The sequence below is a fragment of the Balaenoptera ricei genome, chromosome 4 (assembly GCF_028023285.1).
Source record: "Balaenoptera ricei isolate mBalRic1 chromosome 4, mBalRic1.hap2, whole genome shotgun sequence".
Lineage (NCBI taxonomy): Eukaryota > Metazoa > Chordata > Mammalia > Artiodactyla > Balaenopteridae > Balaenoptera > Balaenoptera ricei.
In genome coordinates, this window is record NC_082642.1 from 104,887,056 (window position 1) to 104,959,144 (window position 72,089).

Sequence of the window (72,089 nt, forward strand, 5' to 3'; positions counted from 1 at the left end):
ATGGAGGTTCCTCTGGAATAGACTGCCATCATGTCTGATTCCATAGGTCTGTGGGACTCTGCAACTATATTTTTAATTAGTATACAAGGTGAGTCTGATATACTCACCTTGAAGATATACTTTTTGAGATATACCTGATCTAGTGCTTTACTATTCACAAAACACTTTTATATAGTGTCTCCTATGATTCTCACCTATAACTCTGCTGAGAAGTAGGTAGAGTAGGTTTTTATTTTCAACTACTATATATTTTTTAAACTTTGTATTATAGAAGACTTTAAACAAATACACATATGGAGGATATCATAAGGAACCCTCATGTACCAATCACCCAACTTCAACAATTATCAGCTGAAGTCAATTCCACCCCCCCACCCCCACCCCCGCCCTCAAAGACTGTATAATTTTAATCAAATCTCAAAAATACCTGAGATCAATGTGGACCAGAGGAGAGGTTTTAATTTTTATTTTAGTCATAGGACTCTGTGTCTTTCAGAGATGATGACTTGCCCAAGAATAGATGCCTGTCAAAAAAAAGAATATATGCCTGGTCTTAGAACTGAGGCCAGAACTTACTTACATATGGTGTGAGAGTGAGGATGGGGGAGCTAAGTATACTGACAGCTACACCCTTCACACGTAGACTGTGAGGCTATGGCAATTCTCTAGTTTACTGTGCGTGCATGTGTGTGTGCATGTGTGCATGCATACGTGTGTGTATGTGTGTGTGTTTGTTTTATAGGAGGGTAAGCAGCTATCTCTTTAGAATGATTTCTGCTCAGTTCTCCCTAGGGACCCTTGCAGGTCTCACATTCTAGGGCAACTAAATATTTTATAAACATAAATTCTCAGTGTGCCTGGAAACTCTAAGCTATGAGGAAATGGCTGTGAAGATGCACCAGAGAGAAGCAGTGAGCCAGCCGAGGGCAAGCAAGCCGAGGCTGGCCTGTGGAACCTTACACCACCTGAAGTGTCAGGAAAACAAATGCGATTGAAATGCATGCTTCCATCTAAAAATGTGGCTGGCAAAACAGAGCTCTGCCTTGGGCTGTTGAGACAGTGACAAATGAAATGCTGGTTGATCCCCCATTTATTTCATTTTTGAAGTGTTTGCCAATAGTAACAGCCCTGGTTGTGCTGGACTGCCACGCCACCAGCAGCACTCAGAGTCCCATCTCATCTCCATTACACTGTTTTCTACCTTTCCCAGTAATGACCCAATTAGGAGACTGTCTAAAAGTGAGTAGGCAAGGATTCAGATTGGCTGAGTTGCAGGCATTACAGTGAATCCATCCGGAAAATATGGCATGGCAGCTCTTAGTGTCCTCATTTATGGGCACATGGTCAGACTCTGTCAGGGCATTTTTGTAGTTCTAGAACTCTCTTTTTGGTCAGGTCCTCTTCAATATACAGATGTTTTCAGTGGCTAAAGCAAAGTCACACATACTTCCTGGTTAAAATCTTTCCCTAAAACAGTCCACAAATGAACATTGCTATGCCAAGAAGAATGAAAGCACTTAGAAGAATACTTAGCCCTTCTAATGCAAAGCATTTTGTAATTCTCTATTTGCCAAACCTGTCTTGAGAGGAGGTCAGTAATTTTCTCATTATCCTGCTAAGGAAACAAGTCAGCTCTTGTTCCCAAAGTAACACATTGTCAATCAATATCTGGAATTAGAACACAAAGCATTTTCATTCCACAAACCATGCTGAGCCAACAACAAATTTGTGTGTAAGAGTACTGTAAATTTTGGAGGCAATCAGTATGATGAAATCATACCCTGATGACAGGATACACATATGTATAAAGTCAAGAAAAAACAGGAATTCTCATTTTCATGTAAAGCGAGACACTTTTTCATTTGAGCTTTGTAAGTTTCCTAATGATGTATGAGTTGAAGGAAGAAAAAGGAAATATGCAGAGGAAGAGAGAGAAAGAGAATGGAAAATATTATGTAGAGAAATTTCAAAGTAAAATGGATTCTGAACATATATGAAATTAGTTTAGTCATTTTTTAATTTAACAGCCTTGTCTCAGAAGAAAGGTAAAGGTTTCAGAACACCTCATACCAAAAATTCTTAATAGAATAGGATAATAAATGTCATGCCATAAATTTAGTATCAAAGAGAATATATCAAAATAAATAAAATCATGCTATTTTGTTACTCTGACTCAGAATAGCAGGCGAGTCAAGATATTATTTTAAGTCAATACAGAGATAAGAAAAAAACTTTTATTCTTATTTGCCATTTAGGTTCAGAAAAACATATGTCCTCCACCACCACACACACTCTAAGCAATAGCTTTAGAATCATTCCTGACTACCTCACCACACTATTCCTGCTGTTACCCATGAATGCATTTTTATCCTTTCCTCGACTTGTGTCTTGTCAGTCTAGTGAATTTTGACTGTCATTTCATCAGGCTGAGATCCAGTAAAATCCTATTTTCCATGCAACTTTTAACACTTTATGTGCATTAAAAAAAAAAAAGTAATAGAATACAAAACACAATCCAAAAAGCAGTATTTCAAAAACAACCATACTTTCGTCCTTAAATGGGTGTGCTTTTAAAAAAAAAATCAAGTGCTCCAAAACCATCAAGTCATATACATTAAATACGTACCACTTTTTATATTTCAATCATACCTCAGTAAAGTGGTTTAAAATGTTTTAACTCCAATACACAGTTCAAAAATAAATAAATAAACATGTTTTTAAAAAATCAAGTGGCCTCTATCAGTTCAGGGAGTGGGTAGAACAAAGGGTTGTTTTATGTGAATCCTCCAGTAACTTCTTGCATTACTCTAAAGCAAACTCATATCAGCTAGCTCATTATTTTTTAAAGATTTATATTCTTTTTAGAAATCACCAAGTTGATTTTTTTGAACTGATATCTTTTAATTTATTTGGGGGTTGGAGAGATTGGTTATATATTATTTAATATTTATTGATGCATGATAATTTGTCCAAATTTAAAGTGGTATTGATAGGGACAGAGTAAAGGGACAAAGTAGGTGATTAAACAGTTAATCCCACTAAGGGATCATAAATAAAGAAAAAAGAATGGGAGACCCATACTTCACTCAAGAAAGCAGGTTTGCTTAACCACAAAAACCAAGCAGGGACTTCCCTGGTGGTGCAGTGGTCAAGAATCCGCCTGCCAGTGCAGGGTACACGGGTTCGATCCCTGGTCCGGGAAGATCCCACATGCCACGGAGCAACTAAGCCCGTGTGCCACAACTACTGAGCCTGCGCTGTAGAGCCTGCGAGCCACAACTACTGAAGCCCACGCACCTAGAGCCCGTGCCCCGCAACAAGAGAAGCCACCGCAGTGAGAAGCCCACACACAGCAACAAAGACCCAACACAGCCATAAATAAATAAATAAATAAATAAATAAATAAATAAATAAATAAATTTATGGGAAAAAATTAGGAATATTAGTCGAAACTCTGTCTCTCATTAGTAAGAAAGTCTAAAATTGTACATTTCCATATGCTTGTATCTGGTAACTATTCAGAGAGATTACCTGTTTAAAACAAAAAAAAAAACCAAGGAGCCTTCCTTACCAACAAAACCATGCAACAGAAGCATGAGACATGCCCCCAAACAATAAAACAACGGTGGAATGAGACCCACATCCTGCCCAGTGAGGTCAGTCAGTTAATGATTCCTAGGACATGCTTCTCTGCACACACTAAAAACAAAAATATAAGGAAAAGGTGACATTATACTGAAACCTGAGATAATTTACCGCATTTTAGTATATGTTACCACCTTTTTGCTCATTTTCAATGCAACAGGACAGTCCCAGTTGGACCATGTAGGGACAAGAAAACTCCCCCACCTGACATATAGGAGTTGATGATGGAAGCTTGACATCTACTCAAGAATGAGGAAGAAGGTGGTCTTCTCCCCCTCCCCACTTTTTCTTTGATTATAAAACTGTAGCCCACTAAGTTCTTGGGGCTGCACCCTCCTGCCAGCCCACTTGTAAACCTCACAAGCATTCTATTCTAATAAATCACTTGTTGTCTAACACTTTGCCTCTCGCTGAATACTTTATGTGCTGAGACATAAAGAGCCCCCCCCCCAAGACGCATTTCTAAGGTTTCAGTATCTCTACAGTATCTTGGTTGCCCCATGTGCAATTAACTTAGACCACCACCACCAACCCCCTATTTTTAAAAAAACCTTGGTTAATGGAAACTCTTTCAGTCTTAATAGTTGGGAGGGGAGGGGGTCTCACATCCAGGGATGATCTGTGAGTGGCAATCTTCTTCTGAAAACGAAGCAGTATATCCCCTGAGATTTGCTCCCTGCTTGCCTGAAGATGCTGGTTCTGTGCACACTGTCATTCCTTCAGATCCCAGAAGACTGTTGACATGATCCAGTATGCAAATAATGGCTCTGCAGTTGCTTTCCTCATTTTGACTAACCTCACTAGATACTGACTCTGAGTCTTCAGTACCAAACACAGACAATCCAAAGACTTCAGAGGAATTCTTTTGCAAAATGTGCATTCCGCAAACAAAGGCCCATCACTGCATTCTTTTCTGTAAACACACCCGCAAGGTGACTAGATGCTGTCTGCCAGTTTTCTTTTCTCTTTCAATATGGTCTGAGAAGTTGTTTGATGACAGGGAAATTGCTATAGGAGATCCTACACCTGTCACTGGGTATCAATAATGGGTTATAAATACATGCATCACAGGCCCAACTGCTTAAAAACATCTATGAAATAAATTGCCTATCTTCAGTTATCCATTTGCTTCAAATTTAACTAGAGTGTTATCTTCAAACATGAGGAGATCCGGCAGTTCAGAATTTACTCTCCAAAGCAAATATGCCAAATTCATAGAAGCTAACTATTCCTTTACACTGACTTAGAATAGCTAGATGTTATTTGAGGTCAATACAAAGAGGTAAATGGAAAACCCTATTTTTATTTACCACTTTGTTTCAGAACAGCATACAAGGGGTTAAGCAGTTTCTTTGGCGCTGAGCACTAAATAAACACAGTTTACCTTATAAAGTGTCTGCCTAGACCTTGGGTCAAGTCACCTTCTTTGAGAGTAACCCCATGAATATAATGAGGTGAGCCCCTGGCAGCTCTGTTTTACTACATGACGTTAATGCCCCTCACCTCCGCCCATAGCTGTTTGGACCAAAGGTGGACCTTGTTTCAAACTGCTTAACTTCTCTCCCAGATTCCTAATTCAGTCAATGAAGCAGCCACCCACAAGTGCAAGAACTGTGACACAGAAACACAGGAGCCACTGGGGTGGCCTATTCTGCCATGTGATGGAGAAGGGGAGACCAGAGCATGGGCACATACAGGAGCAGTCAAGTCAAGAAGAGAAGCAGGCTCTGCACTGACCCTGATGCCTTTCCTTTCCTGCTTCCCAGTGTTTCCTGAAGCCCTGTCCTTAGTGTCCCTGGCTTTCTTAGAATAAACCTCCTTTTCTTCTTAATCTAGTTTAAGTTGGTTTCTGATACTCTTACCTAATACAAAGGAGGCCAGTGGATATTAAAAAGAAGAGTCTTCAATATACGTGCAAAGCAGGGACTTGAACTAGGCTGCCTTCACTAAGCCACGTCATTGGGGGTTGCAGATTCCTCCTCTATCTCCACCCACAAATTCTTTTCACTTTCAGACTATCCTTAGTTTCCATTTTATTTTACAGAGAGTAAAACTGGGAAACACACATTAGATTCTCAGTACTTTGCTGAGCACAGAAGAATAGGGTTGGCCTGTCTTATTCTCCATAAGGGACTAAGTAAACACAATGATTTCTATTAGCTAATGAACCTGCTTCATGTTTACGCTTCCTCTTCCTATTTTTATTATTTTTCTTAGTCCTTAAAGGCTCACTAGAACTCGCACACTGCACACTGATTCTGAAGAGAAAGCCTGTTAAAGGATACATCACTATTTTTCCTTAAGTCTAAACAAATGAACTGACCTTCACAATAGAGGATTAAGGAAAACCTTTTCTTTCCTTTGGAACATATCTGCACATGTGTACCATGCTGGCACTCAGTAAGTGTTGAAAATCTCTCACAGATATTGTACTAAGGAAATTCTCATTAATACAAAAAAACAAACAAATAAAAAAATCTAACAGCCATCAACAGCCCAATCCAGAGAAGTGATAGGGAGACAGGCAGAGCTTATGGAGGGTCCTGGTCCCCTTCATGTCTCAGGCCTCCTGACGACACCTAGGCCAGTGTCCTCATGCTTCCTCAGAGCACTCCAGCCAGTCTCACTGATCAGGTGATACGACTTCAGCTTTTAGAGAGGTTTTTTCCTGCCCTCCCTCCCCATTAAATCTTACAGTTTCTCAGTTCTAATTCCATTTTTATTGTTATCCTCCCACCTTAGTCCACCAATGATTTAAGGAGGCTTATGAAAGTATGCTTTTAGAAGTAGAAAAAAAATTAATAATCAGACCCTCCCCAAAAAATGTACTTAATTGCAAGAATGACACCCCTACTGCAATTTTCCCAGAGACAGGAAAAAGCAGCCTGTCCAAAAGCCTCATCAGGTTTTTAAAAGTGGCTACACTAATCCTCGGATGAAAGAGACACAAATGGCTGTCTTTTTTTAAGCTCTGTGTTATTTTGAGTCTTTATTACTTGAAGCTTAACTTAGCTCTTCCAGTCTCAGAGGTTGGTCTCTCTCCAGATCCAGCTCTATTCCCCTGCAGCACATTTCTCCGAATCTGAGCTAGCCAATCTAGTCGAATGTCCTGGAACCAACAATGGCACAGGGCAGTGGATGTGATCTTTCCAAGTCTGGCTCCTTTTGAGCGCAAGCCTGATTTACATTATTCTGATACCCAACAGGTAAGTGCTGGAAAACACACACACACAAACACACGGCCCTTCCACAGAAGTCAGAATTCAATCTAAACTGAAATCAACATATGTTTATTGAGCAATTTTTAATGTGACAAACACTGCCTAAACAGATTTCTTTTGAACCTTGTCATTTTTGTAGAGTTTCCCGAAACTGAATTCATTCACTTATAATGAGAGCACCCTGTGTCCATCGTTGCCACACTGGAGAGCAGCGAACCATTGACTCGTCGTGGTGTGTCTGTGGAAGGCTGCTTGAGCAGCACCTGCATCTCGCCTTTACCAGAACATTTGCTGCCTGCAGCCTCAAGCCTTACCCTACTTTGGGCATGACGCCAGGTGTCATGTCTTTTTTTTTTTTTTTTTTTTTTAAATGTCCCACTTTTCCCAGCAAAACTTGCTGGCTTTAAGAGGCTTGGGCCAACCTGTTTCTTCGTTTTTGTTTTTTTTTTTTAATAAACTTATTTAATTTATTTATTTATTTTTGGCTGTGTTGGGTCTTCATTGCTGCGCGCAGGCTTTCTCTAGTTGCAGCAAGTGGGGGCTACTCTTCGTTGCAGTGCGCAGGCTTCTCATTGCGGTGGCTTCTCTTGTTGCGGAGCACAGACTCTAGGCACGCTGGCTCTAGAGTGCAGGCTCAGTAGTTGTGGCGCACGGGCTTAGTTGCTCCGCAGCATGTGGGATCTTCCCGGACCAGGGCTCGAACCCGTGTCCCCTGCATTGGCAGGTGGATTCCCAACCAGTGTGCCACCAGGGAAGCCCAGGTGTCATGGCTTGATTCAACGCATCATCGACATGCTGCTGCTGGATTGGTGGGAATATCTCCATGTGCTTTGTTTTTGCAGGAAGAGGTTTCATTCACCTCTGACATCTGAATGATTGTTGTCTTTTTTTTTTCATGAGAAATAATTGCTGCAGATTGACTCTAATGAAATGCGGTCTTTTAATCTGTGAAAATTTGAACTGAAATAAACATGCATAACTTAAAATTTAAAAAATGCATTCTTTTCATTATTCTTTATATCCATCTTTTGAGAGAGGTACTATATTTTCTTACTGCTCTCCACAGGTGACCCACATTCCCAGGGTCATCCCATTGTCCCTGATGGCTGCCAAAAACCCTGATTATACAACTATATTCTAACAAGAATGAAGCAACAAAGAAGGGCATGCCGGCTTCCTTTACGAATACTTCCTGTAAAGTGCACACACTACTTCTGCTTACATCCCATTGTCTAGGAGTTAATCACATGGCTATACCTGCAGCAAGGAAGTCTGGGAAAGTGGCCTTTATTATACACAGACATCTACGTAGCTAAAAACCAAAGGTTCTAATACTGAGGAAGGAGAGGAAACAAACAGGGGACAACCAGCAGTCTTTGCCATGGGAAGGGTGTGTCAAAACTGATCCTGAGGAGAGCATGATGGTGGGGAGCAACTAATGCCTGGATGACTCAGAGGAATAATGAGACTAATTTTCCCTTCAACTCTATATACCATAAGATGGTGAACCTGGAAATGGGTAAGAGGAGTCTGATGTTTGGGCTGTATATACATAGGAGGCCAAAACTTATGGGAAAGTTAGAAGGGAGAAATGCAAGCTAAAGTTCCCACCACTACCAAACTAATCAGATATATGTTTCTTCTTTCTCATAAGGAGACAAAAAGAGCTCATTTTGGAAAACCAATTGTTTCTTATCACTGAGTCTTGGAACATGAAAACAAATCTCTTGATAGGCCTCTATATAGGAGACACTAAGACATGGGACATCAAGTCCTTGTTATGCTACAGTTAGGTATTCAGTGGAAAGAAATTATCTTAACTGTATTTAGCTAAGGTATAAAAGAAAAGTAACCCGTCCTGATGTATTTAAACTGCCCCAAATATTTATATTTTAGAAGACAAACATTACATTATATCTAAGAGTAGAATCTTTTCATATGTTATGAGACAGAGAACTTTCTGTTTGCCTCTCAAATTATATTCCCTGTGGTGCACATCAAGTCATTGAAGTTACTCTAATAGACAGATACAGGACAGGAACTTCCGCCTCACCTTCTTTCTGCCAACTAAAATGATACCTACCCTTAAAGATCTAGCTCAAGTTTCACCTCCCCTAAAGTCTTACTTGACTTTACTAGCTCTCATTTCTCTTCCTCTTCTCTGAAATTCCCACTACACTTAACAGCCTGTGTCAGATATGTTAACCCTTAATTATATGCTGTCTGCTAATTCTTCATGTGTATTAAGATCCTAGAGAACATAGGTGTCTTGAGTTTCTTTGTAAACTCCCAAGGGGTCTGAGTACTAGAGTACTGAATACCAAATACATATTTGTTGTATAACTGATTTGTCTTTTGTTAGAGCCTAGAGCAGATATCCAAGTGCTTCGTACCTGAACCTAGTTAGGGTGGGTCCACCTGCTGAGTATTATGGAAAGAGGAAGGTGGGATCACCATGAGCTGGTAGGAACAAAAAAGTGTGTGTGTGTGCATGTGTGTGTGTGCGTGCACGCGTGCGCGTGCATCCCTCTTAATATGAGTAATAAGTAGCAATACTTAGTTGAAAAGTATTACTAGAATTGTGTGTGTGCACACACAATTGGAACATGCACAGACTGAATAATTGGCCATTTATGTGCTATAATTTGGAAGGCACCTCTTGCCTGCTTTGAAAATACCTTCCCATGCCATTTGGCTTAAAATTTCATCATTAGAGTCAAAGAAAATAAGAACACTGCCTCCTTCCAAAAGTCAATGGAAAGGCATGTTATTTTGAAGCCACCCTTAACCCTTAACTCTCACCCTTAACTCTCTCTGGAAGGTGATAAAATCATCAGATTAAATAATAGACACAGGAAAGTAAGGCAAGACTGCTAGAAGGGATAGCAAGGAAGTGGCTTCAAAGTTGAATCCTGCCTTCTTCAAGACCTATTTTGAACCAATTCAACAAGGTAAAAAATGGCAGAAGGCAAAAGGAAGAAACACTTCTCAGTGCCCAGAAGGAACTCTGCATCCTTGGCACTCCCCTACCCCAAAGCCAGCCCAGCTACCCCTCTGCAGAATCCCAAAAGTGGATAGGAGCAGAGTTTGAACGCTGCAGCTCTAGTCCAAGCGTATCACTTCACAGATTACCTACTTACTCGCTGATTATACAGGTCAGAAGGTAAGTTAGTAAAAACATCAAGAGTAGAATCCTGGTCCTTTTATTCTCAGTCAAATGCTTTTTCCACTGTATTCTTGATTCCTAAGAGTACAAGCAACCTCCCTTATATCCAGGTTACAAAAGTGCGGAAGTATAAGAGTCTGCAATTTTCCGCTCTATTTTTCACTAGGCACCATGGACAATTTTTAAGAGGCAAGATTGCATAGAGATTAGCAGGGGAGCAGTGGTTCTGAATCCCTACTGTCAAGGTTCAAATTCCAGCTACCCCATCTCCTAGCTGTGTGACTTAGGGCAAGCTACTTTAATTCTGCGGTTCTTGGGTTTCCCACTTGCAAATACAAACAATAATAGTACCTACCTCACAGAGTTATTGGGAGAATAAAATAAATCCATGCAAAGCACTTAAAACAATGGACTGGCATTATAGTAAATACTATCTAAGCACTTACTATTACTGCTACCTTTAATCACAAAAATACAGGAAAAGAGTATCACAGATAACTGAACTTCAAAAATCTTGAAACCGATATTCTAGCTTCCCTGATAGGCAATGTCTGTATGCATGAGCACTTAGTATTGAGCACCAACTTTTAGAGATTAAGAAGTTGACGTCTCTTGTGATGACTTTCATTTCAAAGGCATAGGACTGGGGAGAAATAAGTGATCAGATATACAAAGAAAGATGCCTTATATGCCAATGTCTTGCTAACTCTGGTCTGTATCCCAATTACAAAAGTTGATCTATATCACTGGAAAAATTTCAGAAAAGCCTGCAAAATTTTAGTAATTTCTGCAGACCTTTAAACTAAATACTAGAATGCCCATCTGTTCTAAAGAAGATGTTTCCTCTTCTATTTTGTGATTTCTAAATAATGAAAATGGTACTAGTAACTATGACCAACTCTGTGGTAGCCTCCAGAGGTCTCATCGCCAAAGGCTTTCCATATTAAAATTAGTGGAAGTGAAGTGGCACCATTCTTGGTCTCTGAGAAAGAGGAGTAGCAAGTACCCTGAGGGTGTGGAGTTTACTTTCTTCAATGTGAAGGTGGCAGGTGGCAGTGGAGAGTGAGCCCGGCTAAAGTTGCAGGTCAGAAGGGCACCCTCCTAACAGAGGAACAGTGAGTAAGCAGTGCATGAGAGGGTGAGCACTCCAGGCTCAGAAGTGGCCAACATATGGGATGTACCCTAGAGTGGGGGGAGAGAGCCATACGCCCAGATGCTGGTGTAACCTCTGTATATCTGGATGGCTTATAGGATCGTGCATATATATTTCAAAACTTACTGTGATTCTCATTTTTAGTTTTTGTCAAACTCATTAGAAGCAGTCAAAATGGCATGAATGTCAGGAAATCTTATAGAGATTCTAAATGCTTATAATAAATATATACTCTGTAAAAAGGGTTTTTTTTTTGAGATCTCATTTCTTAAATCAAAATTGAAAGAGAGTTCTTAAAAAATCATGTTTTAGGGAACAAAACAATCTAAACTTCGGGCATAGATCATTTCAGCCTCTACAACTTACAAGTCTGCAGAATCAATAACATGAGATTAAAGCTCTGGGCTATCTTTAGATTTTCCTCCAGGAAACTGAGAGGTATTTCCTGAGCTTCAGAGTGTAAGTGTCTCACTATTATCACTGGGCATGGTTTCTCCTCTTTAGGGTTTGATAGATATATAAGTAGAGAATGGGATGAGATTCAAATAAGACTTCAACCATTAGTTCTTAACTTAATATATTTAATGATTCACTCATTCATTTATTCAAACATACAGTTATGTCAGACACTATGTTGTGCAGTTGTGAATTACATACATCCATCCAATTAATAATTAATTCAATAAATGTGTTGAATTGCTACTTTGAACCAGGCATTTTTTAGGCACTGGGAATACAGCAAAGGATCTAAAAAGCATGACCCTTGTTTATATAATAGGGGAGATAGAAAAATACATAACATTTCATATAAGTATTATGAAGAAAAGAAGACAATATAATATGAAGATTGGATGGTCATGGAAGTCCTCTCTGAGGAGGTAAGTTTTATCCTGAGACCTGAATGAGAATGATTCAGTTATGCAAAGATCCAGGAGAAGAGCAGCCCTACCATGCAAAGACCATGGACTTGGTAGGCTGGAGGGACAGAAAGCAGACAAGGGTTGCTGGACTGGAGTGAGATGGGTTATTGAAGAAAACAGGCGTACAGGTTAGGCAGAGGTCAGAATATCTCAGGGTCTAGAGAATCCAGTAAGTAATTTGTATTTTATAGGATGTCACTACAGACTTTAAAGCAGGAGGATGACAGACATGATATAATTTATGTTTTTAAAATATCATTTTGCAGCTATATAGGAGAATATGCCTAATTGTAGGCAGCAGTCTGCCAGTAAATGTTTCAACTAGCTGGCTGGAAAATATATATTTAAAAGTCCTGGACTTCCCCGGTGATGCAGTGGTTAAGAATCTGCCTGCCAATGGAGGGGACACAGGTTTGAGCCCTGGTCCAGGAAGATCCCACATGCCGCGGAGCAACTAAGCCCACGTGCCACAACTACTGAGCCTGCACTCTAGAGCCCGCGAGCCACAACTACTGAGCCCGTGCACCACAACTACTGAGCCTACGTGCCACAACTACTGAAGCCCGCACCCTCTAGGGCCCGCGTGCCGCAACTACTGAGCCCACGTGCTGCAACTACTGAAGCCTGCGTGCCTAGAACCCATGCTCTGCACCAAGAGAAGCCACCACAATGAGAAGCACGCACACCATGACGAAGAGTAGCCCCCGCTCGCCACAACTAGAGAAAGCCCGCACGTAGCAATGAAGACCCAATGCAGCCAAAAAAATAAAAAATAATAAATAGAAGTCCTGATTTATAGCATATTCCAATTTCTTTGTGTGAATATTCCCACTATGGTCAATTTTAAGCTGCCAATGTATCACTAAATGTGGAATTGGAAAGTGATGTACACGACTGGCTCTTGAGAGCCTGAACAAGGCAGCTGTAACACATACCACTGATTGTAGGGCAACAGGAGTGGAAACAGGAAAAAGAGTCAAGAGGCTTCAGTAGCTGTCCAGGCAAGACAGATGGTGGCCTGGTGGAATAGATCGGGTGATTGCAGATGTATTTAAAAGAAATGGACAGATTTAAGAAGTTTAAGAGAAAATAGGGGATTCCCTCGTGGTCCAGTGATTAGGACTCGGCACTTTCACTGCTGAGGGCCCAGGGTTCAATCCCTGGTCGGGGAACTAAGATCCCACAAGCCACGTGGTGCAGCCAAAAAAAAAGAGAGAGAGAGAGAGAGAGAAAATAGGACTTAATTATGAATTAAATGTAGGAGATAATCAGACAGGCATCAAGAATGAATTCCATGTTTCCAATGGGTAAAATTCCTTTCAGCTACTAAACCTCTCCCAACGTGCCTCTCTCTCTCCTATATTCCACCCAGACTCCTTTTATTTAAGGCTTTTTTTAAAAAAACATAATTCATATCTATTTGCCTCTTATCTAATGCAGAGAGAATAAAGAAGTTTCTTCCCTGTGCATGTTCTGTTCTCTTCTACGTGGCTATAGCCCAGGAGGCACTGGTGACAGTGGGGGTGGAAATTCTGGATTCAGCACTTATGTTCTTACTCCAGCTACCTATGCCTGCCATCCTCGCTCATGTCACACTTGGGCAGTTTATTCCCGCCTACGTTAGGGCTGGGGTAGGAGAGGCTGGTGACCATTCATTTAGAAGAAAAGGCCATGATGGTATTAAGAGAAAGTTATGCTCTTTCCCAGCTGATTCCTAAGTCTATTATTTCAATAATCAATCTGACAAAGAATATTGAGGTCCTGTTCATTATCCCCATTTATATTAGGAGGTATTTGACTACTTGATAAAAATCCATTCTAACTGAGCACCACTCCGTGGTGATTAAAATCTGTTTCATAACATTTTTAGTGTTTGCTGTGCAAGTATTTTAATCACTGTCTATGATCAATTTTTATGTTACATCTCTCAAGTTTTCAACCAGCTATCTCCAGAGAATCAAACTGTGAGTTTTCAAATTACTTTAATAAGTACATTATACCAGCTCATCCTCATTAAGGGACTCCCCCTCTCCCTTAATTTGACTGACTGAATGACACTGAGGTTCAGCAACCCAAAAACTGGCAGAACATTCTATGCATAATATTGTCTATTTGTCATCACAGCTTTTAATAGAAACAATAGGACTAATGATGAGCTGAACATCAGAAAAAGTGAATGTCATTTTTTTTTTTGCAACTAACAAATATTTAAATCCCAGGTATTCTTTCCATCAAACAACTTTTCCTTTACTTTCCTGTTGACCTATATTTAAGAGACAAGTCCACTAAAGAAGACTTTATCTGTTTCTGCCCTTCAGTAATCTAAATACTGAATTTATTGTTATAATTTGGTCTAGACATAACTGAAGGTTGCAATTCCAATACAGTTTCTTAGACAATGTTGAAATTCATCACTGGCACAGCAATGCAGGAAAAAGGTTATTGAACTACAAGCAGATTTGGATTTCAGGTCTTCTACTGACTTGCTGTTTGACGATAGGAGATACACTGGTGTCCATAACTTTACCCATTTATATAATGAAGCACTTAAAATAGGCATTTTAAAAATCCCCCTCTCAAACAGTTTCTTTTTTCGGGAAACTTGCATGTAGCTTATATAGGATCGTGCACAATATCAAATCATTGTATGCTATCACTTTTAACTTCTGCATTACTCATCAAAATTGCAATTAAACAATTAATGGATCACTGCCTATATGTTAGTCACGACTCAACCCAAACTAGTTCATGAAAAAAAGGAGAGGGAGTGGGAGAGGTATAATATAACCAGGAAGGACAACATGAGTCCAAGGACTTAAATCATGCTCTCTGATCTTTCACTCTCTCATCCTGGCTGCTCTCTGGGTTTTGACTATTTTCTCCTACTTCAGATGGCTTCCAACATGAGAACAGATGGGTGGTGTATGCCCAGAAGTAACTCCAACATTATATCATCCTAGATTATGACTCAGAGGAAGAGACATTTCTTTCACCCAACTTTTACATATAAAATCCCAGGAAGACTCTACCTGGCTTAGAAAGGATTCTAACTAGCTCAGTCACTGTGATCAGATAAAAAACTGGGTTAAATTCACTCTCCTATGATTTTGAGGGTGATGAGAAAGGGAGAAATCACTGAATACCAGTCCCACCTTAAACCTAATGTGTGGAGAAGTATGAGTTCCTCAGAAAATGGTGGTGTTTTTCTTTCCAGAGAACAGAAAAGAGAAAAATAGGTATAAATGCCAGAGTCTGATTTTTGGTTTGCCCCCTCAACAAGTTATAGGATTGTTTTCTTCTGACCTTTAGTATGGGCCTTTATTATTTTTGTTGATATACTGCAGGATGTTGGAAGCCTAACTGGATTGTCTCATCACCTAGAGAAGGGAAGAGTGCAATTTCATTATTTGCAACCCATGTACCTTATTCAAGCAGCTACTCAAAAAATACTTGGTGATAATGAAAAAGGTCTAGTTGCTATAAGCCAATTTTACTTTACATTTAACTTCATTATATTATCTACTTCTGCTAACTATTTTTGGCTCAAGTTATTATGGAAGAGTATACTGTTCCTAGATACTTAATCTGTGTAAGCTTTAGCAGAGCTTTTTATGTTCATCAGGCAGTGCTTGATCTCTTCTGACAGCTTCAATCCTATAATACTCTTCCCCAAAGGCTGTACACTTAAAGTCTAGATATCTCTATACATCATAAAGGTCCAAAGTTCATGACTTCACTTTTTATTAGACTCTTACTGAAATTCCAAGGATCCTAGATATTTGTTATATAGGAGTCATCTTTGGGAGTCATTATTAAAGGCTTTTCAGTTCTTGGCCAGAATTTTATACCTGTGAGGAGACAAAATGTGTTTAGTATCTGAATGATTATGTCCCTTGTCTTTCCATTGATCCTCAGAAGTGAGAGATCATATGCATAAATGATATTCCTCTACTCTGCCTGTGATTTATAAATAAATTAGGCGAAACAATTTTATTATTGGGGAGTAAGCTTTATATTAAACAAAAATTGTGATTGTTTCTTTGCTTGATAACTGCCCTTCGTTTAGTTGGATCAGATTTGCCATGGTTAGCTTATGATGGTGATAAAGAAAATGTATCTTTCCATATATCAAGTATGTGTTGTTCTATACCTCTATCACATCATAATATATCCATATAACAATAATCAAAAAGCAGTTTATAGGTCAATATATATATCCCCCAAGATAATTTTTATATGAAAGTTAGTATGAGAGGTGTGGCCAGGATGGTGAAATAGGAAGACCCTGAGCTCACCTCCTCCCATGGGCACACCAAAATTGCAACTATTTATAGAGCAAATCTCTATGAAAACAACCTGAAAACTAGCAGAAAAGACTTTCCACGACTAAAAATATAAAGAAGAAGCCACAATGAGACCATTAGGCGGACACAGTATAGTATAGTCAAGACCCACACCCCCAGTACGCGGCCCACAAATGGGACAATAAACACAATTATAGAGGTCCTCCCCAAGAAGCAATGGGTCTGAGCCCCACAATGGACTCCCCAGCCCGGAGATCCTGCACCAAGAATACAGTCCCCAGAATGTCGGCTTTGAAGGCCAGTACGGCTTGCTTTCTGGACAGCTGGAGGGTTGTAGGAAACAGACGCTTTGCTCTTAAAGGGGGACTGCAAAATCACATACTCAGAATCCCAGCACAGAGGCAATAATTTGAGAGGAGCCTGGGTCAGACCCACTTGCTGATCCTGAAGAGCCTCCTGGAAAGGTAGGAGGCAACTGGGACTTCCCCAGGGAATATAAACACTGGTGGCAGCCATTTGGGGGAGCTCCATCTACCAGGAGGACACTGGACCAAGAGGACACAAGAGCACTATTTTGGAGTCCTCCTTCTAAGCCTATTAGTGCAGGGACCTAGTGCCACTCACCAGCAGGCCTGTTTCCTCAGGCAGGGGAAACAAAAGCAAAAAGAAGATGTGGTACATATATACAATGGAATGTTACTCAGCCATAAAAAAGAACGAAATAATGCCATTTGCAGCAACATGGATGGACCTAGAGATTATCGTACTAAGTGAAGTAAGTCAGACAGAGAAAGACAAATATCATATGATATCGCTTACATGTGGAATCTTAAAAAAGGCTACAAATGAACTTGTCTACAAAACAGAAATAGAGTCACAGATGTAGAAAACAAACTTATGGTTACCAAGGGAGAAAAAAGGAAGAGGGATAAATTGGGAGATTGGGATTGACATATACACACTACCATATATAAAATAGATAACTAATATAGCACAGGGAACTCTACTCAATACTCTGTAATGACCTATACGGGAAAAGAATCTAAAAAACAGTGGATATATGTATATGTATAACTGATTTACTTTGCTGTACAGCAGAAACTAACACAACATTGTAAATCAACAATACTCCAAAGAAAATTAAATTAAAAAAATAAAATACATCTCTTCTGGGAAAAAATGAGACTACATCAAACTAAAAAGCTTTGGAACCAGGAAGGAAACTATCAACAGAACAAAAAAGCAGCCTACTGAACGGGAAAAGATATTTGCAAACAATATATCTGATAAGGGGTTAATATCCAAATATACAAAGAAATTATGCAACTCAACATCTAAAAAAACAAACAACCCAATTAAATAATGAGCAGAGATCCCAAACAGATATTTTTTCAAAGAAGACATACAGATGGCCAAAAGACACATGAAAAGATGCTCAATATCACTCACCATCACAGAAATGCAAATCAAAACCACAATGCGGTACGATCTCAGACCCGTCAGAATGGCCATCAACAAAAAGGTAACAAACAGGGCCCTGAACCAAGATGGCGGAGTAGAAGGATGCGCTCTCACTCCCTCTTATGAGAACAGCAGAAACACAACTACCTGCTGGACAATCATTGATAGGAAGACACTGGAACTCACCAAAAAAGATACCCACATTGAAAGAAAAAGGAGAAGCCACAATGAGATGGCAGGAGGCGTGCAATCACAATAAAATCAAATCCCATAACTGCTGGGTGGGTGACTCACAGACTGGAGAACACTTATACCACAGAAGTCCACCCACTGGACTGAAGGTTCTGAGCTCCACGTCAGGCTTCCCAACCTGGAGGTCCAGTAATGGGAGGAGGAGTTCCTAGAGAATCAGACTTTGAAGGCTAGTGGGATTTGATGGCAGGACTTCGACAGGACTGGGAGAAACAGAGACTCCACTCTTGGAGGGCACACACAAAGTAGTGTGTGCATCGGGACCCAGGGGAAGGAGCAGTGACGCCAGGGAAGACTGAACCAGACACACCTGCTAGTGTTGGAGGGTCTCCTGCAGAGGCAGGGGGTAGCTGTGGCTCACCGTGTGGACAAGGACACTGGCAGCAGAAGTTTTGGAAAGTACTCCTTGGTGTGAGCCCTCCCATAGTCTGTCATTAGCCCCACCAAAGAGCCCAGGAAGTTTCCAGTGTTGGGATGCCGCAGGCCAAACAACCAACAGGGAGGGAACCCAGCCCCACCCATCAGCAGTCAAGCAGATTAAAGTTGTACTGAGCTCTGCCCACCAGAGCAACAGTCAGCTCTACCCACCACCAGTCCCTCCCATCAGGAAACTTACACAAGCCTCTTAGATAGCCTCATCCACCAGAAGGCAGATAGCAGAAGCAAGAAGGACTACAATCCTTCAGCCTGTGGAACAAAAACCACATTCACAGAAAGACACACAAGATGAAAAGGCAGAGGGATATGTACCAGATGAAGGAACAAGATAAAACCAAAGAAAAACAACTAAATGAAGTAGAGATAGGCAACCTTCCACAAAAAGAATTCAGAATAATGATAGTGAAGATGATCCAGGACCTCGGAAAAAGAACCGAGGCAAAGATCGAGAAGATGCAAGAAATGTTTAACAAAGACCTAGAAGAATTAAAGAACAAACAAGCAGAGAGGAACAATACAATAACTGAAATGAAAACTACACTAGAAGGAATCAATAGCAGAATAACTGAGGCAAAAGAACGGATAAGTGACCTGGAAGACAGAATGGTGGAATTCACTGCTATGGAACACAATAAAGAAAAAAGAATGAAAAGAAATGAAGACAGCCCTAGAGACCTCTGGGACAGCATTAAATGCAACAACATTCGCATTATAGGGATCCCAGAAGGAGAAGAGAGAGAGAAAGGACCAGAGAAAATATCTGAAGAGATTACAGTCAAAAACTTCCATAACATGGGAAAGGAAACAGCCACCCAAGTCCAGGAAGAACAGAGAGTCCATTACAGGATAAACCCAAGGAGAAACATGCCGAGACACATAGTAATCAACCTGGCAAAAATTAAGGACAAAGAAAAATTATTGAAAGCAACAAGGGAAAAACGACAAATAACATACAAGGGAACTCCCATAAGGTTAACAGCTGATTTCTCAGCAGAAACTCTACAAGCCAGAAGGGAGTGGCATGATATACTTAAAGTGATGAAAGGGAAGAACCTACAACCAAGATTACTCTACCCAGCATGGATCTCATTCAGATTCGATGGAGAAATCAAAAGCTTTACAGACAAGCAAAAGCTAAGAGAATTCAGCACCACCAAACCAGCTCTACAACAAATGCTAAAGGAACTTCTCTAAGTAGGAAACACAAGAGAAGAAAAGGACCTACAAAAACAAACCCAAAACAATTTAAAAAAGGGTCATAGGAACATACATATTGATAATTACCTTAAACGTGAATGGATTAAATGCTCCAACCAAAAGACACAGGCTCATTGAATGGATACAAAAACAAGACCCATATATATGCTGTCTACAAGAGACCCACTTCAGACCTAGGGACACATACAGACTGAAAGTGAGGAGATGCAAAAAGATATTCCATGCAAACGGAAATCAAAAGAAAGCTGGAGTAGCAACACTCATATCAGATAAAATAGACTTTAAAGAAAAGAATATTACAAGAAACAAGGAAGGACACTACATAATGATCAAGGGATCAGTCCAAGAAGAAGATATAACAATTATAAATATATATGCACCCAACATAGGAGCACCTCAATACATAAGACAAGTGCTAACAGCTATAAAAGAGGAAATAAACAGTAACACAATAATAGTGGGGGACTTAACACCTCACTTACACCAATGGACAGATCACCAAAAATGAAAATAAATAAGGAAGTAGAAGCTTTAAATGACACAATAGACCAGATAGATTTAATTGATATAGGACATTCCATCCAAAAACAGCAGATTACACGTTCTTCTCAAGTGCGCATGGAACATTCTACAGGATAGATCATATCTTGGGTCACAAATCAAGCCTCAGTAAATTTAAGAAAACTGAAATCATATCAAGCATCTTTTCTGACCACAACGCCATGAGATTAGAAATGAATTACAGGGAAAAAAATGTAAAACACACAAACACATGGAGGCTAAACAATACGTTACTAAATGACCAAGAGATCACTAAAGAAATCAAAGAGGAAATCAAAAAAATACCTAGAGACAAATGACAATGCAAACACGACGATCCAAAAACCTATGGGATGCAGCAAAAGCAGTTCTAAGAGGGAAGTTTATAGCTATAGAAGCCTACCTCAAGAAACAAGAAAAATCTCAAATAAACAATCTAACCTTACACCTAAAGGACGAGAGAAAGAAGAACCAAAAAGACCCAAAGTTGGCAGAAAGAAAGAAATCATAACGCAGAGCAGAAATAAATGAAATAGAAACAAAGAAAACAAGAGCAAAGATCAATAAAACTAAAAGCTGGTTCTCTGAGAAGATAAACAAAATTGATGAACCATTAGACAGACTCATAAAGAAAAAGAGGGAGAGGACTCAAATCAATAAAATTAGAAATGAAAAAGGAGAAGTTACAACAGACACCGCAGAAATACAAAGCATCCTAAGAGACTACTACAACCAACTCTATGCCAATAAAATGGACAACCTGGAAGAAATGGACAAATTCATAGAAAGGTATAACCTTCCAAGACTGAACCAGGAAGAAATAGAAAATGTGAACAGACCAATCCCAGGTAATGAAATTGAAACTGTGATTTAAAATTTTCCAACAAACAAAAGTCCAGGACCAGACAGCTTCACAGGTGAATTCTATCAAACATTTAGAGAAGAGCTAACACCCATCCTTCTCAAACTCTTCCAAAAAATTGCGGAGGAAGGAACACTCCCAAACTCATTCTATGAGGCCACCATCACCCTGATACCAAAACCAGACAAAGACACGACAAAAAAAGAAAATTACAGACCAATATCACTGATGAATATAGATGCAAAAATCCTCAACAAAATACTAGCAAACAGAATCCAACAACACATTAAAAGGATCATACACCATCATCAAGTGGGATTTATCCCAGGGATGTAAGGATTCCTCAATATACACAAATCAATGTGATACACAATATTAACAAATTGAAGAATAAAAACCATATGATCATCTCAATTGATGCAGAAAAAGCTTTTGACAAAATTCAACACCCATTTATGATAAAAACCCTCCAGAAAGCGGGCACAGAGAGAAACTATCTCAACATAATAAAGGCCATATACGACAAACCCACAGCAAACCTTCTCAATGGTGAAAAACTGAAAGCATTTCCTCTAAGATCAGGAACAAGACAAGGATGTCCACTCTCACCTCTATTATTCAACATAGTTTAGGAAGTCCTAGCCACAACAATCAGAGAAGAAAAAGAAATAAAAGGAATACAAATTGGAAAGGAAGAAGTAAAACTCTCACTGTTTACAGATGACATGATACTATACATAGAGAATCCTAAAGATGCTACCAGAAAACTACTACAGCTAATCAATGAATTTGGTAAAGTTGCAGGATAAAAAGTAATGCACAGAAATCTCTTGCATTCCTATACACTAATGATGAAAAATCTGAAAGAGAAATTAAGGAAACACTCCCATTTACCATTGCAACAAAAGAATAAAATACCTAGGATTAAACCTACCTAGGGAGACAGAAGACCTGTATGCAGAAAACTATAAGACACTGATGAAAGAAATTAAAGATGATACCAACAGATGGAAAGATATACCATGTTCTTGGATTGGAAGAATCAATATTGTGAAAATGACTATACTAACCAAAGCAATCTACAGATTCAATACAATCCCTATCAAATTACCAATGGTATTTTTTACGGAACTAGAACAAAAAATCTTAAAATTTGTATGGAGACACAAAAGACCCCAAATAGCCAAAGCAGTCTTGAGGGAAAAAAACGGAGCTGGAGGAATCAGACTCCCTGACTTCAGACGATACTACAAAGCTACAGTCATCAAGACAATATGGTACTGGCACAAAAACAGAAACATAGATTAATGGAACAAGATAGAAAGCCCAGAGACGAACCCACGCACCTATGGTCAACTAAACTATGACAAAGGAGGCAAGGATATACAATGGAGAAAAGACAGTCTCTTCAATAAGTGGTGCTGGGAAAACAGGACAGCCACATGTAAAAGAAAGAAATTAGAACACTCCCTAACACCATACACAAAAATAAAATCAAAATGGATTAGAGACCTAAATGTAAGACCGGACACTATAAAACTCTTAGAGGAAAACATAGGAAGAACACTCTTTGACATAAATCACAGCAAGATCTTTTTTGATCCACCTCCTAGAGTAATGGAAATAAAAACAAAAATAAACAAATGGGACCTAATGAAACTTCAAAGCTTTTGCACAGCAAAGGAAACCATAAACAAGACAAAAAGACAATGCTCAGAATAGGAGAAAATGTTTGCAAACGAATCAATGGACAATGGATTAATCTCCCAAATATATAAACAGCTCATGCATCTCAACATTAAAAAAACAAACAAACCAATCCAAAAATGAGCAGAAGACTTAAATAGACATTTCTCCAAAGAAGACATACAGATGGCCAAGAAGCACATGAAAAGGTGCTCAACATCACTAATTATTAGAGAAATGCAAATCAAAACTACAATGAGGTATCACCTCACACCAGTTAGAATTGGCTTCGTCAGAAAATCTACAAACAACAAATGCTGGAGAAGGTGTGGAGAAAAGGGAACCCTCTTCCACTGTTGGTGGGTATTTAAATTGATACAGCCACTATGGAGAACAGTATGGAGGTACCTTAAAAAACTAAAAATAGAATTACCATATGACCCAGCAATCCCACTACTGGGCATATACCCTGAGAAAACCATAATTCAAAAAGACACATGCACCCCAATGTTCATTGCAGCACTATTTACAATAGCCAGGTCATGGAAGCAACCTAAATGCCCATCGACAGACAGATGGATAAAGAAGTTGTGGTACATATATACAATGGAATATTACTCAGCCATAAAAAGGAACGAAATTGAGTTATTTGTAGTGAGGTGGATGAACCTAGAATCTGTCATACAGAGTGAAGTAAGTCAGAAGGAGAAAAACAAATACCATATGCTAATGAATATACATGGAATTTAAAAAAGCAGTACTGATGAACCTAGTGGAAGGGAAGGAATAAAGACACAGATGTAGAGAACAGACTCGAGGGCATGGGGGGGAAGGGGAAGCTGCGATGAAGTGAGAGAGACATATATACACTACCAAATGTAAAATAGATAGCTAGTGGGAAGCTGCTGCATTGCACAGGGAGATCAGCTCGGTGCTTTGTGACCACCTAGAGGGGTGGGATAGGGAGGGTGGGAGGGAGACACAAGAGGGAGGGGATATGGGAATATATGTATATGTATAACTGATTCACTTTGTTATACAGCAGAAAGTAACACAACATTGTAAAGCAATTATACTCCAATAAAGATGCAAAAAAAAAAAAAAAGAAATGTAATGACCTGAAAAAAAAAATCAAATTCCTGAAAGAAATTATGTGATTAGTTTGGGTCACATGCCCCACCCTCTATGGTAAGAAGAAGTGAGAACACACAATTGACATTCTCACCAATCAGATTGAGTGACAGAAGCAATAAATCAGTAATCAGACCAATAAACAAACAAAACAAACAAAAAACAGAGATGTCCCCTCCTCCTTCCTTAAGCAAAGGGTTTTTTCCTCTGAAGAAATTGCAATTTTCTCTTGGGAGGACAATGGACACACTGTAACTTATTACATTGCTCCATTTGCTTTGACTACCAGATAACCAAAAATTCAGCTAAATGTTATTAACTATACAGGACCAAATGCCTTACACATTGGCTCTTGTCCTTCTACCTTGACCTTTTTTCTTGAAGTAATTTTTAAGGTAACTCTGTACTTTATATGTGGGAAATAAACAAATAATTACCATATACAGACCCCCAAACATGCTCTGCCATTTCATTCTTCTATGACTTTGGATACGTTGTTCCTTTTATCGAAAATCTCTTCTCCACTTTGTCTGCCACCCAAGTTCCCTACTTCTTGGGAAAGGCAGTCATGTACATCTTGTCACCCCTTGCACAGAGGAGCCTTGGGCCCGGAACATTTCCTTACAAAGAGATAATGAGCCTTCACAGCTGGACATGTCTCTTCGCTTGGAAATATCTTTCCCCATTCCAGGCTTGATGTGTACTTCTTTGTTCTGCATAAGTGTGTGTGTCATATGGGGCCTGGCCAACCCCACTGCTCTATCTGCTCCCACCTGAAGCACAGAGGTGTGCATGCAGACCATCCCCCTGGGGGGGGAGACCCGCTGGCCCTGGGGGATGGGTCAGCTGAAGCTGCCCTTGCTCTGCCTCTCCTCTTTGTGAGCAGTGCTCGTCCATCCAGTGCCTGTGTGAGCTGGGCCTTTCCTACCACCTCACCACCCACAAACCATGCAGTGGGTTGACATCGGGGGGCTGCTGCTCCTGGCGGCGGGCACTGGTAAGCTCTTACTGTCCTCCACACAGCGGGATCCCTCCTCTGGAGGCAGTAAGAGGTGTTCCTTGCTCAACACTATGCACCATTTAGATCTAGGCAAAGTTATTCACCCTGTTCTTTCTGCTCCTTATGTACTTCTACTGACCTTTAGAACCCAACCTATCTTAACCTTGTCTGTATTTCTTTGTTTAAACATCTATCTCTGCTATTAGATCAACATTTCTTTAGACAGGTTTATGTCTTACATATTGTTGTATCAACAACACCTACTCTGTTTCCTGACACTTACGAAGAGTTCCATCAAGGCTTGTTTATTAAATGAGTAAATAAATGGATAAATGAACTAGAGGTTACAGAGAAGCAAGGAGATCTTGATGCTTCTCCTTGGAAGGTGGTTCCACAGTCACCATTTTGGTTTTTCTTTTCCGATGTTTTCCCTTTTCTTTCTATCTCTGTACTACTTTCTAGAACACTGATTTTCCTTGCTCTTCATAATTTAATTCTAAGTTTAATACTCAACTCTTCTTGAGACAGTATATATTCAGAGTTTCATTTTAAATGCCAATTTATCCCCTTTCCTAATATTGAGGTGTCCCTCACACTGCTTTCATAGTTCTATCTAATTTGGTTCACGGCACTCCGGGAATTGATAGTCATCACTATAGTCAAGGCACACATAACTCACCTAACTGGTTAGTGGCTAGGCTGAGATTTTCAATCAACCCATCACGATACTATCTAAAAAGTTAATTTTTTCATTGTACGAAATAGTATCCCATAAGCTGAAGGAAGTAATGCCTCTTAGGAAATTGCATAAGTTCAAGCAAAACTGGGGTTATCTGCTTCATTATATAGATCATAGCAAATGCCTAATATTTCCCCTGAGATTTTAATAAGCATAACAGGGAGGCATATAAGTTTAGAGTGTGTAAGAACAACATTAATACCCACGGAAAACCATACTCCTTATTAATGTCTTTTGAGAATTCTGTCCTGCAGTTTTGTTTCAAATAACTTTGCCAATGCTAAATAATGTGCTGTTTTCTTGCTTTAGTTGCTTTCTTTGTAAAACCCAAGAAGAAGAAAATTATATGCTACAATGTCACCTCTCTTTCAGAACTCCTTAAAGAGGAAAATGTTTTCTTCCTTGTTTGCCTTTTATTTTTTTTTAACGATTGAAACACTCTCTCTTTCTTGCTAATTGAGCCCATTCACCTGTGACAAATGCAAGCTGTGCTACAGTCAGGACAACACAAGTGTGTCGGCAGGGTCACTCACAGAATGCTCTTTGCCAGGGCAAAACTGCTGATGTTCCAGCATATTCTTAGCTGTTAAATTCTAGCAGGTGAGCATAAACAAATAGCTCTCTTTATTCAAGAAATAGAAGGAGTCGAGAGGGGAGTGGAGATGTGACAATTGCTATTTCCATCTTCTCACAAAGTCAACCAGATTCTGTACAGCAAATCCATTATAGATGATACATCTCTTCCACTGCAGACGCAGATTGACTTAAAGCTTCTTACTCATTTTTTAACTTAGTTCTCTATGCTGCTCCTTTACCTAGGCTCATCTAGAGCAAGGAAGTAAGGAGAAAAAAATCAAACAAAAATATAATCCACTACGGCTATTCATTATAATGATGCTCCCTTTCATAAATTCATTCTCCCATTCTCTATGTACCCTTTCACAGGCGCAACTTGAACTCCAAAAGCTCTTACAATTTGTGCCACTTACTTGTTCATTATTTACAATTGCGTCTTCAAAACATGATTCCTAATTCATCGGAAGTATTTGAAAGAGCTTTGTTACCTGAATAAGTGAGAAAATGGATGAAATAAATGAATGAATGAGTGAGAATCAATTTTTTCTCCCTAACTAGTCAACAAGCTCTTTGATGTTAGTTTCCAGATATTAACCTTTCCTTATATTTCTTTATAACTCAACAAACATACTTCCTTATCTTTCATTTATTAGCCATAGTTTTGAAAACAGTGCAGGTTTGAATAAAAATTTATTGGTTGTATTGTTTTCTAAAAGGTTTTATGATTTATAAAATCCTACTGAGTCACCGTATAGTCAATTGAAGATCTTTGCAAACATACTTCAACTCCATTTGAGAAGCCAGTGACACACCATTTTGTCCCTCAGAACAGTAAATGAAAAAGGTAAAATTAAACAAGAGAAACTAAAATCTATTGCATTCCTCTGACCAACAGACAGCTGGCAACTCCAGGAAAGAGCTCTTATTAATTAGGCTGCATTAATTAGATACACGGAGGAAGCCCTCATGGGGAGTAGTATGGTGTGCTGGAATACTGCTCTCACTCCTCATCCCCAACCACCCCGCTCCCATTGTGCCCTGACCTGAACTTGGCAGTACCTGACCTCCCCAAGTTCCAGGCCACGAATTTGCTCCCAGCAGAAATGATGAGGATTACGCTGGGGGCAAATGACCAGCCTGGAACAGCAAGAACTGTTCCCAGAGCTGAAGTGTTCTTATAAACAACACTGGAATTAGGTACCACATTTTTTTTAAACCCTGTTCTTGTTAAAGACATTAGTCATGAGGCTTCCTTAAGACCAACTGATGTGTTTCTAGAAGTTGAACCGTGTAACTGGTAATGTGAGAGTAAAACCATTAAAGAAAAAAGAAAAAGAGCAACTGTTGTCCATGAACTTGATCCTAGGCTGAAATCAGATCTCTGTACTAACCTTGGCATGCAAACATCAAATATTGCTGGGTGATATGCTGAAAACAGATTTGCCTTCCTTTGTGTCTATGCATGGTAAATCTGCCTTATCAGATCTTGTCTTGATTAAGCTGCTGCCATATAAATTTGTCTTTTAGATGTTTTACTCTTATCTTTCAAAGAGACTCTGTCCGTCCTCCAATTGGTTGCAAAACAGAATACAGTCCATACTGGAGACGCTTTATTAATACCTAGTTGCTACTGCTATTAACAAATTTAATGAAAGTCATGCCCTGAGTGTGTGTATATATACATTACATACATATAATAAATAAGTAAACACTTAGTTTACTAAGTAAACACTTATTTATTATAGGTATATAATATATATGTACACACACTCAGGGCATGGTCCAACCCACATACATTAACCTTCAAGTTCTAGAGCCACAGACAACTTTCCCCTTGCACATTTAATCTCTAACAATTATCTTTGTAAATATATTAATAGTCTACTTGTTTTAACTATATTAGTGATTGAACTTGCCTCTTGTTTGTTTTTAACATTAGCACTAAAGAGGTCTTATACTCAAGGAGGAAAAAAATTATTTTATTTGTTATATTGTCACTTGTATATTACTTCTTTTGTCATTCACTTAGGCAAATACCTTTGTTAAGTATTTCTTTGCTTCTGTTTGCATCCCTTTAATGTCTGTCCACTTCATTTCTACTTATTCCCCTTTGCCCCTTTCTCGTTTAGCTATTCTATAGCATCATGAAAGCATTAGACTAGATCAGAAGACATTCTAAGCCAGAATTTACCTCTACGTAATCGTGTGGCTTATTTCCTCCCTGTATCTGTTAACTACCTGCAAAATGAGGAGGTTGGACCAAATCAAAGTTGAATGTTAAATTCTGTGTGGGACTTCCCTGGTGGCACATTGGTTAAGAATCCACCTGCCAATGCAGGGGACACGGGTTCGAGCCCTGGTTTGGGAAGATCCCACATGCCACGGAGCAACTAAGCCCGTGTGCCACAACTACTGAGCCTGCGCTCTAGAGTCCGTGAGCCACAACTACTGAGCCCGTGTGCCACAACTACTGAAGTCCACACACCTAGCACCGGTGTTCCGTAACACAAGAAGCCACCGCAATGAGAAGCCCACACACCACAACGAAGACCAAAAGCAGCCAAAAATTAATTAATTAATTAATTAATTAATTTTTTAAAAAACAGTAGCAATATTGTAACAAGTTCAATAAAGACTTTAAAAAATATAAAAATAAAATAAAATAAAATTCTCTGTGTATGTGCGTTTTTCTTAGGAAGAAGAGTCATCCTTTATCAGTTTTTCACAGTATTTTTTAAACCACAGCCAGTGTACTACTTAGACTAGCCAATCAACATTCTCTTTTCTCTTATCTTCTAAAACAACCCAGACAATAAGAAAAGTCATTTTATCCAATTCAGCTTCAAAACGTGTTCATATATTCGAGAATGAAAACTCCCTATGATGTGTGTGTATTTTCCTTAGTTTGATTTTAAATTATTTTAATGCTATCAGGTAGGGAAATTCAGTAAGTATCAACAACAAAACCTATTAGAAACTATGTTTAAATAAATAAAATCTGGGTGATGTTGAGTGCCATTAACAGCCTTAAATAAAGAATGTAATACATAAAAATATATTTTAAAAATAAAAAGAAATACAGTGTCTTGAGGTGATGGAATACTATACAACAATGATGTTTCATCCAATTATTGATGACTTCAACTATACTATTATTAATGTTTGGAAAAATATGATGGTTGGACATGGTATTTATGTCAACATTTCAGAATTTAAAATATATGTTATTAAAGGCTAGCATGAGTTTGCAGATGGACATACAAAAACATACATATTTTATGGTGAAATGTGGCTTCTTCCCATAGTCTCACGGCCAGATGAAAATTATCTAGCCTGACCACCATGTAGCTTTACATGGTTAAGCAGGCCTGTCCTAAGGGACTACGGCCAGGAGGATGTTTACTGGTATTTCACAGGGTAGGACACGATGCTGCATGGATGGGAATTCTATTTTTCAACCCTGACTCTAAGCAGGAAGTGGCTGATCTTTCCAAGAGAAGTTTAAATCTCCTATGGCCACACTACACTGAACACAAATCCCTGCACAGAAAATGCATATACAGCCTGCTCACATTAGATAAACACACACACAATACTAATTCACGGCAATAACCAGTACTTTGCAGAGCATATTTCATGGAAATAAAGATGCAGTAAGCTCTACCTGGCAAATCCCAAGGAAACAACTATTAGGATTTCATGGAGAGATCAGCAGCTTGCCTTTATACGAGCAATAACCACCAGAGTGTAATGGGGGAAAAAAATAGCACACTGACAGTAGCAACAAAACCCATCCCATAAAATAGCTAGGGTTAACTAAACAAGACATATGCAAGTCCTATATCTAAGAAAAAAGACAGACAAAATTTATAAAACTTTTTCAAGGACAGAAAGGTGATTTGAAATTATCTCTGTGGAATGTAAGAAGAAATATTGCAAAGATATCTTCCCCAAATTAATCTATAAATAGAAGTAAATCCATTAAAATATAAAGTTTATTTTTAATATTACAAGTCAGTTCTAAAGTGTATGTAGACCACATGAAATCAAGTATCACGCCTCTTTCACTCTTCACCCTATATTTAGTACTTGGTATTGTTGGTAGCACATAACTAGCCTTTGACTGATAACTATAAATTGATTGAATAAATAAATGAATACAATCCAAGTAATTATAACAAGAGCCTACATACTTTTGAAAATGAATAACATTATCATATATCAGAATATTCCATGAGGTTATCCACTACCTACCATAACTGAGTAACATATTCCAGACTAGTACTCCCACCATAAACAACTATGAAAGTGGAACAAATAAATAAGGTAAATGTTTTCAGACATTGTACAAAGGATAGTGACATGTCACAATCCCTGAAAGAACGTAAAACCCCACTTATGTCCCAGCTCTCTGCCCAGGAGATAAATATACATAGAAAACAATATATAATTTTCATTATAAAGCATGATTTTAAGCCATCTCAGCAAATCCCTTCTTCAACTGAAGCACCCTCTGGATGTTGCTACACTGAGATCCAGTAGACCCTTAGTAGCCAATAGTGTCTAGCGTTTAGATGGGCAAAGAATGGTCAAATGCTCCCTTTACAGAATTCAGCTTTAATGAGCTTTATCTCTATCAGGTCTTTTATGTGTTACAATTTCATAGATTAAAATACATGTGATTTCTAAGGAATGACTGAGGTTAAGCTGTAGGATTCATTTCCAGATAAACCAGCAGTTGCTCTTCCAATAAACCTCCTCAGTTGTAAATGTTGCTTTTAGTATAATGTACTTCTAAACTGTTCCAGTGCTTGCATTCCCCAACCCCTATGAGATAAAGAAGTCAAGAACACTAATACATAGCTGGTTTTCCAGGTTATAAATCTTGTGGAAAGTGAAAAGAGCCTTATTTTGTCACAAATAAGAGACCTGGAGAAATAACTATCAGGACCAGTTTACTGGTCTTGGGGACTCTGAAGGATAAGAATTACTTAAGAAAGGAGAGAATATCAATTTCAGTCTCTGAACCACCTTTTCTTTGCTTCACCTCAAATTTAAGGCATTTAGTCTAAGACTGATAGTGTTTTCATCCTGGCTATAAATGTCATTCCTGGGCCTTGCCCTCCAGGGCATTCTTCATCCTTTCCAGCCTCTGCAATACATGGAGGCAGGACCGATTACAACAGGATGCATTGTATCCATTTATTTATTAAAATCAGCTGGTGTGGCTCAGCTATGCTATTCAGAGGCACCAGGGAAACTGGAAAGGTAGTAGAAGGAAAAGCCAGGATACTTCTCCATCCCCTTCCCACTCAAACTTGGGTAATGTCTCTGGCATTAACTGCATCTCCTATGTGGCTTCAGCTCTCATCAAACAGGTCTGCAGGGGTTTAACTGGGTGACTCCAACCTTCTGACCCCTTTAATCCTGCTGCCTCCCCTAACTGCTCTACCCTAATACTGGTGGTTGTGGCTTCCTCCTACTACGCACCTAAGTTGACTCACCATCCCATCTGCCTTCTATCCCATGTTTAATGGATGCCCTGCATATATTACTACTAATTTAAACACTTGGACAGGTTTCTACTTTCCTAGATGGACTCTGACAATCATTCTACACAATACACATCAAAATGAAATTCTGGGAGTTTCCTGCGAAGCAAAAGGCTTATTTTTCATCAGCACATAGTGAGACTACCCCCTTTAGATGACGTTTGTGGGGTTTGTTCATAGTTTTCACTTCCGCTGCTATGGACTCGGCACTTGCTAAAAGGAAACTGTGCTTCTCTTATTTCTGTTCTCACCTGCAGGTTTGAACTGAGAGACCTACAAATGTTGATCCCAGGATTTCCTAGAGCCTTTGACTTTAATACTAGCTTACTTTTGTAGATGTTTTACAGCTGCTTCTACAATTCTTACTGACTCCTACAAACAGTGGACTTCAGTTGTGTTTGGCTGACCAAAATTCTTTCCCCTATAGTCTGGTAACTAAAGATAGGTTTTCTATAGTGAACTGATTCCATATGCTGAATGGAAGAACCACTCCTCTCCTGACCACAGTGGTGGTCATATTACGGGAACTGGGCCAATGGGAAAAGCCCATACTCTTGACCACAGTGATTGGGTAAGAGACTGGCAAACTTAACAAGCAGGCCAGTCAGAGCCCATACTCCTATCCCCATGCTGGACTATTATGACTGCCATAGCTATTGGAAAAGACTGCCTCTTCCAATGGATCTGCTATGGCAGACCTGAAGATGCACTGCTCAGATCCTATGAGGAAAACATTTGCACAAGGTCTGTGGTCAGCAAACAGCCTTGAGTTATCAGTTCTTTCAGGATCTTACCTAAGTTTTGAAACTCACCTCCACCTGAGGTTATGCACTTCCCAGGCAGCCTACATCCAGTGACTGAGCAAGGTGGGGGGTATAAAGGCTCATTCATTTTGCCTGAAAGTGGGAAACTGACAAACTATGTTTCTTAGTTCTCAGTAGGCTTGAGGCCTTATCAGGCATGAATTCTAGTCTGACGAAAAACATGGCAACCCACGACCCAGACCCCTTAGATCGAAAGTCTAGCTCACGACTATAGGCAGGCCATTAAGGTGAGCACAGATGGTATCTAAGATTAAGAAGAATTTAGGTTGGATATTAGAGGAGGGAGAAATAAGGACCAATTATGACCCCCCGAGACCAATGTCAGTGGCAGGGGCTGTGGTTCTTCCCCCTAAACGCTCTCCCAAATGTAGGTTTAAGAAGTAGAGCTGAGCCGGACAACAGGCAAAGTGTAGCAGACATGAAGATCCCCTCTGAGGGCAAAAATTCTGCCCGATTGTACAGTCAGTAGACATCTTCCAGCCGTCAGCCCTTTCAGGGTCTGATGCAGCTCTCTAGCCACAGAGATCCACCTTGCCGGAGGTCACACAGTTTCCAGGGCAGCATGCTTCCAGTAACGGAGTGAGGCAGAGGTATAAATGCCCGGCTATTGGGGCCTGATGTGAGACAACTCTGGAAGACAACACTCACTCCAAATTTCCTCACCAGACTGGTTGAGGCTTTGCCAGAACTGAATTTCAGCTTGACAGCTCCCTCTGCCCAATCCTGTTTCCCCCTCTTCCTCTCACAGGTGTTGATTCCTAATAAACAGCATGTACCACAAACTCCATCTTTGTATCTCCTTATGCAGAATGCAACCCGTGACTGCTGCTAAGCAAATGGGTGAGATTGTTGGACCCCTGGCCATCATCTGTCCAGCACTTCCAAGTGATAAAGTGAAACTGATACTGATGACATCATTTGAGCTCCACATTATGCCTGAATCCATGCCTAGAGCCAAACAGGCTCCTGGACTTTGTGGTTTTGGAAGCCAGCAAACTTAAATTATTATTATTGATCCTACCTGTATTGTGCATAGGCGATTTTAAATATATTTCTATCACTTACAACTAGACAGTCTTGATTGACAAAATACAAAGACTACTGAATTTATTAAAAAATGAAGATCAACTATGACTATCTATGAAAGAAACAGAATTTCATTCCACCATGGTCTGTCCCAAAAAGCTGATGTTGGGCTTAGTCTATTCTATTCCTGATTCAATTATGAGAAAACAATCATTATCACCATTTACCTCTACAAGGTACTTGGTTTTTAACCATTTCCCAGGGAACATCTGCCCAGCTCTTAAAATACTGTTTAAAAAAACATTATGGGCATAACGAATAGGTGGCCTCCTACCTGGCTGTAAAGCCCAGTAGATAAGCAAGAGCAGTAAAAGCAATAAATTATACAGAAGGCTTAACATGCCTTCACAACTGACAGGCAGGTGAGTCTATTTCCAACATACTGTATAGTTTATAAGTAGCCTTGAGGGATGGTTTTTTGACACTTTATTATCTAAATACATACAGCAACCACATGAATAAAGAAAACACCCAGTGGGAGGAATCTTGAAAACAGTCATAAATGTCACTTAGAGTTTCTATTTGAAATGCCAATTTTCAAAAACGGAAGGATGGAAAATAAAGTATAATACTAAAATTTAACAACCACAAAGCACAACAGACAAACCACATTATAAACCCTAGTAGATTATTATTATTATCCTATATTTATAAGTAACAATTGTACATAGTATAGGTGAAGCAAATTGCTCAAAGTAACAATGAATAAATTATGGACCTGAAAATTGTTGTCAGTCTCTCTATCAATGGGGCCAAGAGCAATGTTATCAGGCTGGTCTCACTGCACTATTCTATGTGGCCCCTGGAGCCCAGGATATGTGACTTGTTCTCTCTGGGGTGGTACAAATGATATCCTTGCTAAGCTCAGCTATAGGGCTAGAAGCACCCTGGTCTGGAGGAAGCTGCACGGTTCACAACTGACTAGGTACCCTGGGTTTGTTTATGAAAGAGGAATAATTATAAATATCTTGCCTAAGTAAGCATTAATGAGAGAGTAAATCTGATTACACCAAATGATGTGTACAAGAATGTCCACAGAAGCTTTTTTCATAATATCCTCCAACTAGAAACAACTGAAATATCCATCAATAGGGGAATGGATACATAAGCTGTGGAAGTTCATACAGTGGAGTACTACATAGCAGTAAAAAAGAAAGAAAGAAAGAAAAGGAAGAACTGAATGAACAGGCAAAACTGACAACAGAAATCATAATAGTGGTAACTTGAGAAGGCTGAGATTTGATTGAGGAGGGTATAAGGGAAGCTTTGGGTGATGGCCATATGTTATATCTTGACCTAAGTGGTAATCACTTGGATATGTGTGTAAAATTTTCCTTGAGCTGACACTCAAGGTTATGGTACTTTATTCACTTTATTTTAAGTATGGTAAAAATCAGCCACAAAGTTTGGTTTTAAATCTGCTCTGAATCATTTGACCAAGAACACACTGACTGATGTGACATGCCAGAGTAGCACAGAGAACCTCCGGGACCATATATGTAAATATATAAACACTCTACTTAAACTCATTCATCCTGAATATGCACTGACTTTCGTATCTTTGAGATGACATGTTCTTAACAGAACATGAATTTTGAATTGTTGATTCAGTTTCAGTAACAGACTTTCAGACTTGTCTGTGTTCTGAGATTCTTCAGCTGTGTAATCAGAAACATGTATTTATAAACAAACCAGAAATAACATATAATATATACTCATTAGTAATCATATCAGCTAGTAACCCCACATAGGTTCATATCACTTTATACAACAAATGGATTATTTTAAAGTGAGGTAAAAATTCAATCTTTTTATAAATGGAAGTCAATTTGAACTCCACTTTCAAAATTTATCTTTGCTCATTTCTCCATCCAACTCAACCCCCAAACTGAAGCAATGAACTCTCTGAAACTGCTTAAATATTATGCTTCTATATTCCTTTAATAAAACTTACTGTTTTATGAGCTTCTCCCTTTTTTTCAATCTGCTCAAAACTATTCCACTGAGTACCAAAGACAGTTTGCTTTCTTCTGTTTTGTTTTTCTCATTAGGGTGTTTGGTAGTGAGTGACTAGAAGAACAAAAAGACCAAGTAGAAATCATTCAGAGCCAGGCCCCCAACTCTGAGCCAGACACCATTTATAAGGCTTGCTAATCCCAGGCTTTACTAGAAAATGTTGATTATTAGAGGTTTAGGAGTCTGAAAGTCTTGTTAACAACCTCCCTAAGCTGACTGAGAACTTGGGAAAATTGCAATCTCTTTCTAGACTGCATTTTAAACAAACTTCTCCCTGACTGCTTTTCAGAGCTAAATCATTTCTGCGCTTGGAAAACTGAACAAACAACTTATTTCTGGCCTTGCAAAGGTCTCTTCTTTGTTTGGGTGGTTGGTGGCATTTCAGCTACCATATGTCATCCACGTTTTGGGACTGTAGAATTTCCCAGGCCATCCTTGAAAACAAGACCAGACATATTTTTGTGATGAGAAATGATGTGTTATATTGAGCCTTCTATGCCCCATGCTAGATTAAAACAAATCTGTTCAATGGCCAACAGGCACCTGAAAAGATGCCCAATATTGCTAATTATTAGAGAAATGCAAATCAAAACTACTGATACAATGAGGTATCACCTCACACCAGTCAGAATAACTATTATTAAAAAGTCTTCAAATAATAATTGCTGGAGAGAGTGTGAAGAAAAAGGAACCCTCCTACACTGCTGGTGGGAATGTAAATTGGTACAGCCACTATGGAGAACAGTATGGAGGTTCCTTAAAAAACTAAAAATAGAACTACCATATGATCCTGCAATCCCACCCCTGGGCATATATCTGGAGAAAACTCTAATTCAAAAGATACATGCACCCCAATGTTCACAGAGCACTATCTACAATAGCCAAGACATGGAAGCAACCTAAATGTCCCTCAACAGATGAATGGATAAAGATGTGGTATATATATACATACAATGGAATACTACTCAGCCAAGAAAAGAAATGAAATAATGCCATTTGCAGCAACATGGATGGATCTAAAGATCATCATATTAAGTGAAGTCAGTCAGACAAAGACAAATATCACATGATATAACTTATATGTGGAATCTAAAAAAAATGATACAAACGAACTTATTTCCAAAGCAAAAATAGAGTCACAGACACAGAAAACAAACTTGTGGTTACCATGGGATAAGGGCGGGGGAGACATAAATTAGGAGTTTGGGATTAACATAAACACACTACTATATATAAAATGGGTAAACAACAAGGACCTACTGTATAGCACAGGGAACTATACTCAGTACCTTGTAATAACCTATAATAGAAAAGAACCTGAAAAAGAACATATATATATATATGTATGTATAACTGAATCACTTTGCTGCACACTTGAAACTAACACAACACTGTAAATTAACTATACTTCAATAAAGAAAAAACTATTCAAAAATTTATGATGACCTGATATGCATTAAAACTTCACTCAGAGCAATATAATTTTGACTCTCTGTTAGGGAAAGAATTGAATCTTTCATATACTTTATTCTATGTGAGGGTCGAAAAATATTATTACTTATTGACAATGAAAATAATATGTAATTATTACAATGCTAGATATATCAGAAGTGTCCAATACATTCTCATTGATTGACCGACATGTAAATGAACTGTGTGATTCTTTATATTTTACAGATTGGATAGTTCAGGAAACACATTATTCATTCAACAAAGAACTAAAAGATTAGTGCTTAAATGTCCAGCTTGATTGTTCTGTCCATCCTTCTTTGGCTTGAGAGACAGGCTATGTAACTTAGATTTAACTAATCAGCAGTTCTATACACTTGACCTTCCATAATACAAATGAAGTAGAAGCAAGATACGTACACAACAGAAATGACAAGTCAACATCTAACCCCCAAAATCTACACAAAGAAGCATTTTTAGCACTAAACTGTATGTTGTTCAAGTTTCTATACAAAGGAAAAAAAGGGGGGCCTGGTCCTGGCCCTATAGGAGATTACAGTACACTGAATTCTGGTCTCTGGAATCAAAACTATTAAAGAATAAGGTGATAGTAATATACAATGTTCAAAGGCGAATGTGCTTTGGGTTGAAGCTGAATGAATGCATGATTGAAGTGGATAGGGAGAGAGAGGTCAGGGAACTTGTTTATGTACCCTGATGTAGGGAAGAAGTTGTTGGGTTTTTTTAAATGCTGTTTTGTTTTGGCTTTGCTTATTTTGTTTTTGCCCTTTAATCTCAGTTTAGTCCTCATACTCTACCAGTTTTCAAAAAGGGATCTTCTTCCAACAAGAAAGCTCACCAATTCAATATAATTATCTGAACTTGATATAGCATCTGCAGGATATTATATTAGATAATTTTCCTTTTTAATGTCCAATTTACATAGACTGGCCAAGATCTTGGTGATTTAAGCTGTATTGATACCCTTTGGAAAAAGACTTGCCTACATGAATAACAGCTTTATTTTTGGTCACACTGCTCAGCGCCAAATTGGAAAAGTCTATAGAGAAATCTTCCCAACACTGGCTTCCTGAAATTAAGTAAATTTCATGAACTCCTAAGTGGTTATTCTAATATCTGAATAGGTAGCTACATAGACATTTCTGATTAACTCACTGACACTCCTGATTAGTATTGAATCAGTTGTTGTTCATCGGGAAAACAGAAGCCACCCTATGAATCATGGATCTAAAGGGTTTTATGAAGAATCAGGGGCTTACATTTTTCTTAGAAGAAATGGGAGAACAGAGGTCAGGGAAGCTTCCACCAAAAGTTAAGAGAGGGACTTCCCTGGTGGCTCAGTGGATAAGAATCCACCTGCCAATGCAGGGGACACTGGTTTGATCCCTGGTCCAGGAAGATCCCACATGCTGCGGAGCAACTAAGCCAGTGTGTCACAACTACTGAGCCTGAGCTCTAGAGCCCGTGAGCCACAACTACTGAGCTCATGCACCACAACTACTGAAGCCCACATGCCTAGACCCCATGCTCCACAACAAGAGAAGCCACCGCGAGAAGCCCACACACCGCAATGAAGAGTAGCCCCCGCTCGCCACAACTAGAGAAAGTCCACGCACAGCAACAAAGACCCAACGCCACCAAAAATAAATAAAATTAAATCTTTAAAAAAAAAAAAAAAAGTTAAGAGAGCTGCCTCTGAAAATTAGAGAGGTTGTCTCAGCCCAAAGCACTAAAACTACTGATAAAAGGTTTTGCCTAGAAGTTGCTGCAATTCTATAGTATCTCCGAGAAGGTCCTATGAACTGACTTTGAGTGAATCCACTTAGCTGGTGGTTCTCAAGAGCTGAGCTCTTAAGAATATGTCCTTTCATGGGAAAGCTCAAATCTGGGACTCCACAAGGAAGAAGATTCTGGGAAATATGGTTCCCAGCTTCTTTGCTTAAATTCAGATGCGACTTTAGACAGGAGTGCCCGATGCCCAGTGGACTGCAGATGGTACAGCACAAGTCCCCCTCAAATTATGCATCACTTTCTAAAATAATGCTCATGATAAGGTGTTACTGCCTTAAAAGGACATTCGTGTTCTATTTAAAAGGGAAGAAGATTCTGAGGAGAAAAAAAGTGTGAGAAACACAGCATATTTTAACACTGGCTTTGGAAATTAACAATGAACGATAGCATAGAAAAAGCACTTAAAAGCTGAGGAGGAAAAAACATGTTTGACTTTATTTAATCCAACACTTCCACACTTATTGGATCAAAGAGTTCGTTTTCTCTTCATGTGGCACTTCTTAACAAGGTTCCACAGTAAGCTTTTATATAAACCCTATTCCAGCAGATGTTTTCAGCATCCTTCAAGATTATTAATCTAACTACGGTTAAATGACGCACACTGACGAATGCATTTATCTCTTCTCCCTCCTGACACTCTACTGAAATCACCATATTGGGATTTTTCAAGCATAAGCCCCCAAAACTAAAGGAACTAGAAAGAAAAACATCAGAGATGACAGATTTTAACAGTTTTAAAAGATGGATAATAAATGTAAAATCAGTAACTAGGGAATATCATTTAAGATATTTAACAATTAGCATGACCTGGGCAATAGCCAATCAGAGGAGAAACCAGGAAAGTTTAGAGCTAGGTCTTGGTAGCCCCCCACTGGGCTAGACAGTAACACTTCCACTGATGGATGGTGGAGAGTCAAAAGCCCCAGTTATACAATTTGGCGCCATGAGAGGTGGGGAGTACTCAGTAGGTTAGGCGTTGAAACTATTTATGAATTGACACAGAAGTATTTCGAGGGTTTAACAGTTGGTAAAGCATTCCAGGAAGAAGGCATTCTAATCAGAGAGATGAAAGTCTTAAACTCTGTATGTGTAAAATACAGTTTCAGTCTATATCACAGAGTTGCTGTGACCTGCCAAGAGGTTCTACTGACCCTAGAAGGAAATTATGTGGCAAATATGCCAGTGCTTTATAAGCTACAAAATGCTATACACATACTATTTATTATGTTAAATATGTTATTATTTCTCCTACAACTGCCAGCATGGTGCTTGCTTCCTAAAATTAAGAAATTACTAGAAAACTTTAGACCCTTTTTCCCGTTTTACCCCAAAGAACTGTTTCATGCTCACAAACAAGAATGAAAAAATATATTTACAGCAAGAACATATGCTCTAAGTGATTCTTCAAATGTATTCTCAGTAAACAAAGCTAATCTTTCTTGAACTAGCACGGCAACCTTAACACCTCCAGGATTTCTATCAGAATAAACTCTTATCTTCTGGAAACACCTTTCCTCAAATATTAGTAGCCAGATGCTCCTCTGCCATGACCCTTCCCACATGCACACACACAAGCCACACACACGCCTGCCATCTTTGCCTCTCCTGACCCTTTCAATAAACGTGTGCTGGCTCATTCTTCAACAAACTCATGCCCCAGCGACTTTGAAGGGCTGTCCTCAAGCTAAAGATTATTTTGAAGGGGCAAGGAGGGAAATCTTTGTTTTTGTTGCTTTGCTCCTGAGCTTTTTTTCTTTTACAAAACACCCCATTTTACCCAGGATTCTTGACTTTACTCTGAAAAATTACAGTAAAAATTAAAGATTGTTAAGGTTGAATACTTGACATTTTCTTGGTAATAATTCACAATAATTTAAAGGCATTATTAGATTTTCTAGCTGCTTGTAGAAGGACAACTAAGGTGAAAGTTTAAGTGGGCTGCTGGTTGAAAGTGAAATCAGTTTACCATCCTCTGCATTCACGTATTAATTTAATCTCAATAATTCTGCTAACACTAGACAAAATGCTTTCTCTCTTTTGTTTTTGTTTTTGTTTTTATCATTTACATTTTATCACTAATTTTTGGCCACACTGACCTCTCACGATCCTGCCATCTTACAGCGCTTCCTATCGGTATCACACATTTTACCTTATAACTAAAGATGACACTGAATTATTGCCTATGCTTTCATCTTCATGGACCAGTTCTCCCATGAGATTTTTTTTTTTTCAACTTTATTACAAGGGATTGGCTAGTACAATGGTGAGGGCTGGCTAAGCAAGTCCAAAGTGCATAAGACAGGCAGTCAGGAAGGGAAGATGACACTCAGGGGGGGAACTCCACAGGCACAAACTGAAGCTCTCTGTTCACAGGTGGTGGTCAGGAAGGAAGATCCAGAAGGAAGGGAGCAATTACAGAGCCAGAAGCTATGTGGAGTCCTGGCTTTAGGGAAATCCTAGGTCCTCTTTTAAAGGCTTTCACTCAGATTAATTTAGGCCCACCCCAGGTATTCTTCCTTTTCATTAATTTAAATTCTAATGATTAGGGACCTTAACCACATCTGCAAAATCCCTTCACAGCAGCACCCAGATTAGGGTTTTAATGACTTAGAAGTTATGCATATGCTACAAAATGACCACTGTCTTTGTAGTCTCATGAGAGGATATCTTTTGCAAACTGCCCTACCCAGACAGATACGAGATAGAGAATCCTGGGGACTGTAGTTCAGTCAAGCCAAATTAACATCAAAAAGCCATCACACTGAACATGTGGTATGTAGGACATAATTGACACGATTGCTGCTCTTAAAGAAGAAATCAAGGCTTATGTAAATATAATAATTTCCTAGCTTCCCAAATGCCTGCCTCTGTGCTATATACATAAACAGATACACAATAAACACTTAAAGAAATAATTGGTGGTCTTGGCTAATTTCTACTCAATTTGATTATAATTGATTTGAGCACTCAACAGGTTTGATGAGTACATTGTTTTGTCTGCATAAAATGATCTGATGGGAAGCAAGAACTGAATTAATAGCAACATTGTTTTTCTCACCTCTTTTTCTATTAAATACACACTAAATGGTTCTTTATGAAAGCAGCATAAAAAATACTCTTATTTTAATTTAGTATGTTTAACGGAAGCAGGCTATTTCAAATTCATAGTATAAGCCATCAATAAGAATTATCAAAATAACTGAAAAAATAGTATAACCCATCCTTTGAAGTCAATGGTATAATTCATCCATTCATTCAATAAATATTTATCAAGTGCCTTCTGTGTGCTATCATGGTTCCATGTGCTGGAGATACAGTTGAGGAAAAAACAAAGTTTCTGCACATATAGAGGATACACATGTGGGAGGTGACAAAAGAAACATGTGAACAGTTTAATACAAGTGAACAGTTCAACATACAAAAATATCAATTAATATGGGCAGATTCAATAACTCTGGGCCCAAAATTTTTCATGGCCCTCATTTTAAAAAATAAAATAAAACACACAAAACCGATCAATACGAAATTGGATATACACTGCCTGTGCACACCACCAAAGATGACCTGGGTTAGAGATTTTGAACATTTCACATAGCATAGCATGGAGGGTGCTTCTTAATAAGGGTAAACAAAAGCTTCCAAGGACTTGCCCTAAAATAATTCTCCAAGTTCCGGTAATGGTGAGAGCACATGTATCTAGTAAGAAATCTATACCTTTCAATGTTATACATACCCAAAACTCTCATTTCTATCATCTTTAAAAGGCAAATCTTCTCTGATTTCACATTAGTAACACAGAAAAATTGGAGGTACTTTAAATTTCATGGCAATATCCATAAATACTGAAATTCTGGTATCTCACTGGATTCGAGTGAGGATTAAACTGATGCCATTGAAGAAATATGTCTTCCCTGTACTAAAAATGAAAATTCAAATTTTTTCATAATGAGTTTACACAAGCTGAGTAACACTAATAAGTTCTTTTTCTTTCTTTTCAAAAATATGCTTATTAAAAGAAGAAATAACTACCTTTCCTTAAAACAGTAGAATGAACTTTTATATACAATGAATAATACTTACTACTTGGAATAAAGGAAACCTTAATACTATTATAAACAAATTAAAAAATTAGATGCCCATTAATACTTATTTAGAATGGAAAAATAAATAATAAATCTTACAAAGCTGACACTCAAAAAATCACAAAATTCACGAAAATGCCATAATCTTTTTGTTAATTAACTTCCTAACACATTCTACAATTCATTCTTTCTTTATCTATTTTTTTATTTATTTTTGGCTGCCTTGGGTCTTCATTGCTGCACGCAGGCTTTCTCTAGCTGCGGTGAGCAGGGGCTACTCTTCCTTGCGGTGCGCAGGCTTCTCATGGCAGTGGCTCCTCTTGTTGTGGAGCACGGGCTCTAGGCACGTGGGCTTCAGTAGCTGTGGGACGCAGGCTCAGTAGTTGTGGTTCACAGGCTCTAGAGCGCAAGCTCAGTAGTTGTGGCACATGGGCTTAGTTGCTCTGTGGCATGTGGGATCTTCCCGGACCAGAGCTCGAACACGCGACCCCTGCATTGGCAAGCGGATTCTTAACCACTGCACCACCAGGGAAGTCCCTCTACAATTCATTCTTTACTATATTTTTTGACTACATACTCTAACAACTACGAAAATTATTTTGTATTATTTGGCCATGTTTTCTATATGAAAAAAGTTTTAATTCAGGTTTTCCTCTGACATGGTTGATCAAAATTTGTGGATTTTTTTTCACTATTATCGGTTATCTAGTAATGTTTATTTCAACTTCACAACTCATTATTGGTAATGTCATGTAAATTTCTGTAGCATATTATAAGTTTCTTGCTGAAACACAGAAAATATAATAAGTCTATTTTACATAACTCCCATCAAAAAAGAAGACAGACTTTTCATTATGTAATTGTTATATGATGTATTATCAAGTATATTCCTGATAAGACAGCATTTCTATTTTAATTAGGCATCCATGGGAACTGCACCCTCCAATTACAATTTTATAATCTGGTGATTAAAATACTTTTCCATAAATTAGCTTCTGGTGCTTTATATTTCAAACATTGTTTCTTCCCGACTACCCTCGTAATTCCTGTTTCAAGCACTGTGAGACACACTCATATTAACCCTGCTCCTCCATTCCACGAATGTCAATTGTATGCCCAACTCAACTTCCCCTTAGCTGGACCCCAACAATGCCTGCAGCCACTCTAATGTCACTTGTCAGAGAGGAAAATGAGATATATGATGATGGTTAAAAAAAAAACTTTATTTTATAATTTTTACAAAAATATAGGGCCAAGCAAGAGGCCCAGAGTAATGAGGGCTAAGGTTAGTAAGGCAATTTGGCAGAGAATGTACTGTTATTTTTTTGTAATTTTTGTTGATTTATGCTGTCATATCCCAGGTTTCTTCCCTAATTACACTGGTCTTATTGATCTTTGTCTGTGACAGAACTGCTAATGGTGTAGAGCTGGTTCTTGTATTGCTACAGACTTTACACACCACGGGACACAATCTGGGTCAAGTCAGTCTCAAATCCAGGACCTTCATTTTATTAGTACCTTTGAGTAGACTAATATATTTGAAATATTAAGTCATGTTTTTCTTCCATTTTGGTCCCCCGCCCCATCTTCCTCCACAATGACTAAGTAGAGGGATATGGCAGAGCTAAGTGAAAAACAAAGTCTCTCCCCAGCTCTGTTTTCCAAAAGCCTAAGGTCCTGACGGGAGCTGGTGAATTAAGAAGACTATTCCTAATCTCAAAACTCAGAGAAACAATAATAGACAAGAATTCTGCCTCTGGTCACTAGACAGAAAACATTCCTCCATTAAAGAAAGAAAAGAGAGTTGGAGGGGACGTGATGAGAGTGTAGGGATCAGACACGGAAGTGGAAGGGGCGAGGAAAAGTGACATGAGCCTTGATTTCTGGGCCCTGTGTCCTGTTCTAGACAAATCTCTGGAGAGTCACCAAGATCCCAGAGAAGAGAAGATGCACAGAGACTCTGGGAAGATGTGTGTCAGCATGGTGGTGAGTTCAGTGCCTACACAGCATGGGATCCCATATGCCCACACAGACCACTGAAGGGGCCAACCGGACAGGAAAGAGAGATGTGTCAGACATGACCTGTGTGGACTAAGGACTAGGTAGGAAGATGGACATCGATGCAGATAATTGTGAGAACAAATGACATGAAGAGCCTACTCTCCTAAGAGAGAGTAGAGGGGATTCTTTTTTAATCCTTCCAGTTTTATTGAGATATAATAGACATACAGCACTATATAAGTTTAAGGTATACAGCATAATGATTTGACTGACAAACATCGTGAAATTATTATCACAATAAGTTTAGAAAACATCCATTATCTCATATATCTATATATGAGATACAAAATAAGCAAAAAAGGAAACAAATTTCCTTGTGATGAGAACTCTTAGGATTTACTCTTAACTTTCATGTACAACATACATCAGTGTTAATTATATCAATCATGTTGTACATTACATCCCTAGTACTTATTTATCTTATAACTGGAAGTTTGTACCTTTTGATCACCTTCATCCAATTCCCCCTCCCCCGGCCCCCTCCTTCTGGGCTATGAGTTTGTTTCTTTGTTTAGGTTTTTTTGAAGTATAATTGACCTACAAGCACAATGTTAATTCCTGGTATACAACATAGTGATTCAATATTTCTATACATTACAAAATGATCACAATAACTCATCTGTCATCATATAAAGATATTACATTATTATTGACTGTATTCCCCTGTACAGTACTGTATGCTGTACATTTCATACCCATGACTCATTTATTTTGTAACTGGAAGTCTGTACCTTTTAATCTCCCTCACCTATTTCTCTAATTTCTTCCACCCTGCCAGACTGGCAGACTACAAATAGATATCAAATCAAGATATAAAATATATAAGAATTATAAATAGAATTATAAAAGAATTATAGATAGAATTAAGAATTAAAATAAGAAAAACAACAACAAAAATTATACATGTGCACACACACAAATATATCTTGCTTACCTGAACTGTGCCCTGAAGAGCAAGCATATCTTCTACATCTGGTTATCAGAGGTGTAGAAGGTGGAATGAATGCCATTCCACTGCAGGCATTCAAAAAATGGCTTTCCCTAAGAAAAATCAAAGAGTTTATTAGTGAAACAAAAATCTCAAAATTCTCAAGGGAATTCTAGGTAACTTTCAGTAATTCAGACAAGTTTCTTTCATGAGGAGAGACATTAATATTAACACATTCTGGGTCTATGTCTGATGGTATATTTCACACTCGAAGTGGGAAAAGGTGTGTTTAAGTATTCACCTATTACTATAAAAGCTAGGCCTTCATTACAACATCTAGCCTTAAAATTGTCATTAACGAGCTAGTTTTTTTAATTACGAACATAACGAGAACGTTGATATTAATTTTAAATATATTAGCTATATTCTGGATCAAATGACTTTTTATGAGGCTCATATTATCTTAGCCCTTAAACTTGCATACATTTCATAGAAGATTAAAACATCAATTTTAAATTGGCAAATATGCTAGGTCACTAACTGAATGTGTCTAATTTGGCTGATAATCAAAGGCATATATAGTTCATTTTTTTCAGAATTGCATTCAATTACCTGAAACTACAATTTCAAGCCAGTTGGATGCACTGGCTATACTCTCACTACCCTCTCATAAATGGTCTCCACAGAGCCTCACTTACAAGAGATATACTGAGGGGAATTCATACCTATATAAAATAAATTCAATCAAGAGATATGTTTCACCTGCGGCCTCATCAAACGTCCTCCATCAAAAAGTCACCTGCAAATGCTCAACATCATTAATCATTAGAGAAATGCAAATCAAAACTACAATGAGATATCAGCTCACACCGGTGAGAATGGCCACCATCAAAAAATCTAGAAACAATAAATGCTGGAGAGGGTGTGGAGAAAAGGGAACCCTCTTGCACTGTTGGTGGGAATGTAAATTGATACAGCCACTATGGAGAACAGTATGCAGGTTCCTCAAAAAACTAAAAATAGAACTACCATATGACCTAGCAATCCCACTACTGGGCATATACCCTGAGAAAACCATAATTCAAAAAGAGTCATGCACCAAAATGTTCATTGCAGCTCTATTTACAATAGCCAGGACAGGGAAGCAACCTCAGTGTCCATCAACAGATGAATGGATAAAGAAGATGTGGCACATATATACAATGGAATATTACTCAGCCATAAAAAGAAACAAAATTGAGTTATTTGTAGTGAGGTGGATGGGCCTAGAGACTGTCATACAGAGTGAAGTAAGTCAGAAAGAGAAAACCAAATACCGTATGCTAACACATATATATGGAATCTGAATAAAAAAAATTTTTTTTTAAAGAAAATGGTCAGCAGAACCTAGGGGCAAGACGGGAGTAAAGATGCAGACCTACTAGAGAATGGACTTGAGGACACGGGGAGGGGGAAGGGTAAGCTGGGACGAAGTGAGAGAGTGGCACGGACATATATACACTACCAAACGTAAAATAGATAGCTAGTGGGAAGCAGCCGCATAGCAGCGGGAGATCAGCTCGGTGCTTTGTGACCACCTAGAGGGGTGGGATAGGGAGGGTGGGAGGCAAGGAGACGCAAGAGGGAAGAGATATGGGGACATATGTATATGTATAACTGATTCACTTTGTTATAAAGCAGAAACTAACACACCATTGTAAAGCAATTATACTCTAATAAAGATGTTAAAAAAAAAAAAAGTTACCTGGAGACTTGACGACAGAAGCTAGACAGATCCCTGGTTCGGGTGTACCACAGACACGCGGGCACCCAGTTCCCCGAGGCCACAGGCACCGCCGAGACAAGCTGCAGGGCCACATTTAGCCCTGGGAAAAAACCTGGAGGACCTACTCCACGCGCGCAAGAAACTCAGGCGGAGCCTCAAGTGCCGGAAGCCCTGGCTTCACGTGGACTATAGACGTCGTACGCCTGCGCCTGCGCCCACTGCACCCGCACGAGTGCAATGAGCAGGCGCAGCGCCTGGTCAGTGACCCGGCGCCTGCACGGATCAGCGCGTGCAGCCCGCGCCTCCGCCTAGTGATGGGCACAGGTACCACCTCCGCCCCCCGCCCCACAGCCCGCGCGGTCCAGCGCTTCCGCAGTCAGAGCAGAGTCTTACAGGCAGGTGGTCCTCCCTCTCCCCTGTTCCACCCTCCTTCCGAGCGCCTTGGAGCAGAATTATAATTAAAAATAACACTACCGTTTCAAAATACACACACACATTTGTGTGCTAGCTAGCCCCAATTGCCAGTATCAAATTTCTGTCCGTAGTTTAAAATTATAAGCACCTAAGATGTTAATGTGCATGGTATACCCAACTAAACTTGTTAAATTTGAACAACCAAGGATACGGTAACAAAAAGCAAACAAAAAAAGGCGTCAGTCTGGGAAAGTTCCCAATTTCAGTTGTAGTCACCTAAAATCCTAAAATCATTTTAAATGCAGTTGCAGGAGGAGAATTGGTAATAAGAAAGAAAGCTCACTAAGTAAAAATTTCATGGACCTTTTTCTTCTTTATTCTGTTATAGTGTCTCTTGTAGCCACCCGGAGTACTTCAGGGCTTCCTGTTCTTTCTATTATGACAGAGAAATGTCCACCCTCCAGCAGCTGACCCTGGAAATAGATGCATTGGAGAAGGATCTGAGGGGAAGAGAACTGGGCCATTTGCCTCTAGCAAATAAGGTTTTGTAAGAATCCAAGTTTGAGTCAGGACTGGGAGAGGGAGTAAGGGTGCAGTGGTGGGTTTTGGAATTGGGGTTGAAGATTGTACACAAGCTGTAAATCTCATTATCATTTTCAGGGTAATAAAGGACAAAGAAAATGTGAAGTAAATCACTAAATTCCCCCAGGGAGTCAAGTGTGACAATTCTGTAAATGTTCCACTCCGTAAAATTTCATCTTAACATACAAAAACAAGAAAAGATGCAAAGCAAGGGAATTATTTCCTTTTAGCACAGTAATGATTAAAAGAAACTACCTGGTAGGCTCTAATCCCAAATAGTGCACAAAACATGCCTGCAAAGCAACTGACTAGTCACATGTATAACATTCATTCCCTCATTCAACAAATAAATATTTGAACACTGGATACAATGATAACAGGAAAGATACTGTTTCTAATTTTCATGAAATGTTTAGTCCAGTATATATGTGTATGTGTCTTGGGGGGAGAGGTAGGGATTAATCAATTTCCTCACTCACTGAGCTAATATTTATCAAATGACTGCAATATGCTAGACTTCTTTTACATGTTAGCAATGAATACATCTCCTTTCCTTGGGATGGCTCACATTCTAATGACATAAACAATAAATAAACAAATAACATTTAAGGCATTGGCAAATCCTATTAGAAAAACAAAAAACAAGGGAGTGATGAGAGTATGTGTGATTTATGTGTGAGTGCATGCTATTTAAGATTTTAGGATTTGGTTGCTTAGGACAGCTCCCCTTTGGAGGTGATATTTCAGCAGAAATCTTAATAAAATGAGAAAATGAGCCATTGGAATACATAAGGAAGACACATTTTGAGCAGAGAGAATTTCAGGAGTAAAGGCCCTGGGTTGGAAATATGCTTGCATGTTTAATATCATGAATGACAAATTTATTAAGCTCTGAGTATACGCCAGGAACCAAAGACCCAATGTAAGTGAAATCAATATAAGTGAAGTCCTAAACCTCAAGAGGTGTAATATCATCCCTCAAGGATTATAATAGAAACAAATACCACAAAGCTCCATCACCCCAATCAACTCCAGGTAGTTGGGCAAATTTTCTTAGAAAATCTCTGATAAAGTTAATACATGGAATTCATATCATTAAGGGGTACAAGAAATTGGAATCTGCAAAGTTAAGCCAGCTCTAAGGGAACACATGACCATTAGAAACAAGAGTATTAAATGTCATCAGTGAGAGGAATGGGGAGGAGGTATGAGTACAGGAGGAGGAGAAAACACACACTTTTAGAAAAGGTAGGATGAGTAAAAAGGTACTGTTACCTCCAATTAGAAACAAATAATTAGAAGCGAAGCTGGTTACAATGGTGTCATGTAAACACTAGTCACCACTGATTACAAATCACACCAACTGTTTATATGTGTGTATATATATGCTATGAATGACTGATGTCTTCAATGTGCAGTTAGTAGGGCTGTTAAGACAAATAAGAACATTTAAAATAATAGATTCCCAAGTTTTCTGTTATTAACAACCAAAATCACACAGCTTTATGGGGGAAACAAACCACTATGGGCATTCCACATAATTTTATTAGAAATTCTTCTACTTCTGGTTTAACTAAGTAATCTACCACCTTCTGAGAAGACAGAAGGTTTTTGAAGGTTGTCATACATAATCTACTCCCTTATCAAAGGGAGTGTTTATGCCACACACATGTACAAACATAGGTCTGGACTTGTCAAAAAGATATAAATGGGGCTGACCTTGCTGAGGTTATCTCTTTTATTTCTAGAATACCTCGTATTACTCAGGCAAACTTTTGTGCAGAGGCAACAGAAATGAGGAGAATGGATTAAAAATTGATTCCAAATTTTCTATGAAAATTATTTCATTAGTTTTAAAAATTAAACTACTCGAGCGATCTATCTATAATGTATATATACACACAAAACTATCATATATATTATATATAATATATATTATATATAATATATATATAATATATATTATATATATATACACACAAAATAGGTTACATTTCATTTTAGGCAATAGAGTACATTCATAGGAAGTTGGGGTAGATCTTTTAAAAATTTAATGAAATTTTAAATGCACAACGGTTTTTATTTCATTTGCAAATAGAACTGTTTTTAAAAGTAAAGAATATTACTCTTTTTGGTAATAAATATCAGTCAAACCAAAAAAAAAAAAAATTAAACTACTGATCACTTATAACATCCTTAGATTTTTTTTTTTTCCTTTGTTAGTTTGGTCAGATTAGAATTCAACCGGGATTAAAAGTTAGTGTATTCTGAGTCATTTCTAAGGAACAGTTGACACCCTTTAAGAACTGTAGCTGCAGAAAAAGAGACAACCCACCAGGTAGGTTAAGAATTTAATTAAACTACAACAAAGCCAAGGGCAAGAATTGCAAATCCATGCTTTCTGAGCTTCAGAGATTTACACCAAGCTACCATTTTAAAATTAATACTGGATTACTGTCCCAATGCATAAGAAATTCACCCACTCCCTAGGCATTTGTCTGTGTACTTAAGCCATGGCAAGACAGATCAAAATCAAATGTTCTACTGTGTGCCAACATCTGGCATACAGATATGTGTGAGATATCTGAGTGAGATACTCCATGTGCTTTTCGCACCTTAAAGGCTTATAATAAAATAACCTCAAAAATAATTTTTGACAAACTCGTTCTTCACCTGCTGTTCTAACTCGAGCTGCTCTCAGAAATAATATCCAAGGAAAGAGAGTAAACCTGAAACGCTATGACCCTAATCATCTACTCTAATTCCTGCAATTGCGAGAAAATAGCCTGTTAGGGGCAAATTCAATTTCTTCTTTGCTGCCAAAAGCCCTACAGCCAAGCCTGTAACTTCCTTAGACACATTTTTATAGAGAGTCAAGTTCACAAAATATGAATGACTATGAAAGTTCTCACTATTAATATCTGATATTCCTGTGTATAAAAAATGCACATAACCTACTCTCACATATACACATGTGCTCACACCATTAACATTATTCATTCAGAATATTTAATCATAGAATTTTCTCTCCACCTAAAATCTCTTGTTAAACAAAAAAGACTAATGTGATTGAGTGATGGCAAGGAAACCCATGTCAGTGGCACTACGAGACTATCCATATGCATGATGTGAAATTAGGAGGCTCCTGGGGAACTTTCCAAGATTTCACTGAAGAAGAACAGCTTTTGGTGGATTCTGAACCATTAATTTTCTCTTTTATTTGAATAATTATATATCTATCAACTGAAAGTGAATTACAGAATGTCATTTGATCATAGTCAATCATTGTGATGGAGTCAACCAGGAGGTCAGGTGCTCCTGCCATGAAACTAAAAGTCAAAGTTTTTTGAGAACAGTGAAGAATATGAATTCAACACACACACACACACACACAAAAATCTCATTATGAACATGTACTTTCTATGCACATAAAGTGAATACTTATAAGTCAAACATTACTTTTGCTTTAAATAATAAAATTGAAGCCGTATTTCTAAGAAAGTATAAACAAAAAGGAAGAATATGGTAAATCTTTAAAATCTCTCATTTTTTACATTGTCCTTTAAAACATTTATTCCCTTTAAAGCAATTATTCCATTTCTAGGAACTTACTCTAAGAAAATAATTAGAATTCTACTCAAATAAGGACTTTTTCTGAGCATTATTTATAAGAACACAATTGTATAAACATCCTAAATATCTCTCACTAAAAGATGAATTTGTAAATTATGGCAAATACATCTAATGGGATATTCATTCTTTAAATAACGTGTTTTCAAATAACTTTTGATACTTTAGAAAAATGTTCAGGGTATAATGTTAAACAAGCAAAAAAGTAAAATAAAAGAAGTATATACATTATTTAACATTTCATATACATAAATGTACAGAAAAGAGGGCTTGAAGGGAATAAATTAAAATGGCATCTGTGCTCCTCTATGAATAGTTAGATGATATAATTTCCTTTTTATTCTATTATGTACTGTACACATTTCCTGTGATAAGCTTTTAATACTTTTTTCAACATAAAGTTATTTTTTGAGGGCAGGCAGGAGGAAACTTTTGGAGGTAATGGATATGTTTATGGCATAGGTTGTGTCGACTAAAAAAAATGCACACTTAAAAGTTGAGAGTTATGTTTTATTCGGTGGACAAAACTGAGGACTCAAGCCTGGGATGCAGCCTCTCTCTAAGGGGACTGCTCCGAAGAGGCAAGGGGGGGAGCCAGGATATATAGGACTTTTTGCAACGAGGACCAGGTAGTAGGAACATCAAAAGATTACTGTTAATTAAAGAAAACCAGATATCTCAAATTAACGAATGTAGTGCTTTTCTGTGTATGGAAAGATGCAAGAGTTTGGGCTCACCGAAATCATTCCTTCGATGTGCAGCTCAGCTATCTGGGGCCCTACCCTGTGCTTTCTCATCCTGAGTTTCCTCATGGTGCACTGTCAGGGGATGGGGGCGTAGCTGCAGTGGCTGATGATTGGATGGCGGGCCTTATGTTTCTGCCCTGAGTTCCCTCAGGGTTAATTAATGTCTGGTGGCTGTAGTGGCTGATGACTGCAACATCCTTTGTTTACTGATATGGCAGGCAGCATTTTTAGTTCACAGTGGTAATGATGGTTTCACAAGTCTTATCTCCAAACTCATCAAATTGTATACATCAGATATGTACACCTTTTTGCATGTCAAACATACGTCAATAAAGTGTTCTTTTAAAAGATATTTTTAATTGCTAATTGTGTCTAAATCTTTCTAATCCTCAAAATTTCATAAACGGTAAGAACGACATTTATGCAAAAATGTCTTGAAAATGACTTCAGAATATTTCATTCTAAAAAAAATTTCATGTGCTAGATGCTATGAGTCAACTATTCTGCTGCTTTATTTTGTTAATAGTTTTTAAATTTAAGTGGTACTTTAAGGAGTGATGTTTATTATTATTTTTTGTTTTGTTATATTTGTATTAGTTTTTTCTTCTCTGGAAAGTCTATTTTGTACTTCCACTCAGTAATCATTAACCATGATTAATTATCTGATTAATATATTTACTTAAGATCTAGTTGCCACTTAATTATGAAATGAATGTTTGTGCCACAGCAACATCTTCCAAAGTGCTGTCTATGAGAAATTGGTCCCGTTATCAAATAAGTTTGGAAAACACTGCTTAACATCTCCCACCACTTTCTAACTTAGAAAGTCAGAATTTAAACATGCATATGTCTTGAGAAGTACTGTTGTATAAGAACCTGTATGACTATACTTAGCCGATTCTTCCCCAGACTTGTTTTTTACAGAATCCTTTCCAAGAATATATGTTTTAATAATCTGAGAAACTAGTGTTTGGGAGCAGTGCTTAGCAAGCTTTAATTTGCAGAAGAATCACCTGGGGAAAAGGTTGAAGTTGGTAATCTGATCTAGAAGGTCAAGGGTGAGGCCTGAGATTCTGAGTTTCTAACAATCAGCTTGGTGATGCCTGTATTGCAGATCTGCCGACCACACTTTGAGTCCTAATACGAGAGGGAACATACTTCAGGAAGTGGACAAAAGCCTGAAACATACCGCACACCCACCCACACACATACACCCATTTTTTTCTGTAAACTAGCATTCTTTCCTCAGATATTTATTGAACACACACACTGTGTGAGGTATGGTATCAGATGAGTACTAAATGTTAGCTTTAAAAATTAGATATCTGAAAAGATAATAGCTTTGGCTTCGAGGAATGCCTTATGTTGTCTTTCCACGTGGGTTAATTCATAGCCCAAACAACCTGACTTAATGTGTTACTGAATGGGCACTTACCATTAAATGTCTGAAGCCCAGTTTGGGCTCTTGGCTGTAATAAACTCAGATGGCAGCTCATAGGCGTGGAGCACCTTACTTTGTATCAGCATTTCTATTCCTTTGACAAGTCCATAACTGCTTTGTTATGTCAACTTTGAGACCAAGAGTGAACTCTTGCTAATTCTCTAAAGTCATGTAAATTATATTAAAAACAAATCAAAGTATAAAATATATACCTCTTTTTTGAAATGAAGTAATAATGGAAATTGTATTGCTTAAACTTTACTTTCTCTAAAGCAGTAGTCTCAACCAGGGGCAAATTTATGCCTCAGGGGGCATCTGGCATTATCTGGTGACATTTTTGGCTGTCACACTGTTTGCATGGAGGGAGGGGGGTTCCCACTGGCCTCTAGTGAATAGAGACCAGAGGTGCTGCTATACATCCTACAACACACAGGACAGTCCCCCACAACAAAGAATTATCCGGCCTGAATATCAATACCCTATCTAGGTTAAGAATTTGTGCTTTTTTTCTAATACATTCTTTGATCTGATTCAGGTCATAGATTGGAAAACTCTGAAAAAGAATGTGCTAAGTCCTAGACCCTGTTTCACCTGGAGTAGATTTAATGCTGATTTGCAAATAGAAGTGAAGAAGAGGGAAACTACTGGTCGATAGCTCTCCTGAGAAGATGAAGGCATTTAGGCACATTACTAAAATGTTCAGTGGCTGTGGTCATAGTCACAGGGAAGGAGTTGGGCCATTATCTGGTTATAATTGGTCAGTGTGCCACTTTTCACGTGTACATGTTGGGTTGCTATAAACCAGTGAAGAGGCTAAGATTTTCCAGGGTTCCTTTAGAAAAAAAAATCACGGTTTCCAAGTAGGTGCCAAAACAGTCATGAAAAGTGGCAGACAGTCCTCACAAGTTGAAACTGTATGACAGTGAACAATGCACTTAACCTCCTTGCTCATATAGACCTGAGCTGCAGATTAAAAGTGAGATGATACAAGATGATGATAATGAATTGCTTTCTGCCCAAATGTCCTTGTTATTCAACACGCTGATGCCGACCATTTTCACACCCCAAGCCCAACATTAAGGCTGTTTTAGGAATGTCAGATATTCACTCAGTGTAAGAATAAAGTGGGAATGGAAGTTGGACTGGGTGAATTAGAAAGATGCGGCAAGAGGATAGTGGTCAGAGAAAGCTCCAGGCTGGTACAGATTGGGAACCACTACTTCAAAGCCCAGGGAAACAGAGTAGACATCTGTAAGAATGGCTTATCCAGATTTCACCGCGAATATGACTGATGACCACATGGAATGTTTCATAGGACCAGGCAATTCTATATGAGCTTTTCATTACACTGAGTTCAGAAACTAAGGGTTGCGAATATGCTTATAGTGGGTGTACAGATGACATGCCATTTTTATAAGCATACTAGGCAACCAAAATCACCATGTTATGTCTCAATTTTATCAACATACAAAACCACTAGAGTAACAAGAAGAAGTATATGCATTGGGAATTTTATTTTTTTAATTTAACCAATAATGTGTATATAAAAACTAATATTGTTTGAACCGGGAAAAAATGTAACAGTGGGTTCTTTGAAATGTGGATTATATAGATTTGAAAGTGAAGAATAATTGGACATGGTGGCGTGTGCAGAACTAAATGACAGGATTCAAAATGTGCTGTGATGTGCCTGTAAAAATTAATATAGCTATGGCTGGGGAGGATTGTTGTCCCAGTAGGTTCCTTGGGATGTAGAACATGCAGGTTTGAAGTAAAGAGCAATTGAATGTGGTGGTATCTGGAGAGCTAAATGACAGAACTCAGATGGTTAATAGGATTTCCACAGCTTTAATCCAGCTGAAACAGCAGAGGCGGGATGCTGCGTGCCAGGGCAGCTGAGGATTGCTGGAGAGGCTGTTACATTCAGGGAAAACCGGGTGCACTGGGCACAGTACTGAGGTAGTGAAGAAATTCTAAGGAGGACCGTAGAGGCAGAAAACAAAACTGTACTGAGAAAGGACAGGAGTCGCTGTGTGCACTGCCATCAGAGAGATCCAGTAGGTCGAGAAGTCATGACTAGAACAGGAAATTGGACATTTAAAAAGAAAAATCTTACGATGCCACCAAGCTCAGTAGAAAGGAGTTTGAGGTTGGTAGTTGGAAGTTGTTTCTACAGAAGAGCAGTGTGGTTCATGGCTCACCTGCATCAGAAGAATTACCTGGGCACATATTTAAAGTACAGGTAGATGAGTCAGAAACTCCTTGCTGTGTGTAGAAAAAAGCTTTTATAAGTTTCCAGTGTGACTGAGGTGCACACTCAAGAATGAGATGCACTGTACCTGAGACGAGAAAGACCACACCGGGGTCAGTGGTCACAGACCTACATGAGCTGGTCAAGGACAGAGCCGGAAGGGGATCTGAAGCCTCTGCAGTGGGGCACTACTGGAATCACTGACCATCAAGGTCCTCCCAGGAGCCTGGTGAGACCGTAACTTAACTAAGTAATTTCCTGCATTTATTTTTTTTCTGCTTCAATTATAGTAAAATGTAATGTGAAATAGGAAGTGTCTCATAAAGGTTAGCATGCCATTTTAGAGGTCGTATTAATTTAGAGAGGTGAGTTCATGACTTGATTTTATGAGTTTTATTTTCTTTAGAAAGTGTAAGTCTGGAACATAGGCTATCTCCTAGAGTTTTGGTTTTTTTTTTTCTAAAGTTCTATGTTTTTTTCATTTCCCAGATAGACTGTAAATTTCTTGAGGGCAAGAATATGCTAATGTTTCTCTACACTTAAATTATGCTCAATAAATACTTGTTTGAAGGAATTAACATATTAATGTATCAGAGGAATATGTATTAATTAAAGTATTAGAGAAAAATATGGGAGGGAAAGAAGATGACTGGCTAAAAAATAATATAAAAGAATTGAACACTATTTTATATTCAAACAAGAACCAGTTAAGAAATGGAAGAAAAAATTTCATTCAAAAGTATAACAAGAAAATGAAACCAAAAAAAAAAATCTGAGAGACAAGAAACATTCAGAACCTTGTGAAGAAAAATTCAACATTCTACTAAGAAGCATAAAAAATGATTAAAATAGAAGGATATCAAAGGCATAGTATTAAAAAGTTGTAAATGTCACCAATCCTAATGAAAACTACAAATAGGTCTCCACTTCCTTTTTATCCTTCTAAGAAACCGTTTTATTATGGTCAAATATATATAACAGGGACTTCCCTGGTGGCACAGTGGTTAAGAATCTGCCTGCCAACGTGGGGGACATGGGTTTGATCCCTGTTCCAGGAAGATCCCACGTGCCGTGGAGCATCGAAGCCCGTGCGCCACAACTACTGAGCCTGTGCTCTAGGGCCCACGAGCCACAACTGCTGAGCCCACATGCTGCAACTACTGAAGCCCACGTGCCACAACTACTGAAGCCCATGCACCTAGAGCCCATGCTCCGCAACAAGAGAAGCCACTGCAGTGAGAAGCCCGTGCACTGCAATGAAGAGTAACCCCAGCTTGCCGCAACTAGAGAAAGCCCGCGTGCAGCATCAAAGACCCAACGCAGCCAAAAACAAATTAATTAATTAATTAATTTAAAATATATATGTAACATAAAATCACCAATTTAACCATTTTTAAGTGTACAGTTCAGTGGCATTAGGTACATTTACATTGCTGTGCAACCATCACCACCATCCATCTCCAGAACTTTTTATTTTCTCAAACTGAAACCTATTAAACATTAATTCTCCATTCCTCCCCACCCTCCAACCCTCAGCAACTCCCATTATGCTTTCTCTCTTTATTAATTTGACTACTCTACGTACCTCATTGAAGTGGAATCATACAATATCTGTCCTTTTGCCACTGGTTTATTTCACTTAGTATAATATGTTCAAGGTTTATCCATGTTGTAGTATGTGTCAGAATTTTCTTCCTTTTTAAAGCTGATAATATTCCATTGTATGTACATACCACATCTTGTTTATCCATCCAAGGATGGACACTTGGGTTGCTTCTGCCTTTTGGCTATTGTGAATAATGCTGTTATGAACGTCTGTGCACAAACATCTGTTTGAGCCCTGCTTTCTATTCCTTGGGGTGTATACCCAGAAGTGAAATTGTTAGATCATATGGTAATTCTATTACTTTCAGATTAATCAATTTCAGATTAATCAATTCAATCTTTTGAGAAATCATCATACCATTTTCCAGTGGCTGCACCATTTTATGTTTCCAAGAGCAATGCACAAGAGTCCCAATTTCTCCACATCCTTGCCAACATCTGTCATTTTCTGTTTTTTATAATAGCCACCTGAATGGATGTGAAGTTGTATCTCGCCATGGTTTTGATTTGCATTTCCCTAATTATTAATGATGTTGAGCATCTTTTCATGGGCTCATTGGCCGTTTATATATTTCCTTTGGAGAAATGTCTGTTCAAGTCCTTTGTTTAACCAGGTTGCTTGTTTTGTTGTAGTTATTGAGTTGCAGTAGTTTTTTATGTAGTCTAGATATCAATTATTATCAGATATATGATTTGCAAATATTTTCTACCCCTCCATGGTTGCCTTTTCACTATTTTGATTATGTTATTTGATACACAAATTTTTAAATTTTGATGAAGTCCAACTTACCTATTTTTTCTTTTGTTGCCTGTGCTTTGAATGTCCCACCTTTTTTTCCTAATGGCCAACCAATTCTAAAGTTCATCTGAAAAAATAAACATGCACAAAAATAAACTCAAAATGGATTAAAGACTTAAATGTAAGGCCTGAAACTACAAAACTCCTTGAAGAAAACGTAGGAAATATGCTCTTTGACTTCAGTCTTACAAGTTTTTTGGGGGGAATCTCTCTCCTCAGGCAAGGGAAACAAAAGCAAAAATAAACAAATTGGATTACATAAACTAAAAAGCTTTTGCACAGCAAAGAAAACTGTCGACAAAATGAAAGGCCACCTACTGAATGAGAGAAGATATTTGCAAACGATATATCTCATAAGTAGTTAATATCCAAAATATACAAAGAACTCATACAACTCAACATCCAAAAATAAACCCAACTAAAAAAATTGACAGAAGATCTGAATAGACATTTTTCCAATGAAGATATACAGATGGCCAATAGGCACGTGAGAAGATGCTTAACATCACTAATAATCAGGGAAATGAAAATCAAAACCACAGTGAGATATCAACTCACACCTCTCAAAATGGTTATTGTCAAACAACAAGTATTGGTGAGGATGTAGAGAAAAGGAAACCCTCATGCACTGTTGATGGGACTGTAAATTGGTACACCCACTATGGAAAACAATATGGAGTTTCCTCAAAAAATTAAAAGTAGAACAACCAATGATCCAGCAATTTCATTCCTGGGTATTTATCCAAAGAAAACAAAAACACTAATTCCAAAAGATATATGTACCCCTATGTTCAATGCAGCATTATTTACAATAGCCAAGATATGGAAGCAACCTAAGTGTCCATCAGTAGATCAGTAGTTGATTGGATAAAGGAGTTTTGTATATATATGTATACATATATATGTGAGTGTATATATATATGTATGTATAATGGAATATTACTCAGCCATAAAGAAGAATGAAATCTTGCCTTTTGGGACAACATGGATGTACCTAGAGGGTATTATGCTAAGTGAAACAAGTCAAACAAAGAAAAACAAATACTGTATGATTTCACTTATATGTGGAATCTTAAAAAACAAAACAAATGAAGAAACATAACAAAATATAAACAGAGTTATAGATACAGAGAACAAACAGGCGTTTGCCAAAGGGGGTGGGAATAAGGGGGAGAAAGAAATAGGTGATAACTATGTAATATCTCTGTATGGTGACAGATCCTAACTAGACTTATCATGGTGATCCATTTGAAATGTATAGAAATACTGAATCACTCTTGTGTAACAGGAACTAGCATAGTATTGTATGTCAATTATACTTCAAAAGCAAACATTTAAGAAAGAGATAAGATTTGTGGTTATCAGAAGTGCGGGGCAGGATAGGGGGAAGAATTGGATGAAGGCTGTCAAAAGCTACAAACTTCCAGTTGTAAGACAAATGAGTACCAGAGATGTAATGTACAACATGTTAAATATAATTAACACTGATGTATGTTATGCGTGAAAGTTTTGGGGAGAGTGGGTCCTGGAAGTTCTCATCACAAGAAAAAAATTTTTTTTCTATTTCTATAATTTTGTTCCTATGTGAGAGGGTGACTGGACCTGTGATAATCACTTCATGATGTACACGGGTCAAATCATTATGGTGTACACCTTAAACTTGTATAGTGCTGTATGATAATTATGTCTCAATAAAACTGGAGGGAAAAATGCAATGGAGTAAATCCCTATTTACTGGTAAGGTAGATGTTCAAGTTTTAAAAGTCTGTGTGTGTATATATGTACATGTACATATTTGTATACACATATATGTATATGTATACATATTTATATTTATCCATATATATTTGTATATACATAGAAACTCTGGAAGGTAAACTTAACTGCAGGAGGGACTTTTATGTTTACTTTATACTCTTCTGAATGGTATGATTGGCAATTATAAAATGGCAATTTTATAATTAAAATTTACTTTTACCATTAAAAATAAATACTTTGAAAAAAAATAAAATAAAATAAATAAATAAATAAATAAATAAATACTTTGTGCTGGGTATAGTAGAGTTTCCATTCTTGAAATGGACTCAGTAAATGAGATTGTTATTGAAGAGTGTGGAATGGAAAAAAAAAGGTACATTTCAGGAACATGGCCAGCTCTAGGTTTGAAAGTACAAAAGGTTCTAGATGGTTTATATTTGGGCAAATCACTTTTCTTCAATTCATTCTCCTTATGGTAATATATGGGGGATTGGACTAGAGGATGACTAAATTCTCTGATGGGATGACTGAGGTTCTGTATAGTTTATGAGCCAGAGCAACCAGAAGACCAAAATGCATGGCAAAAGAATAAAGATGCTGTACTAGAGATACGACTTAAATTGTCAACATGATGTGTTTCTTCATGAGATGTCAGCTCCTGGAGTCTGTAGCCAGGCCTTGAATCAAGACAGCTGCCCTCAATTCCACTTAATAGTAAATAACTTCTGTTTTGCTTCAATGCAAGATGCAAAGAATTTCAATTTCTTTAATTTTCAAGTTCTTCAAATAAATGTCCTTACCATTTCCCCATTTCAAACATCTTTTCTCATTTCCACTCTTTGAAATACAACCCATTTTTTAAAAAAATTAATTCATCAGCATAAAAAACACCAAAAAAGCAAATCACAAGAATGCATAGTCACCTCATATTTCAGCTTTCTCCAACCTGCTGATGCTGCTAATATTGTTGCCTCAATAAGTAAACATTTTGCATGTGGTGTAGAATATATTTCACAAACTTAAAATTTATAGGTAAAAGTATTAGCACAATTCAAGTATCTTTTTCTCTAGGGTCAAAGTAGGCAGTTCTCAAGTGTCATATGGGCTGTGTCCCAGAATTTAGATTTTAAATCTGCTAATATAGAAGTGGGAATATACTCCCTACAGCATCAGTATTGTAAATGCTTCATGTGTTCTCAGTCTAAACCACAATGACCTACTTAATCCATAGTGTACCCAAATCGGAGTATTTCTGAGCAATTGTGGAACCTAACAAAGAAAGCGAACACTTTGGAATCAAAACCAGATTGAAATCCTGGCTCTGTTGCTTCCCAACTGAGCAAGTCATTTCAAGCCAATGAGCTTCAGTTTATTGCTGTGTGAAACAGTGATCGTAATATTTATTTCCCAGAGTTGCCCTGAGGATTATCTGAGATTACGTAGGTGGTCATTTTTTTTTCTTCCTGCCTCCCCTTCTAGGCTCCTCTTTATGCTAGCTTTTGCTACTCATTTGAAACCAGAGGAGGTTTTTTTCTTTATTTGCTCTACACCATAATTACCGTATTAACTAAACCATGAAAATGGGCTGGCCTAATTTCAATCACAGCCCCAAGCAGCATCTGAAGGATGGGTACTGCTTCAACCCTGGAGAAACAGGAGAACAGAGCCTTGGAGCTCCTGTCATGCTCTTGGGTGGTGACGGCTCATATCACAGTGGCACCTACACTCATCAGTTATTAACACTACAGGCTCTGGCGTCAGAAGGATCAAGATCAAAATCCTGGATTTACCACTTACCACGTATGCGAACTTGAACAATGTATTTAACCTCCGTGCCTCAATTTCTTCATTTGTAAAGTGAGAATAGTAATAGTACCTTCTATCTAAGGTCTGTTGAAGATTAAATGAAGAAGTGCATGTAAAATATTTACAATAATACCTCTCTGATAACATTTTTCTATAGTTTGAGCTTACTAATTATGGTTTTGATGCTTTCCAACAAAAAAAAAGTTTAAACCAAAAAAGAAAGCATGTATATACTGCTAAATATAAGTTGGGTAAAATATTACAAGTTACTTTCCAAAAGTTTCTTTTTGTTTTTTTAAAGGACACCTTTCTTATTTATGAAATCAAAATTGGATGCTTTATGTGTTCTCAGTGCACGCTGATAAATCGGTGTAAAAGGATGAATCTTAGTTCACAAATCAGGTGTGAAAGTTGTAATTATACTGAGTTTTCTATTACATTTTAATTTTGTGTATAGTCCTCCTTCAGCCAGGATGACAGCAAATTGATCTCTGTATTTTGAGTTTTCTAGGAATAACATCTAGTTTATAGAGGCTTCACACAGTCCCCAGATACCAGGCTGAGGCATCTGGTGCTTGATGTCATCTGTTCACATAGGTGTCTGCTGAAACATCTTACTGGGTTCTCAGTCATCACCTCTCAAGGGTTGCTGACAAAACATTCCTTATCTCTGTCAACTGGCCTCTTCAAAGCAGGAGGCTCTGCTACTTTTATGCCTCACTTGAATCCCTCTGCCCCTTTCATGCCATGCTGGGGCTTCCTAATTGCTACCTGGCTGTCTAAAACCCTAGACACACCCTGCGGCCTCTCCTTTGGAGTTCCTGAGAGTCTGGTCAGGAACCTACTTCTTCACTTCACTTCTCTTCCATCGCTACCCTCCAATGATGTTATAGAGGTATCAGCATGAACAGTCTTGTGAAGAAAGCTCTGGGACAAGTTGGGGCATACATAAATAAAATCTAAGCAAGGCAGGGTGAGAAAGACCTCCAAAAGGTACGAAAAATCCTTGAGGGCTCTTGAGAGCGAGGGCAGAAGTTTCTTCATGTGAGGATGAAAAGAGGAGGAGGGTGTGTGGGTGGCATGTGGTGAGAAGGTAAGGAAGAGAGTAGTGGAAGAGAAAGGCAGCAGACATTTGCATGCTGAGGTCATTTCCAAGCTGTGTCTGTAATAAGATGCTTTTTCTTATTCCATTCCTTCATTTTCCCTTTAATTCTGTTTTTCAGTTGGTGCTGTGCTACATAATTTTTTGTTAGTATCTTTTGGAGACCTTTCTGAGTCTGCCTTGTTTAGATTTTATTTATTTATATCCCAACTTGTTCCAAAGCTTTCTTAGCAAGACTATTCATACTGACACGCTTTATAACATCATCAGTCTCTGCCTTCATCCTCTCAATGATCCTAGGTGCTTTTTCTCGCCTCTCTTTCTTATCTTTCCTGATTGGGAGGCTCTCAAGTCCATTTATATTATGTCTCTATTTTTACTAGCATTTTTTAGCTAGTTTTTCGTTCATGCGGCTCTGTTATTTTCTGGGTCAATTTGATTTATATTTACAACGTTGTGAGAAACAATATCAAATGCTTTCTCCCATTTTGTTATTCAAAGGAATCTTATCACATTTCCCTGAAAGACCAAGGACAACTTGAAGATATTTCTTAATTTTTGCCTTCTTTCTCTGAGGCAGTGGTATATTGTCACTACTGAATTTCAATGTGACTAGCTTAGAGCCTCATCTTTTGAAACTCTTTGGAAATAAGTACATTAGGTTATCTTGTTCCTGGCCACAGGAGACATTTTAGAAAAGAAAAGCTCCAAATCCTAACTGACAGCTATTTCCATTTCTAATGAATGGCATTTTCTCTATGAAGTCTTACTTAAATAATATATCATTATTGGTATGCTTATAGAGATGCAGAATGTAGCGCTTGTGTTTTGTTTTGTTTTTAATTTTAAAGCAACTACACAAACTAGAATAGGTTCCCAGGGACAGAGCTTGAAAGAAATAAATTTAGACTTTTTTAAAGGCTTTGACACAGATTATTTATAATAAAACAAGACAAAAATGTCATATTTCCTCAAGCCATAAATACTTGGTACCTTAAGTTAATGATTGCCCCCCATCTTGATACTCTACTAGATTATGTATTCTGTCCTTCGAAGGACAGACTGTGCTGTTTTTCCTACAGACCGTGTCAAAGATAAACAGAGCTCCAGTTTGGGTTTAGGTTTAGAAACTAGCAGAAGCATTTTTAAAGCCACTGCATAGGAGAGACAAAAAGAGGACGTTGCTTTTTCAAATATCAGCATTTACGCTGACTTTTCATAGAGCTTGATATAAAAGACCTACCAAGACGAAGTGGGAGAGGTGACAGGGAAAGGAAAAGAAATCACTGTGTTTATTACACAGTCATTTAAAATAAAATTGATTAACAACAGATAAAACTTATGAATTGATAGCCGTCTTCCAAGTTTTCCCTGGTTTGTGACTTACTGTAATTTTCTAAAACTATTTCATGAAATGTGAAGTCCATACAAACATAGACGTTGGGATTTATATTTTTATAAAAAGAAAAAGACAGACTGATTATTTGAGAAAGCTCTGTTCTCATCAGCTCTTTGGTGTGAACAAACACAACAGCAGAATGTGAAGCTTCATGAGAAACACAGAGAATAGTAATCTGCGCTTTGACCTAGGACCTTTGCTGTTAACCTAATCAATCCTGTTCCAGCTATGGTAAACACAAAGGCAATTCTCTGTGCTGCCCTGGATAAATAGTAAATCTAACTGATTTTCCCATAATTAATGCTAAATCTCTTCTGAAAGGTAGATTCAAAGTTGTGATTTCATATTCTAATCGCAAAGATGGAGTTCATCGTATCTTTATAATTTTCCCATAATTAATGCTAAATCTCTTCTGAAAGGTAGATTCAAAGTTGTGATTTCATATTCTAATCGCAAAGATGGAGTTCATCGTATCTTGTTGCCACACTGGAAATACCCACTTACTCTCCCTGAATTGGTCTCTTGGGAACCGTAGCACACTCAGGCCTTTTGGATGGCCAGAAAGGGAGACAGCCGTGGATCTGTGTGAGGCTAACAGGCCCTGACAGAGCTAGAATTCCTCCGGTCGGCCTGCACCCAGAAACGTGATTCTGTAACCAACAGGTCTAAATGGCCACAGGCAACAGATACCATTATGCTAGGACTGGTTAAACATTAACTGGGAACTAGAAAGTTCTTTGCTTTTAATAACAGCAAGGTGGTGCTTTTTAAAAATTCTCTTCCTTTATGCAACAATAGGAAAATGTTCTTGATAAAATCTTAAATTAAAAAAAAATGAAAAAAAATCCCATTTAGGCTATGATTACTGTTATATAAATTTCATAGATATGTGAAAAGAAATGCATTGGAATGCAGAAAAATATAAGATATTTTATTTTTTAATATTGCTGAATTTCAAGTAATTCCACTTTTTATGTTTTGAATTGCTATTGCTATTACAATTTTTTTATATAAAACACACACATACACAGTACAAAAACTCATCCTTAAGTTAGAAAAGAATTGTGACCTCACATTTTTTCCCAGTTGAGGCTCTCCATATTTTAGTTAGCCAGTATTTTTTTATATTCCTTAATCCTTTCATATATTTGACCCAAATAAAAAGGGTCTTCAAGTTGGTAACTCACCAACACCTAACTGGAGTTTCTTCTGATTTCCAAGGAACTTTAGAAAATAGGTACAAGTCAAAGAAGTATGTTGAAAATGTCTTCTTGAGCTACTCTTATGAAACATGTTAAAATGTATTTATACTATTTTGTATTTAATAATTAAAATATATAATTTTTTATAAAGCTGAGGTACAGAGAAATTAAGTAGCTTGCCTAAGGTTGCACACCTAGCAGGAGACGTAGACTAGAGTCAATCCAGCAATCTAGCTACAGAGTCCATGCTCACTACCACTTCAAAGTCATCTTCATTATCACCATGTAAATATTGTCCAGTGCAGAATCAACAGTACATATATTCATGTTAGGATTTTTCTTGTCCAGTTTTTGCTTCTTTTTCTTGGAATTAATAATTGTACCTCTTTTTAACCTGCTTAGTTTTTCTAATATCCTCAATTCTTTCTAGATGCTTTATCATTATACCTACTTTATCAAGTTGATTTTTCCTAGAAAGCTTCCACAACTGTCCTCTCATTTTATTCTGGACTTCTTGTTCTCTGATCTTGCTGTTTGTGTTGATCCATGGCTTCCAAAATCCCAGTTCTTTCTCTTTTGTAGTGTAATCCCTTGTTTTCTTAGAGCATATTCTCCGTATCTCCTTAGAAAAGGGTTCTATAAAAGGTGAATTTCTGAGTCTTCAAAATTCTGATATCTTCACTTTTCCCTGAGGTTTAATTGATAATTTAGAATATTACAATGTGATAGAATATTATAGCTTAAAAGTCATTTTCCATCAGGGTTTTCAAAGTAATGTCCACTGCTTTCTAGAAATGAGAATTGTTTTGAGATCATCAATGTCATTTTAATTTCCATTCTTCTGTATGGAAGCTTGCTTATATTCTCTCTGAAATAAGACATTGTGATGCCGATGAAAAATGTCACCTGCCATATCAGTAAACAAATGATGTTGCAGCCATCAAGCCATCGGCCACTGCAGCCACTCCCAACTATGCAGCCTGAGGGGATTCAGGATGGAGAAGAACAGGATACTGATTTCAATGAGCCCAGGCTCTTGCATCTTCCCATATATAGAAAAGTACTAAATTCATCAACTTGAGATGTTTGTTTTTCTTTAATTAACAGTACTCTTATGATGTTCCAACCACCTGGTTTTATTTGAAAAAACCTCGTATATATCCTGGCTCCTTCCTTACCTCTTAGGAGCATTCCCTCAGAGCTGAGAGGCTGCCTCCTGGGCTTAAGTCCTCAACAGTCTGCTTAATAAAACATAATTCTCAGAGGGACCTTCAAGATGGCAGAGGAGTAAGACATGGAGATCACCCTCCTCCCCACAAATACATCAGAAATACATCTACATCTGGAACAACTCCTACAGAACACCTACTGAATGCTGGCAGAAGAACTTAGACTTCCCAAAAGGCAAGAAACTCCCCCACGTACATGGGTAGGGCAAAAGAAAAAAGAAAAATCAGAGACAAAAGAAGAGGGACGGGACCTGCACCTCAGGGAGGGAGCTGTGAAGGAGGAAAAGTTTCCACACACTAGGAAGCCCCTTCACTGGCAGAGACGGGGGGTGGCAGGGAGGGAGCTTCAGAGCCACAGAGGAGAGCGCAGCCACAGGGGTGCGGAGGGCAAAGTGGCGAGATTCCCGCACAGAGGATCAGTGCCGACCAGCACTCACCAGCCTAAGAGGCTTGTGTGCTCACCCGCCAGGGCAGGCAGGGGCTGGGAGCAGAGGCTCCGGCTTTGGAGGTCAGATCCCAGGGAGAGGACTGGGGTTGGCTGGGTGAACACAGCCTGAAGGGGGCTAGTATGCCACAGCTAGCCGGGAAGGAGTCCGGGAAAAAGTCTGGAACTGCCTAAGAGGCAAGAGACCGTTGTTTCGGGGTGCATGAGGAGAGGGAATTCAGAGCACCGCCTAAATGGGCTCCAGAGATGGGTGCAAGCCGTGGCTATCAGCACAGACACCAGAGATGGGCATGAAACGCTAAGGCTCCTGCTGTAGCCACCAAGAAGCCTGTGTGCAAGCACAGGTCACTCTCCACACCTCCCCTGCCAGTAGCCTATGCAGCCCGCCACTGCCAGGGTCCCGTGATCCAGGGAAAACTTCTCCAGGAGAACACACGCCACACCTCACGCTGTTGCAACGTCACATTGGCCTCTGCTGCCGCAGGCTCTCCCCGCATTCCGCACCCCTCCCTTCCCCCAGCCTGAGTGAGCCAGAGCCCCCGAATCAGCTGCTACTTTAACCCGTCCTGTCCAGGTGGGGAACAGACACCCTCAGGAGACCTACACACAGAGGCAGGGCCAAATCCCAAGCTGAAACCCAGGTGCTGTGTGAACAAAGAGAAAGGGAAATTTCTCCCAGCAGCCTCAGGAGCAGTAGATTAAATCTCCATGAACAACCTGATGCACCCTGCATCTGTGGAATACCTGAATAGACAACAAATAATCCCAAAATTGAGGCGGTGGACTTTGGGAGCAACTGTAGACTTAGGGTTTACTTTCTGCATCTAATTTGTTTCTGGTTTTAAGTGTATCTTGGTTTAGTATTTAGAGCTTATTATCATTGGTAGATTTCTTTATTGATTTGGTTGTTCTCTTCATTTTTTTAAATATATATATTAAAAATATTTAGGGGCTTCCCTGGTGGTGCAGTGGTAAAGAATCTGCCTGCCAATGCAGGGGACACGGGTTCAAGCCCTGGTCTGGGAAGATCCCACATGCCACGGAGCAACTAAGCCCGTGAGCCACAACTACTGAGCCTGCGCATCTGGAGCCTGTGCTCTGCAACGGGAGAGGCCACAACAGTGAGAGGCCCGCGCACCACGATGAAGAGTGGCCCCCGCTCACCACAACTAGAGAAAGCCCTCACACAGAAACGAAGTCCCAACACAGCCAAAAATAAAAAAAAAAATTTAAAAAAAAAATGTAATATTTCTCTTTTTGTGAGTGTGTATGTCTATGCTTCTTTGTGTGATTTTCTCTGTACAGCTTTGCTTTTACCATTTGTCCTATGGTTCTATCTGTCCATTTTTTTTTGTTTATATTTTTGTTTGTTTGGGTTTTTTTTAGTACAATTTTTAGCACCTGTTATCATTGGTGGACTTGTTTCTTGCATTGGTTGCTCTCTGCATCTTTTTTTTTTTTAATTACTTTTTTATTTTTAATAATTTTTTTGTTTTTTATTTTAATAACTTTACTTATTTTAATTTTTTTCTTTCTTTCTTTCTTTCTTTCTTTCTTTTTTTTTTTTCTCCCTTTTCTTCTGAGCCGTGTGGCTGACAGGTTGCTCCAGTCGGGTGTAAGGCCTGAGCCTCTGAGGTGGGAGAGCCGAGTTCAGGACATTGGTCCACCAGAGACCTGCAAGCCCCACACAATACCAAATGGCAAAAGCTCTCCCAGAGATCTCCATCTCAATGCTAAGACCCAGGTCCACTCAACGACCAGCAAGCTACAGTGTTGGACACTCTATGCAAAACAACTAGAAAGACAGGAACACAACTCCACCCATTAGCAGAGAGGCTGCCTAAAATCATAATAAGTTCACAGACACCACAAAACACACCACCAGACATGGCCCTTCCCACCAGAAGGACAAGATCCAGCCTCATCCACCAGAACACAGGCAATAGTCTGCTCCACCAGGAAGCCTACAGAACGCACTGAACCAACCTTAACCACTGGGGGCAGACGTGAAAAACAACGGGACTATGAACCTGCAGCCTGCAAAAAGGAGACCACAAACACAGTAAGTTAAGAAAAGTAAGAAGACAGAGAAACACACAGCAGATGAAGAAGCAAGGTAAAAACCCACCAGACCTAACAAATGAAGAGGAAATAGGCAGCCTACCTGAGAAAGAATTCAGAATAATGATAGTAAAGATGATACAAAATCTTGGAAATAGAATGGAGAAAATACAAGAAATGTTTAACAAGGACCTAGAAGAACTAAAGAGCAAACAAACAATGATGAACAACACAATAAATGAAATTAAGAATTCTCTAGAAGGAATCATTAGCAGAATAACTGAGGCAAAGGAACGCATAAGTGACCTGGAAGATAAAAAAGTGGAAATAACTGCGGCAGAGCAGAATAAAGAAAAAAGAATGAAAAGAATTGAGGACAGTCTCAGAGACCTCTGGGACAAAAATAAATACAACAACATTCGAATTATAGGGGTCCCAGAAGAAGAAGAGAAAAAAAAAAAGGGACTGAGAAAATATTTGAAGAGATAATAGTTGAAAATCTCCCTAATATGGGAAAGGAAATAATCAAGTCCAGGTGCAGAGAGTCTCATACAGGATAAATCCAAGGAGAAACATGCCAAGACACATATTAATCAAGCTATCAAAAATTAAATACAAAGAAAAAATATTGTGGGACTTATGGGGATAAGGTTAACAGCCCATCTTTCAGCAGAAACTCTGCAAGCCAAAGGGAGTGGCAGGACATATTTAAAGCGGTGGAAGGGAGAAACCTACAACCAAGATTACTCTACCCAGCAAGGATCTCATTCAGATTTGACAGAGAAATTAAAACTTTTACAGAAAAGCAAAAGCTAAGAGAATTCAGCACTATCAAATCAGCTTTACAACAAATACTAAAGGAACTTCTCTAGTCAGGAAACACAAGAGAAGGAAAAGACCTACAATAAAAAAACCAAAAAAATTAAGAAAATGGTAATAGGAACATACATATCGATAACTACCTTAAATGTAAATGGATTCAATGCTCCAACCAAAAGACATAGACTGGATGAATGCATACAAAAACAAGACCCGTATATATGCTGTTTACAAGAGACCCACTTCAGACCTAAGGATACATACAGACTGACAGTCAGGAGAGGGAAAAAGATATTCCATGCAAATGGAAATCAAAGGAAAGCTGGAGTAGCAATTCTCATATCAGACAAAACAGACTTTAAAATAAAGACTATTACAAGAGACAAAGAAGGACACTACATACTGATCAAGGGATCAATCCAAGAAGAAGTTATAACAATTGTAAATATTTATGCACCCAATATGGGAGTGCCTCAATACATAAGGCAAATTGTAACAGCCATAAAAGGGAAAATCGACAGTAACAAAATCATAGTAGGGGACTTTAACACCCCACTTTCACCAATGGACAGATCATCCAAAATGAAAATAAATAAGGAAACATAAGCTTTAAATTACACATTAAACAAGATGGACTTAAGTGATATTTATAGGACATTCCATCCAAAAACAACAGAATACACTTTCTGCTCAATTGCTCATGGAATATTCTCCAGGATAGATCATATCTTGGGTCACAAATCAAACCTTGGTAAGTTTAAGGCTTGTATGAAATGGATGACTAATAAGAACCTACTGTATAAAAAAATAAATAAAATTAAAAAATTAAAAAAAAAAAGATTACAAAAGAGCTTTAGAACAGAAAAGATCCTTCTTCATTTGAGAGGCAGAAGCATTAAACTTACTACCTGCT

At 38.4% G+C, this 72,089-nt stretch overlaps 1 long non-coding RNA gene across 1 annotated transcript; it reads right to left on the minus strand.

The window, feature by feature from the left end:
• Nucleotides 1-26,724: 26,724 nt before the first annotated feature.
• On the minus strand, nucleotides 26,725-48,165 carry LOC132365445 (uncharacterized). Its single transcript, XR_009503101.1, has 3 exons — nucleotides 47,867-48,165; nucleotides 46,129-46,235; nucleotides 26,725-26,800 (listed from the first exon to the last, which is right to left on the minus strand). It is a non-coding gene; the product is annotated as an uncharacterized LOC132365445 (long non-coding RNA).
• Between the last annotated feature and the right edge of the window lie 23,924 nt (nucleotides 48,166-72,089).